Raw genomic sequence first — 72,089 nt, 5'->3', positions numbered from 1 at the left:
CTGAGGTTTCTTAAAATTTGGCTAAGTGTCAATTTCAGCGCAGTTATGATGGGTTTCTCTCCTAAGCCTTTGTGAGTTTCTCATGTAATTCTCCTCTATCCAGTTCATTAAATATGCGCCATAGTGTCACTCTCATGCTATCTATTGAGCAGCAGCTGCGGAAGGTGCTCGAACCTTCTGACTCTCATACTGCTGGCAGCATATTTTAATCCATTTCAAGTATTGCCAACCAGGAATTGCCCTTCACAGTTCATGTATCACAGAGAATTGCAATAGAGATGTCTGATGGAGACAAACCTACACCTTGCTTTCCTAAAAGAGACCTGGTTGTCCTGGGTGAAGGACAGGAGGACCATGGTATTTCCCCTGGACTACTAGATGAGACCATGGCACCAGAATCTGCTCACCTGGCCCAAAGTTGCCACCTGGGTCAGTGAGGTGTCCATAGTCTAGCGGAATACACAGCAAAGCTGCAGGAAGCTCAATGACCATCTGCGACCTTCCTGGGTTTGCTATGATTGGCTGTTCACCTTGCTTGCTGCTGCTGCTTGCTGCTGCTGCATGCCAAGCCACCCTTTCAATGTGACACTCGAGTTAAATGGCTGTCAGCAACAATCACTCGATCTTTCAGATATACCTTGTTTTACTGAGTTATCAATTATGTTTAGAGATGGTAAGCCTTGTCTTGCAGTAGTAATTCTTATAGGACACTCAGCACTTCAAATGAAGCAGAAACCTGGGAGCGATCAAGATATCAGTTTCCGGGGTACACCTCTAAAATGTGACAGATGACTTGGATGTTAACCAACTGGAAGCCTTTCTTATTAATGAAATCACTCCTGTCATGATATAGAGTTTCCAGGGCATACAATCTATAATGCCATGCATGTAGAGCACTCCAGCAAATGACACAGTTCTGGGACAATATCCCTGGACCTCGCCCAGCTTGGCACAGTGCCTCACTAATCTGGAGGAAATGACATCAAGGAGGAAAGACCGTGAACCTCTTGTGTCTGCTACAGATCCTGAAGGGTCCTTCTGATGTGACTTCTTCATGTGGAGACTGTTCAGCAGCCACTAGAGGTTGCTGCTGGCCCTGGGCCAGTTGTAGCTCCTCAATTCCCATGAACCTTCACTGTGCAGCTACCACAGAGGTGATCACACCTGTTGTGGTTGGATCTATTGGTGACAGTCCCATTGAACGTATGTGGGGAATATCAGAAACAAAGCAGTTCCTTAGTAATGGGATTAGTCAGCACTTGTAGCACACAGAGACGATAACTTACTGTCGCCCTAACTTAAATCATACATGGAGGCCTTTGATTAGATTGCCACGGGATGGACATTTTACATAGTACACCTTACTGAGATGGATGAAGCACAAACCCTGCTATGCAAATACGGTAAGAGATTGTCGATGTGGTAGCAGCACTCATACCTTAACCCTGCAGCCCCATATCACCCAAACAACGCAGTATTACATATCAGAGCATAGTTAATGAATACTTACAGTTGAGGATGAGAGGAAAGTAGCTCACCATCACTGTGAAGACTGTGGCATCTTGGAATTTGTTTGCAAATTGTGATTGCAGCTGACACCGTACGATGTTGTTGATGGTCACTTCTCCTTCATAGGGAATGCTCGGATTAACTTTTCACAAACAATTGCTTGTGCCAAGGATTTGTAATCCTCATTGTTGGTCAATGCATGAGGATCACATGCAGAATTTTGGGATTGTAGATATCTTAATTCTCAAATCTATAGCTGCCTGATTAATATAACTGCCCTTTGGAGGGCTTCACATTTCGTATGGAATGTTCATTCACAGACAAAAAAGATCTACTCCACCCACTCTGGGCATGCTCACAACATTTTTCTATTTTATTGCATCTTTGAGAGTGGTATGGAAATGGAAAGCTTCACAGCCAATGCTCCAGGAGTGGGCTGTAGGCTTCACCTCCTAACTTCATGTTCCTTTCAGAATCACGTTCACTGGCAGCCCATCAGGCTTCAGCCTCCTTATGTGCCAAGCCAACCCTTTTTCTTAACTGTTCATTTCCCTCACTTTACCCCCTAAGCCCCCATAGCCTACGTTTAATCATGGGCAACAGTCATGCATTGCCTGCTCTTGAAAGCCCAAGTTGCGATGACTGCTGATGACATTACTTCTGACAGTAACTTGCGTCCTCTCATGCTCTATCATCTCCCCCTCACACTTATATATTGAGATACTTACCCCCTCACAGAGATTATCCCCTCTCCATCTCAGCATGCTGCCTACAGTCCCGACACTTGACTTGCCCAACATCCCCAAAATAACTTTAGTTCCTGATATGCAGTACACAAGGCCACAGGATTGGCCATGGCCTACTCCCTGACTGACTTAGACAATCCTGACTGTAGTCAGACCAAAACCCTGACTCATCTTAGTCCAGCTCTCTTACTGAGCTACTGCTAAACACTAGTTTAGTGATCTGTTGGCCCTAATTTGCAGGACTGTCTGTGACCTACTCCCTGGACTGTTCATAATATTTCATAACATTTATTCACTTGTGGGTTGTGGGCATCACTGGCTGTCCAGGATTAATTGCCTGTCCCTAGTTGCCCCTGAGAAAGTAGAGGTGAGCTGCCTTCTTCAACTGCTACATCCTTCTCTAGGCTGACCCACAATGTCATTAGGGAGGAAATTCCGGGATTTTGACCCAGTGACAATACAGGAGTGGTGATATATTTCCAAGTCAGGATGGTGAGTGGCTTGAAGTGGCACTTGAAGGTGGTGGTGTTCTCACGGACCTCAAACCTTGATTGTGCCAAACAGTTGACTGACAGTGGGCAAGCCCTGAACTAAGATTGTGGCAGGGCCCCTTGGTCGATAAGAGTCCCCCTTGACTGGACTAAGCACTATTCCCTTTAGCCTGACAGATATAGCGATTAGTTTGAAGCCTGAGCAGTGTGAATGCTGGTGAAGTTGCTGAAAGTGTGACAGGCAATTGGGAGTGGTCTAGTTTGGTGTTATGTTTGGCATGGTCTGGTTGGACCAAAGAGACTGTTTCTGTGCTGTATGACTCTATGATTCTATGACAAAACAAGAGTGAAATACTGTGAGTCTGTAAGTTCTTAATAAAGTAGCAATATGCTAAGAGAGAAATGTGTGGCAGAGATTCTGCGAGTGTCCAAGAAGGTTCAAAATGAGTGAGCATCAAGACAGCAAAAGTTGCCAGCAAAGAGGTGCACTTCACTCCAATATTTGAGATAGGTGCATGTCCCTGCACACGTGGCCTGGCTGTAACATTGCTAACTGTTGGTGAGTTCCAAAGAATCATAATCAATTGAAGAACTGTCTTATAAATAAGTCTGAGATGTGCCATGATAATGTGGTGAGGCTGGTGCTTTACTAATGCCCTCATCTAACATTGCCTGTTGTCTCCTACCTTTATATGTTAAGTTGCCCCCCCCTTCAGAGTAATTGCCCTTCTTCATCCCATATAGCATTCTTCATCCCAATGTTTCAATTGCCCAACTTACACAGTACAGAATTGGCCCCTGATAATCCACCTTGACCTGTAATATACAACCTCACTCCAAGATTAATTACAGGCCACTGTAGTGACTGACTTGGAAGGACAGCCCTGACTAAAGATGGAGGGCACTTGTGGGTCAACACCCATGGAGTGTGCCTTGAGATGTTGGAGTCACTGGTCAGGAGGCTAGCCATAGAAGCTGCCAGGGAGCTGCAGCCACCAGATAACTGCTCTGCCTTTTATGTCAGGAACTGATACCATCAAATCTCTCCCACTACTTGGGAAAATAACAAACGATATGTAACTGAGGGCAGATTATGCAATAATGAAATGTTATGCATGCAAATGGATCCATCACTGCTCACCGGTAAGATTCCCATTTAGCCGTCAAAACCTTACGTAGAAGATCAAATTTTATGTTGAGAATCACAGGTTCTCATTCTTGCTATATTCCCTGACTGACTTGTCATTGTCCATTTTCCTTAGGAGCTGGAAAAAGTTCTGCTGGTTGGGTCAAGGCATTTGCAAAATAACGTGAGTATTTTTCATTCAGTTATTCTATGGTTACATGAATGTCTAAGCAATTTATAATAAGCATTTCCTGTCAATAAATGACTTATCTAAGTGTCCTCTTCCTCTACACTTGCTTATGATTCTAACTAGAGGTATTCACGGCTACCTTTGGTTCCAAGTGACGCCAGAGGTTGTAATATTGCAGGTGATAATGTTTGTTCTTCAGGCAGCAGGTTCCAAAATAGTGTTCATGATCAATCACACTGACAATCTACTGCACTAACAGGAAGCAAACCAGACACCCTATTGGTAATGTCCAGCAAAGTATGCTAAGCAGACAAGTCATGACATTGGCAACTTTGCAATGTTGTTCTGATGGTGGTTGTGCCTTTTGGAGCTCCATGCGCCAGTTTATGTCCTGGTTAAAACTCGCACAGCTGATCATGCAGTAAAGAGTAGAAAGGACACACCATTAGTGCTATTTTTAGAGATCATAAATACTTTGGGTTAGTTGCAGATGTATTTATTCAGTTGTTGATCCAATTCAAGATGTTTTATATGCTTTATATAGTTGCTTGCAGTTTCAAATCTTTACACAGAGGTGCTGAAGGATGCTTTGCTGACTTTTAGAGATCTGCACAAACCAGATGTTTTGAGATGTGGGTGCTCTAATGACTTTCCTTATGGTCTCAAGCACAACTGGGGGAATGAACAGGATGGGACAGGCTGTTCAAAGGCGATTTACCAGAATGTTGCCAGGTATGGAGGGAAGGTATTATGAGGAAAGGCTCAGGGACTTGAGGCTGTTTTCGTTAGAGAGAAAAAGGTTAAGTGGTGACTTAATAGAGACAAACAAGATGATCAGAGGGTTAGATAGGGTAGATAGTAAGAGCTGTTTTCCTAGGTTGGAGATGGCGAGCATGAGGACACATCGCTTCCACATCCTTCCTATAATGCAGCAACCAGAACTGTACATAATACTCCAAAGGCAGCCACACCAGAGTTTTGTACAGCTGCACCATGACCTCATGTCTCCAAAACTCAATCCCTCTACCAATAAAACCTAACACACTGTACGCTTTCTTAACAACCCTATCAACCTGGGTGGCAACCTTCAGGAACAGTGAGATCGGTCTTCTCATCTACACCACCAAGAATTTTACCATTAGTCCAGTACTCTTTATTCCTGTTACTCCTTCCAAAGTGAATTATCTCACACTTTTCTGCATTAAACTCCATTTGCCACCTCTCAGCCCAGCTCTGCAGCTTATCTATGTCCCTCTGTAACCTACAACGTCCTTCAAGACTATCTGCAATTCCACCGACTTTAGTGCCATCTGCAAATTTACTAACCCATCCTTCTATGCCTTCACCCAGATCATTTATAAAAATTATAAACAGCAGGTGGCTCCAAAACAGATCCTTGCAGTACACCACTAGTAACTGAACTTCAGAATGAACATTTCCCATCAACCACCACCCTCTGTCTTCTTTCAGCTAGCCAACTTCTAATGCAAACTGTTAAATCACCCTCAATCCCATGTCTCTGTATTTTCTGCAATAACCTACTATGGGGAACCTTATCAAACGCTTTACTGAAATCCATTTACACCACATCAACTGCTTTACCATCATCCACCTGTTTGGTCACCTTCTCAAAGAACTCAATAAGGAAGTGAGGCATGACCTACTCTTCACAAAACTATGTTGACTACCCATAATCAAATTATTCCTCTCTAGATTATTATAAGTCCTATCTCTTATAATCCTTTCCAACACTTTACTCACAACTAAAGTAAGGTTCACTGGTCTATAATTACCAGGGTTGTTTCTACTCCCCTTCTTGAACATGGGTACAACATTAGCTATCCTCCAGTCTTCTGGCACTATTCCTGTAGACAATGAAGTCATAAAGATCAAAGCCAAAGGCTTTACAGAATTGTTAACACCTCTTCCTTGCGAACCCTAATCCCATCTCGCCTAATAAACTATATCTCAGTATTCTCCTCCACAATGTTGCTTTTTCCCTGTGTGAATACTGATGATACATATTCATTTAGCAACTCTCCTATCTCTTTGGACTGCATGTACAACTTCCCACTACTGTCCTTGACTGGCCCTTCTCTTACTCTAGTCATTCCTTTATTCCTGACATACCTATATATAAAAAGCTTTAGGGTTTTCCTTGATCCTACCTGCCAAAGACTTCTCATGTCCCCTCCTGGCTCTTCTTAGCTCTCTATTTAGATCTTTCCTGGCTAACTTAAATCTCTCAAGTGCCTAAACTAAGCCTACACGCCTCATATTTACTCCTCATTCTTCCTATTGACAAGATATTCAACTTCTTTAGTAAACCATGGTTCCCTCACTCAACCATTTCCTCCCTGCCTGACAGGTACGTACTTATCAAGGATATGCAGTAGCTGTTCCTTGAACAAGCTCCGCATTTCAATTTTGCCCATCTCCTGGAGTTTCCTTCCCCATCCTACGCATCCTAAATCTTGCGTAATCGCATCATAATTGCCTTTCTCCCAGCTATAACTCTTGCCCTGCAATATATACCTATCCCTTTCCATCACTAAAGTAAATGTAATCGAATTGTGGTCACTATCACCAAAGTGCTCACCTACCTCCAAATCTAACACCTGACCAGGTTCATTACTCAGTACCAAATCCAACGTGGCTTCACCTCTTGTTGGTCTATCTACACACAGTGTCAGGAAACTCTCCTGCACACATTGGACAAAAACTGACCCATTTAAAGTGCTTGAACTATTGCATTTCCAGTCAATATTTGGAATGTTGAAGTCTCCCATAACAACTACCCTATTACTCTTTCTCCTGTCCAGAATTATCTTTGCTATCCTTTCCTCTACATCTCTGGAACTATTTGGAGGCCTATAGAAAACTCCCAACAGGGTGACCTCTCCTTTCCTGTTTCCAACCTCAGCCCATATTAGGGCTAGTAGACGAGTCCTCACAGACCCTAGCACCTGGGAGGCAATGCACCAACTGTGAGTCTCTCTCATTCCCACAGAGCCTCCTATTTTTCCCCCTAACTATGGAGTCCCCAATGAGTAATGCTCTGTTCCTCTCCCCCTCTTACCTTCTGAGCAAGAGACTCTGTGCCAGAGACCTGTGCCCCATGGCTTATCCCTGGTATGTCGTCCCCCCAACAGTATCCAAAACAGTATACTTGTTATTGAGAGGATGTGCCACAGGGGATTACTGCACTGTCTGCTCCCTTTCCAGCCCCTGACTGTAACCCACCTACATTTTTCCTGTACCTGAGGTGTGACTACCTCCCTGTAACTCCTCTCAATTACTTCAGTATTCAGTAAAAGTACCATTGCTGAAATCTGCCACTGCTGCAGCCACAATGTCAACCTTCAGATCAAGGCAAGGCCACATGCTGCAAAACAGTCACTGTATGGACATTCATATCCAGCTGGCATGAGAGAATTAACTTCTTGCAGCAGATAATGCATTATAGAATAAGGGAAGTCATTGAGGCTCTCTGCTCCAAGGTAGATGTTTTCACATACATTCCTTCTGGCCAGAACTTTTTTAAACACTTGCGGGACTTGGGCATCAACATCTGTTGCCCATCCCTAGATGTCCTTGAGAAGGTGGTTCTGAGATGCCTTTTGAACCTGCGCAGTCCATATGGTTTGAGTCGACCCACAATGCCTTTAGGGAGGGAATTCAGGAATTTTGGCCGAGTGACACTGAACGATCAGTGATAAATTTCCAAGTCAAGATAGTGAGTGGCTTCGGGGGGGACTCTTGCAACTGGTGGTGTTCCCATGGATCTGCTGCCTTTGTCTTTTACTCTAAGGCCATGCCCTTGGGTCTTTGTCTGCCTGACAATGGAAACATCTTCCCAATATCAACTTTGTTCAGGCCATTCAGTATTCTGTTTCAATTAAGTCCCCCCTCATCATTCCAAACTCCATCAAGTATAGACCCAGAGTCTTCAAACATTCCTCAAATTTTTATTCCTTGGATCAATCTCGTGAACTTTCTCTGAAAACACTCCAGGGCCATTACATCTTTCTTGAGGAATGGCGCCCATGATTGCTCACAATACTCTAAATGTGATCTGACCAGAGCCTCAGAAGTACATCCCTACTTTTATATTATAGTCCCCTCAGAATAAATGCCATCATTGCATTTGTCTTCCTAACTATCAACTCAACCTGCAAATTTGACATAAGACAGTCCTGGTCCAGAACTCCCAAGTCTCTTTGCACTTCAGACTTCTGAAATTTCTATGCATTTCGAAAATAGTTTATGCCTGTATTCTTCCTATCTAAGTGAATCATCTCACACTTTCCCACATTGTACTTTATCTGCCACTTCTCTACCCACTCTCCAAGCCTGTCTAAATTCTTCTGTAGCCTCCCTGCCTTCTCAATACTACATGTCCCTCCACCTATCTTTGTACCACCTGCAAACTTAGCCAGAATGCTCTCAGTTCCTTCATCTAGATTGTGAATGTATAAAGTAAAAAGTTGTGGTCCCAACACAGCCTTGTGGAACACCATTAATCATCAGTTGCGATCCTGAGAAGGACCTTTTTAACCCCATTCTCTGCTTTCTGTCAGACAGCCAATTTTCTATCCATGCTAGTACCTTGCCTCTAACATCATGGGGCCTTATCTTACTCAGCTGCCTCCTGCATGGTACCTTGTTAAAGGCCTTCTGGAAGTCCAGATAGAAAACATCTATTGACTTCCTTTGGTCTAAGCTGCTTGTTACTTCCTCAAAGAATTCTAATAGATTTGTCAGACAAGAGCCCTCTACCTCGATGAAAATATGCTGACTTTGCCCAATTTTACCACACATCTCCAAGTATTCAGCAACCTTATCCTTCACAAAGGACTCCAAAATCCTGCTAACAACTGCAGTCAGGTTAATTGACCTTTAGTTTCCCATCTTTTGCCTTACTCCTTTTTTAAACAGGGAGGTTACATTAGTGATTTTCCAGTCCTCTGGGAGCCTCCCTTACTCTGGTAATACTTGAAATATCACTATTATTGCCTCCACTATCTCTTCAGCTATCTCCCTTAGAACTCTGAGGTGTAGTCCATCTGGTCCAGGTGATATATCCACCTTTACACCTTTCAATTTGTCTAGCACCTTGTCCTTGGTGATGGCCACCATACTTACTTCTGCCCACAACTGTTTTGAATCTTTGGGACATGATTTGTATCGTGCACTGTGAAGACTGATGCAAAATACTTATTGAGTTCCTCAGCCATTTCGTTTTTCCTCATTATGACTTCTCCAGCACCATTTTCCAGCAGCCCAATGTCCACTTTTGTTTCTCTTTTACCCTTTATATATCTAAAGAAACACTTGCAACCTTCTTTGATATCACTGGCTAGCTTACCCTCATATTTAATCTTCTCCCTGCTTATATTTTCTTCGTTGTCCTCTGTTGGTCTTTGTCGACTTCCCAACCCTCTGGTTTCCCATTGCCCTTTGCCGTATTATCTGCTTTCTCTGAGTATACTAAGCTTGGATACCAGATGTTTCCTTTCTTGGTGCCTCCCAATTGTCAGACTGTTGCATCTCAAACTGAAAAACATTTGGGCGTTGAGTATGATCCAGTGAAAAACCCTCATTTGCACAATCCTTACGGCTGGATGAGCAAAACAAAAAGAATGATTGACGATCTGGAAAATCTGTTACAATAAAAGTTTGTTTATATATTTGAAGAATACGCATGTGTTTCTCATTATTCACTGTTACACACACTGATGGCAGATGGTCCATTCTCCAGTTGACCATTAGGATTCCTAATTCTGCATTTTCAAGAAATTTGATCACATCGCTCCCAAGAACTTTCCTTTCCTTTGTGCAGAGGTCATCAGCACAACTAAGGGCATCACAATAACTAGCCTGAGATCTCCAGGATATTTTGAACTTGTTCACGGGAAAATCAGCATTATGTAACCAGCATTTATTGCCCATCCCTAATCCCCCTGGAGAGCTGCCCTTCTTCAGTCACTTACATCTCAATTCAATGGTTCAGATAGGATGGGAGTCCCACACTTGTCCAGTGACACTGAAGGAAAGGGGATCTAGTCTTAGGTGAGCATGGTGTGTGACTTGGGGAGGATCTTACAAGCTGTGGTGCTTCCATGCATCTGCCGCCCTTTTCCTTATTGATCATCATGGTCACAGGTTTAGAGGGTGCTCTCTAAGGTGACTTGGTGAGTTGAAGATGGTACACATTGCAGCCACTGTGCATCAGTATTGAGGGAATAAATGTTGAAGTGGTTATGATACCAGTTAAGTCAGTTCCTTTGTTCGAGATGATGCAAAATTGGAAATTGTGTACAGCTATAATTATTAGTTATCAAATCATTAATTTAGATTTAAGATAGCAGTGATCCAAGCACCAAATTCAGAAAACGACTCCCTTGTACCTTCCTCTGATCTGGAAAAGAACTGTTTACCAGTGCAGGTCATACAGCTATAACAAGCGTTTCATTCATACGAAATTACTTGAATACAATTGACAGATTGGGGACATTGTTTCTAAAGCATGGACTTTTAAAATGTGTGTTGGCTGTAACGCCATTACAGTGCCAACACTTTAAGCATTATTTCAGAAACATGATTTTTCTATAACACGGGGTTGCACAACAATGCCATCATTGCGTTATAGAACTACCTGTACTGTTTCATATATCTCAGGCAAGTTCATTTCCATGTTTCTGCATTTGCTGTTATTTCAAAGGCTACATTGTACTGGTAAGTCTACTAGCTGGTGCTTTATCAAATTTTGATGTTCAGTTACACTACAGAAATCAATTACTCTCACCATCCATATTCATTACCTAATCAAAAAAAAATTAAATTAGCTAAACACAATTTCCCTTTTACAAACTGAGCTATCTTTCCCTAATGAATCCATGTTTGACCAAGTGTCTGTCATTTTCTCCCAATTATTGCTCTTAAAGATTTCCCCACCATTGAGATTAAACTGGCCCATTGTCTGGGTCTATCCTTACACCCTTACTTTTGTAGTAAGTAAGGCTTTTGTGATGCAATAGCAGCACCCCTATCTCTGGGCCAGAAGACACTGATTCATGTCCTACCTGCTCCAGCGATTTCTCATATTTCCAATTAAAAATATCTACATCCGTTGCAATTCTCCAGCTTCCTCTGACACCACCTGATTTATATTTATTCCTTCAGAATCCTTGAATGTGTTCTAGTTCTGGGTCTAATGACTCCTCGATTCAAAAGTACAGCTAGCATTTTGAATGCCTCATCTTTTTGCAACTCAGCCCGTGTCCATGAAATCTGCTCTTTCACTGGGAGTTTATCTTTTCTTCATTGTTAATTAAGCTAATGCATAGCGCTCATTTATTTATGAGTATATTTGATTTACTTGTCTGTGAATCCTTTTGCAGAAAGTGAACTGGGAGAGTCCTGTGAGCAGCAGCCTGAAGGAAGAAGAAGGGACTTGGAAATACCATTTCAGTCTCACATCCTGAGGATCAGTCAATCTGCTTATGCCAGATGGTAGGACATGAAGTCAGCATGGCCTTCTAATAGTTCCTGTCACCTATCATGGAGGTCTCAGACAACTGCATGTGGGAGAGGCTGGACCGATTGTTACCCTTCAATCAGCTGACTAAGGCCACTTGAGTTCTTTGACAAGAGTAAATCTCTTAGAAACAATGACTTAGTGGTTGAGTTTTATTCAGCTCTATGGTACTTGATTGGCCAGGACCTGCTGGAGGTGTAGAACGGAATACTTTTGGTAGTTAGCACATGTGAATCCATGAGGAAAGATATGATCCCCCTCATCTATAAGCGGAAGACGGAGAGGGGGGAAATTAGAAAGTCGTGACCCATTTCACTGCTAAACACAGATGGAAAAATCTTGTCTAAAGTCATCACCAATCGGGTCAAGTCTGCTCCGGAATTGGTGATCCACCCAGACCAAACCTGTGCTGTACCGGGCAGGATGATCTCTGAGATCCTCATGCTCCTCAGGGATGTGCTTCCTATGTGTAGGACATTGGGGCTGGACACCTGTCTCATTGGGCCAGGCCAGGAAGAGGCCTTTGACAGGAGTCGCACACCTCCCATGAGGGGTGTGCTCTCCAAAACGGGCTGCAGGGAGGGAATCCAGAATTGAATCTGACTCTCTTCATCAACATGAATAGTACAGACTCAATCAATGGTGGGCATCAGAAAGCTTCCTAATCAGATGTGGCATCAGGCAGGGCTGCCCACCCTCGCCTGCCTTGTTATATAGAGCCTTTTTCTGAATTCATCAGGAAGGATATGAACCTGAGAGGGGTGACTATTCCGGGCACTGCAGACTTGCAGGTCAAAGCCTAGGATGGATGATATTGTCGTTTTCTGCTCAGATCCACTGTCAGTACACAGACTCATGAGCACCTGCGTCTAGTTCAAACTGACCTCGGGAAGCAAGATGAATCGAGGCATTTTCTTTGGAATCAGGGCAGACTGATCCATCATCCCTTTTACCATTAGGTCAGACTGTCTGAAGATGCTGGGTATATGGTTTGGAGGGGCTGGGCATATATGGAAACCTGGCAGGAGTGTATCACTAAGATCAGGCAAAAATGGAGCAGATGGGAGCATTTCTCCCTTTCTATTGCAAGTAAAATCTTGATTACCAGATGTGAGGTACTCTCTGTGTAGCTGTGTGTGGGTCAGGTCAGGCCTGTTCCCCAAGCCTGTGTCACTGCATTCACCTGAGCCATCTTCCACTTCAGCTACATCAAGCTGTGCATTAACCCTTGGTATGCAAACACAAAGTGTCATCAAGTACTGAGATTTTACCTGTCCCTGGTGTTGCTACGGAAAACTCTAAGTAGTTGGAGAATTCCGTATTACCTATCCTTTATGGAAAAATTTGCAAAGGTAAATACCTTTGACCACAAGTCCGTCAGGAAGTGGTCAGCACATAATATCGTTGAGACTCTGTGGGTTAAAGAGAGAGTGGATCCTGTCAGGTTGTTTCCTAAGTGGCCTGTCAAATCCATTTGGCAGAATGCCTCATCACCAGAACTTGCCAGCAAGCACCAAGATGTTGCTTGGTTGCTGGTGAGAAGGGCACTACCTGTGAGATCCTTTATGAATGCCCCGATTCTATGCACCACCACACTCTGTCCTCGAAGTAGCTACAGGGGGGAGGAGACTGTCACACATCTCCTGTTGGAATGTGCCTTTGCAAAGGAGAGCAATCCAATGGTTTTTGTCAATGTTCATCCCAAGCAGCTCCATGATGCAGGACCTAACAGCCTGTTTTCCAGAACACACACCGAGACACCGTTCAGACCCTCTCGGTGCCTCAAAATGAACATCAATAGGAAGTGGCTTTCTTTGCAAATACAGACAAACTCTGAGCAAGGTCGAAATCCCAATGTTTTGTTTGTTTTCTGTCTGCAAAGACTATACAGGCACGATTTACAAACTTTATCTAAGCTTATAGATATTTTTTGTGAATAAAGTAAAAAAAAATCAAGAAACTGCTGGATGCAAATTGTGGGTCCTGACAATATTCCAACAATAGGGCTAAAGGCTTGTACTGCAGAACTAGTCACAAACTCCGCCAAGCTGTTGCAATACAACTGCAGCACTGGCCTTGATCTAACAAATTCAAAACTGTGCACGTCTTTCCTATCCACAAAATTCAGGAAAAATCCAACCTGGCCAATTACTGCCTTATCAGCCTACTCTCAATTATTAGCAAAGCGATGGAAGGTATAACCAGCAGAGTTATCAAACAGCATTCACACAGCAAAAACCTGCTCTCTGACCCTCGATTTGGGTTCCATGGGCTCACTCAGTTCCTGACCTCACTGCAGCCTTGGTTCCAACGTCGGCAAAAGAGGTGAGGTGAGCGTGATTGCCCTTGCTATCAATTTGACTTAGAAAGAATTCACAGAATCCTAGCAAAATCAGTCACTGGGAATCAGAGGGAAAACTCTTCACGAGTTGGAGACATGCCTAACACACAGGAAGATGGTTGTGGTTGTTGGAGGTCAGTCATCTCAGCTCCAGGACATCAGTCCAGGAGCTCCTCAGAGCGGTGTTCTTGGCCCAACCATCTTCAGTTGTTTCCATCATTCATAAGGTCAGAAGTGGTGATGTTTGCTGATGGTTACACAAAGTTCAGCACTGTTCGCATCTCCTCAGATACCAAAGCAGCATCCAGACCTATAGATAAGATCTAGGCATGGGCTAAGAAAAGGCAAATAACATTCATGGTAAGTACGTACCCAGCAATGACCATCTCAACAACAAGGGATCTAACCTTCTCCAGTTGAAATTCAAAGGTACAACCATTGTTGAATCCCCTGTTATCAATGGCTGAATTGGATCAGCCATGTAAGTACTAAAGCTACAAAAGTGAGTCCAAAACTAGGAATTTTCCAGCCAACAACTCACCTCCTGTTTCCCCAATGCCTGTCTACCATCTACCAGGCACAAGTCATTAGTGTAAAGGAATACTCTCATCTTGCATGGATAAGTGCAGCTCCAAAAAGTCAAGAAGTTTGATATCTCATTGGACAGAGCAGCTCTCTTGATTGCTACCTCTTCCATCACCTTTAATATTCATTCCCTTTACCACCTAGAGTGGCAGTTGTAAGTGCCATCTACAAGATGCCATAACAGCAACCCACTCAAAGTCCTTCAACAGAACCTTCCAAACCCATGACAAATGCTACCAAAAAGGACAAGGGGAACACATGCATGGAAACACCAACTTCCAAGTTCCAAGCCACACATCACCTCAACTTGGAACTGCACCTCTGTTCCTTATCCTTGAAGAAGACAGCTTACCATCGCCATCTCCAGGACAATTTGGGATGGGCAATGAACGCTGGTCTAGTCTGCCATGTCCACATCCCATGAGTGAATAAAAAAGAAAATTTTAAAAATACAAACAGACAGAATGGGAGATGTAACTTTGACATTTTGAACTAATAAAAATCTGATAAGTTGAATGAATTTCTTAAGTATCCTCTGGGGTATTGCGACTGTCTTCTGAAAATAAATATTTTTCAGCTTGAGATCATAAGCAAATGATTATTTATTGCATAAAGTTATTGAAAGCAACAATCAATCATACAAATTGAAACAATTCCTTCTTCCCTGAGCAATTATAATTAAGAATGAGTGCAAAACTGGGGTCAACACATGAATCAGACTAAAATTGGCTTGTCTAATCAGGCTTAGCTATGATCAGGTCAGTTTGTGTTTTTTTTAAGTATGCATCAGCATTCATGGCTTTGTAAATAAATTAGATGAATACTAAGAACAAACTTTCGACCACAGCTGCAAAGGTAACTGCTCAGATTTGGTTTTGGGTGCTGTGAGACTGTCAAATTTGTTTCCCATCAAGTAAAATATTTCCCGCAAATCTGAGTTTTAGATGAGCAGTGCACTTCTGTGTCCTGTTTGAATTGTGTTTCTACTTGTGGTTCAACATATAAATGAAATGTCAGGCAAGGTGGGTCTCAAGTTAGATTTGTAACTTACGTTGTTCCTAAATCACAACATTGACCACATTTTAAAAGTACTTAACTGGCTGTAAAACAATCTGGGACTTACAGCGATCATGTGAAGGAATGTATAAATGCAATTTTTTTCCCCCACCAGGTTAGCTGATTTCTACTAGAGCCAGATCAGCTCCATCAAGGAGGAGCATATATCAGCCAAAGTATCCATTTTTCATCACTGTCCAATCATGCTTTTGGAAATCAAGAGTATGGACATGAAATGAAAAGAGAGTCAGAGTTTGCAAAGATGCACAATTGGGCAAACTGCCCACATACATTGTACAGAATTGCCAGAGTGAACAGCTTGTCCTTATTATAATAAAACAAAGAAATGCGGAGGCCGGAGATGTGAAACAGAAACAGAATTTGCTGGCAAAATTCAAGAGGTCTGACAGCATCAGTGGAGAGAAAACAAAGTTAATGTTTTGAGTCCGGTCATTCTTCATCCGAACTCCTGTCCTTATTCATTGGATAGAATCACAAGTTTGAACCATTTGGTGACGTGCACATACAAGAAATGACCTCAAGGAAAAAGGCCTAGAAGGTTGCTGTTTCTCAGGCAATTGTATCCTATTACAAGCACACATACACACACACGCAACTCTCTCTCATACACACACTCTCTCTCTCTCTCACAGGCTTATACTCCATCACACTCACACTCACACACTTTGACACACGCAAACACACACTCTCTCAGGTGCACACACTCAGACACACACCCTGCATTAACACCCTACTTCAACGTAAGTCAACACTACTAGGAAGATTGGAAATAAATATTGGCAAATGATTTCTAACATTGTACCAGGGTTGACAAATGATTTAGCCTTGTTATTGATTCTAGAATTCTACAGTAGTTAAGAAGTGAAAGACGGTTGTTGTTGTACTTTCATGACTATCCACTGGTCAGTGAATAATTTTGTTAATGATTCAAATGCTACGTGTTGTTGCATCATAAGAACTGGATTGTTTAATGTGAATTCAAATACAGACGATAAGACAAGTTGATAAGGCTGTCACATGCAGGATCTTTCACTTTATAACTAGAGGCATAGAGCACAAATTAAAGCAAAGAAATTAAACCTTCAGATGTTTAATATATTGGTAAAAATGATACTAAGCTGGTAACAACACAAAGTGGCTGAGCAGAGGCTGATAGCCAAGTTCGGTACCCATGAGGATGGCCTCAACCGGAACTTTGGGTTCATGTCACACTACAGGTGACCCCACTACATGATACATTCTCTCACACATATGCACATACACAAGCACACATACACACACATGCAACCCTCTCTCATACACGTGCTCTCTCTCATACACACACACAAATACACATGCTCTCAGGTGCACACTCTCAGACACACACATGCACATATTCATTCTGTCTCTCTCATGCGTGCATGCGCATGCATACACACACAAGTCTACGGGGTGAATTTGTATTTGCAGAATTATATTTGCAGATACACTCTATTTTGCTCAAAAAATGCATAATCTACAGGCAGTTAATGCAGGCAGTCAATCCATGTAATATTTTGTAATTCCACTTTGGAAATAAAGCCAGTCTGACTCAAGATTGGGATCCAGACAGGCACTGTGCTCACACATATAATGCATTGTCTGAGCTGAGATGTCACCTTTTGCTATAAAACCTTAAGTTATCTTGAGAAGGTGACTTAAAATAAATTCTGGGTTTTACATATTAATGAACCGAAATCTGCAATCCATTCTCAAAGATGAAAGACTTAACAATCCAATTTTGTTCAATATATAATTTCAGTTGCATGGCACTGTAATCTTTTACTATAAATTCCATGTCTTTTGATCTCATACTCCACAACCACCTGATGAAGGAGCAGTGCTCTGAAAGTTAGTGCTTCCAAATAAACCTGTTGGATTACAACCTGGTCTTCTGTGATCTTTAACCTCAATCATGCAATTTCTACGTAAACACCGTTTTGACAGTTAGTTTGTTAAAGGGATAGTGGTCCAGTTATAAGGTACGTACTAACTGGGGAAACTGGTGTTCTGTAATGTATTCAAGTCTGAGAGATGGTTGATAAAGGCTGCTTAATATTGCAATGTTTTGTGAAGGCTTGGTGGGGATGGTATTGTTTACGATATTCAGAGGTAGCTTTTAATGTAGAAATAGTCCTGATAAGGATTAAAGGTGGAAAAAAGCAGTAATGGGTTTGGAAGAAATGTTTTAATTTTGGTCTATTTTGCAATAGCAAAATGTCTGAGGTGTTGATTAGCTCAGTTGACTTGGTGGCCAGTTTATAATTATTGAATGATGCTAGCAGTATGGATTCAATTCCTGCAACTGGCTGAGGGTACCATAAAGGGCTTTCCTTTTTAGGGTGGCTCAGTGGTTAGCACTGTTGCATCAAGGTGCCAGAGACCCGGGTTCAATTCTCACCTCAGGCGACTGTGGAGTTTGCACATCCTCCCTGCGTCAGCGTGGGTTGCCTCTGGGTGCTCCAGTCTCCTTCCACAATCCAAGGTTGTGCAGTTTAGATGAATTGGCCATGCTAAATTGTCCATAGTGTTCAGGGATGTGTCAGTTAGGTGCATTACTCTGGGGTAAATGTAGGGGAATGGGTCTGGGTGGGTTACTCTCCGGACTGTTGGTGTGGATTTGTTGGGCTGAAGGGCTTGTTTCCACACTAGGGATTCTATAATAGGTAAAAACATCCCTCTAAAATTTAGACTGAGATAAGGAATGGAATCAAAGGAATACAAAACTGCTGTTTTTTGAATGGATCAATGAATCTGTGTTATAGTTAGGACTTAGAGTGAATAATATGGAAACACAGTGTTCGCTTGTGAGTGGGTTAGTAAAGGAGTTGTGAATGAGTAAATATAAAGCTCTTATGCGTGGGTTAATGAAGGGACCTACCATACAATATTTCACCTTGAGCTTCTTGAGTATTGTTGAAGCTTCACTCATCCAGGCAATTGAGGAGTCTTCCATTACACTCCTGACTGGTGCCTTGTAGATGGTGGACAAGCGTTCAGGAGACAGGAGGTAAGTTGCTCATCATAGTGTTCCTAGCATCTGACCTGCTTTTGTAGCCACTGTGCTTAGGTGGTGAGTCCAGTTAAGTTTCTGATAAATGATAACCCCAGGAATTTGATAGTGGGGGATTCAATGATGGCAACACTATTGAATGTCAAGGGGCCGTGGTTATATTGTCTCTTGTTGGAGATGGACATTGCCTGGCATTTGTGTAGTGCAAATGTTACTTGCCACCTGTCAGCCCAAGCCTGGATATTGTCCAGATCTTGTTGCATTTGGACATGGACTACTTCAGTGTCTGAAGAGTCACGAATGGTGCTGAATATTGTGCAATCATCGGCGAATGGATTTTTGACCTTATGATGGAGGGAAGGTCATTGATGAAGCAGTTGAAGATGGTTGGGCCTCAGACACTATCCTGAGGAACTCCTGCAGAGATGTCCTGGACCTGAGATGACTGACCTTCCACCCCACATAAACCAAATCATCCGCTGACATTTCCACCACCTTCAAACAGACCCCACTACCAGGGATATATTTCCCTCCCCACCCCTTTCTGCCTTCCACAAAGACCGTTCCCTCTGTGACTACCTGGTCAGGTCCACGCCCCCCTTCAACCCACCCTTCCATCCTGGCACCTTCCCCTGCCACCGCAGGAATTGTAAAACCTGTGCCCACACCTCCTCATTCACCTCCATCCAAGGCCCTAAAGGAGCTTTCCACATTCATCAAAGTTTTACCTGCACATCCACCAATATAATTTATTGTATCCGTTGCTCCTGATGCGGTCTCCTCTACATTGGGGAGACTGGACGTCTCCTAGCAGAGCGCTTTAGGGAATATCTCTGGGACACCCGCACCAATCAACCACACCACCCTGTGGCCCAATATTTCAACTCTCCCTCCCACTCTGCCGAGGACATGGAGGTCCTGGGCTTCCTTCACCGCCGCTCCCTCACCACCAGACACCTGGAGGAAGTACGCCTCATCTTCCGCCTCGGAACACTTCAACTCCAGGGCATCGATGTGGACTTCAACAGTTTCCTCATTTCCTCTTCCCCCATCTCACCCCAGTTCCAAACTTCCAGCTCAGCACTGTTCCCATGACTTGTCCTGACTTGTCTTACCTGCCTATCTCCTTTTCCACCTATCCACTCCACCCTCCCCCCGCCCCCGACCTATCACCTTCATCCCCTCCCCCACTCACCTATTGTACTCTATGCTACTTTCTCCCCACCCCACCCTCCTCTCACTTATCTCCCCACCTTTCAGGCTCTCTGCTTGTATTCCTGATGAAGGGCTTTTGCCCGAAACGTCAATTTTATTGCTCCTCGGATGCTGCCTGAACTGCTGTGCTCTTCCAGCATCTGCAGTCATCATTTTGACTTTCCACAACCACAACCATCTTCCTATGTGTCAGGTATAACTCTAACCACAGGAGAGTTTGCTCCCATTACCCATTGATTCTATAAAGCAAATGAAATTATTACCATGAAAGTATGACCATGAAAAGTAACATTGCAAAATAAATCTAAACTGTGTACATTTTTATATGAAATATTATTCATATTATCAGCGTCAAGTATAAATTATCTTGCCAAGAAAAGACAGACTTATCAGATAAAATACTATACCATAATCATTTAAATGTTTATCCTAAACACTCTACAAGTTGAATCATATTTGTTTTTGGCTAGGTTTCATTGAAATCATGGAGGGTTTCTCCCCCTCAAAGTCTCGCGAGTTTTATTATTGCATCTTACCAAACTCAGCTCATTAACTACCTACTCAGCCTCTGAGACCCTCTTATCTGATTCTAGCGTCATTCTCCCACTCCACAACCTGAAACAACTGGCCAATTCCAGAATTAAGCAGTATCCCAGGTGCCAGTACCATCTTTCGAAGGTCGCTGTGTACCCCAACAAGCATTGCTTGCTCAGAACCGCCCTTCACGCCATTTGCCCTGGACAGGCTGAACAATGGAGACTTGTTGTTCTGCTTTGTGGGAAAAGAGCTGGAGTGCCTGATCGATGGGGTGATGCAGAATTGGGACATCCCCTTTCCCCAACACTAGCAGTGGAGGCCACGACACCAGAGAAAGCCAACTTGGTCCAAGGTTGCCACCTGGGTCATTGCAGTCTCAATCATCCAGTGGGACGTACAGCAATGTAGGGACAGATCTATCCACTCCACCAGAGTAAGCATCACCATCTTCTCTCCAAGACTCCACACTGACTCTGTCTTTACAACTGCATCAACCTCCGCCCAATCTTCATGTTCTTCCACTCTCACTATTGCCCGCAACATCTTCACCACTCACTGTCACTCACCCCAATCTCCCACACCACTAATCCTGCATGACCTCTGCAATACCCACCCACTCACTAAGAACACCTCCCCACCTGCATCAGCATTAATAGTTGTATCACCAATTTTTATTTCCCTTAATATCTGCCTCTTTCTCATTCCAGAAGAAAACAGCCTATGATAGGGCAGAAAGTGTCACGATGAATGGCGGCATGCCTGACATTTGACTCCTCACCTATTATGAGGAGAGAATCCTGTCTCTGACCACCTTGAATGACTGATTAACTGACTGTGTCCAAGCCCCTGAACTGGTATTAGAGACTGCCCTCAACTTACCGTCTGGGAACCCCTGACCAAAATCTATCCGCTTGACTTAACTGGGGCCTCCTGGCAATTATGACAATGTTCCTAACTTTGTGTCAACTAAAGAGCATGACATTATAGGAGCACAGCGAACTTGGTATCTCTGGCTGAGAGCTGAGACTCTAAAAGCTAGGGCAGTGATGCTGGGGCATCCAACTAGATTCAGAGTAATTGAGTGCGAATACAGCAATCAAACAACACAGATGTAGCCTGGCCCAGTCCATGAACTGGGTGCTTGTCCCTGAGCACACAGTGTCCTTGCTGCTGCACTTCAATGATTGTTGCTGTTGTACCACTAGGTGCAGTATTCAGTGCAGAAGCATATGACAAGAGGGTTGTTAGAGGCTAGTGCATGTTGGATGCCAACGTCTGTGGATAGGAGATACATGTGGACGGCGGCTCTGGAGCATGCCCTGTGATGTTGCTGTCCAGAGTCTAACATGGAGGCCCTTTGGAGCAATTTGTGCCCGGAGTTGCCACTACCAACTCTGGCTTCCATGTCGTGAATTCTGTGTCTAATTTGCTCATGAGGGATGGTAGGATAGGAAGTTGCATGCTAATGAGGAGAAATGTGCATTTACTGAGATTGTTAAAAAGTAATAACCCACCTTATTAGGAAACTCACTACTGCCTACAGAGAAGCTCACTTTAATGCCCAAAAGCTGGTGAAAGTATGCAGCAAGTTGTTCCTGGCATCAAAATGGGCCACGCTGGACTTCTCATGCCAATTTGTAACATTCCTTGCCATATTGTTCAGACCTCTATAATTTTCCATCTTATGTTACTTCTCTTTAAGACAGTTTTAATGAAGTGCTTCACTCAGACTGAATGTACTATTGTGCCACAGTGCCCCCTGCTGAGTTGTACCTCAAATAATTTGAAAACAAATGGCAACAATTGACCAGAACAAAAAGTAATATAATAGAGAAAAAAAACTTAAATCACTAAATGTTGTTTATCTTGGTATAAAAACACTGTACTTAAACACAAACTCAGACACTCAAACCTGTTCAAAACAGGACAAGACATGTACAACTGAAGAATGAAATCTCTGCTTTACCAGATATTGATGTGTTAAATCCTATAAAATTATTGTTCCTCACTGAATGATAATGCAATACTTTAGACTATTTAGCTCTTTCCCCTGCAAAAGTTGGATCTGTCTAATCTTTTGTGTCAACCTGAATTAACTACAGAGCTCTTCCAAATTTGCTCCTTTTTCACTATAACGTTCAACTAAGTTATAAACTGCAGTGTAAACTCATCAAAGAGCAAACAGAGTTCTTCAGAGTTAATCATCTTGGAAATATTGATCAGTTATTTTTTTAGATTAGATTAGATTACTTACAGTGTGGAAACAGGCCCTTCGGCCCAACAAGTCCACACCGCACCCGCCGAAGCGTAACCCACCCATACCCCTACATCTATATCTACCCCTTACCTAACACTATGGGCAATTTAGCATGGCCAATTCACCTGACCTGCACATCTTTGGAGTGTGGGAGGAAACCGGAGCACCCGGAGGAAACCCACGCAGGCACGGGGAGAATGTGCAAACTCCACACAGTCAGTCACCTGAGGCGGGAATTGAACCCGGGTCTCTGGCGCTGTGAGGCAGCAGTGCTAGCCACCGTGCCGCCCAGATTATGAAGTATGTTAATATCACTGTACTTTTTAAATCAGTATTTATGTGGGATTTCAATGGTGTATTGAAATACTGCAGAGGGCATTAATCAGACATAAAGGTTAAATCCACATTTTCATTTTTTTCATATTTCATCCAATTGTCAAACACTAATAGCCTTAAGAGAGACCCTAAAATGTGGTTGAGTTCAATTTTAATTTCATTATTTTGGCAGTTCATTATACAGTGACAGAGAGGAAGACAGCACGTTTATATGAATGGGAACAATTGGTATTTTTATTATTAGCTTCAAGATGATTTTTGGTTGTGCAGCGAAAGTAGAGATGTGAGCTGAACCGAATTCAGGAATTCCAAAACTAAAATGAGCAAAATTAATCTGGTTCAGTAAATAACAAGCTTTTGTTCAGATAGGAGAGTCGTGTTAAAACAAAGTAGCTCTTATAGCAAATCTCAAGCTGTCCTGCTACATCACACAAGCACAGAATTGTTACAGAGCAGAAACAAGCCATTTATCCCATCATGTCTGCATTGGATCTCAGAGCATTTTGTGCCAGGCTCCTGCTTTTATGCCACAACCCTGTACATTGTTTCAGTTTAAATAATAATTTATTGCCCACTCACATGCATCAATTGAACCCACCTCCACTCATACTTTCAGGCAGTATATTCTATACTGTAATCGCTGTGAGAAGAACTTATGCCCGAAATATCGACTCTTCTGCTCCTGGGACGCTGCTTGACCTGTTGTGCTTTTCTATCACCACATTTGTGAGAAAAATGCGCTTCACACCACTGGGGTGGCATGGTGGCTCAGTGGTTAGTACTGTCGCCTCACAGTATTGGGGTCCTGGGTTTGATTCCTGCCTTGGGCAACTGTCTGTGTGGAGTTTTCTCCCACAATCCAAAGAGGTGCAGGCCAGGTGAATTGGCCATGTTAAATTGCCCATAGTGTTAGATGCATTTTTCAGAGGGAAATTAGTCTGGGTGGGTTACTCTTCAGAGGGTAGGTGTGGACTTGTTGGACAGAAGGGCCAGTTTCCACACTGTCGGTAATCTGATCAGCAAAAACCATGAGTTGGCTTATTTTGCTTCTTATATTCATACAAACAATTCTTCTGCTCCACTATATTTTTCTACTGATATGAAAGATAGTACATACATCATCACTGCCTTTTATTGACACTATTATAATAAATGTTTCTTTTCTCTCCTTACAGTTGCTGGGATGTATGCTACTTGGCTTCTTGGTCAAAGGATTAAAAAAAAGAGAAAATGCTCATTTATATTTGGTCTTTTGTTTTAATTCTTGGGAAGTGAATGTTACTGATTTATTAATATATCAAATTGCTCTTGAGAATATGGTGATGAAATGCCTCTTGAATCACTGCAGGAAGCCCCTAGGATTTCACAAAACATTTTCCAGGTTAAACACTATTGAAGTATTTCCTTCTTGGATAGACCGATGATATCAATGATAACTTGCTTTCATTCCAGTTTAATGATTTCCAGTGAGAAGTCCAATAGAGATCTACAGCCTCTTTCAAATGCAATGGGCTCAAGTGCTGTTTGAAGAGTTGGAAAAATGCATTATTTGAAGGTTTCTACACTCCCTCTGATGTCACAATTTTGTCTTTATATGTTCCTGATCAAATTTCTTATGATCAACTCCATTCCCAATGATCCTGCTCTACTTTGGTCAGTCACAAGCCAAGCTTTTACGTTAGTCAATGAGTATGTTTGATCTTTTTAGGGATGCTTTGAAAACATCCTTATAGTTTTTATTTACTTGCTTCCATTTTCCAAGTTCAGTAATTGCTTCAAGAGTCTGGATATCAGGCACATGGATATTATGTTCCCAGAATAGTTAGTTTTGAGTGATTAACACTTAAACGCTGGACAAGTTAGCTTGAGAGAGTACATTGCTGTTGGACCATCTGTGAAGGAATTTGCAAAGGAACTGCTCATGATACTTCTCTAGTACTTTGAAGAGCTCAAAGTTGAAGTGTAGTCACTGTTGTAATGTAGGATGCATGACAGCAGTCAAATTGCACACAGCAAGGTTTTATAAACAGAAATTAGATCATGTCAAAATAAACCATTAGTTGATTATGGTTGAAAAGTTAGTATTAGCTAGGACACAGATGCAAATTTCTACATTCCTCTTCAAATAATATCTTGGGTTCTTTTATGTCTACCTGAGAGGGACCTCAGTTTAACATTTTGCCCAAAGACAGCACACTCAATAATGTCAGCACTGCACCAAAATGTTATCCTAGGTGTTGTGTTCGGATATTGGTGATTGTTAAATTCCCAGACTTTTTTTCATCGATAACAGGATAAATATTTACTTTTAATACAGAATTTGAGTTTTTGAGTGAGAGCAAGATAGAGTGTGATGAGAGAGAAAACAGAAGAACTTGAGAAGGGAAGTAAATTCTGACTAGGACAGAGATGGCAAAAGATACATTGAAAGCAGGGAACTTATAGAAGAAACTGTGGAGTGAGTGGAAAATATTTCAGGGCAAGGACAAATGCACAACACAGATGCTGAGCAGGTTAAGGGGAGGCAACAGTCTCGTGGTACTGACATTGAATTAGAGACCCAGATAATGTTCCAAAGACCTGTGTTCATAATTGTACCACAGCAAATTGTGAAATGTGAATTCAATTTTTAAAATCTGAAATAACGTGTCTAATGATGACTATGAATTAATTGCTGATTGTCAGAAAAGCCCATCTGATTCACTAATGTCCTTTAGGGAAGGAAACTGCCATCCTTACCTAGTCTGGCCTATGTATTACTCCAGACCTGCAGCAATGTGGTTCACACTCAACTGCCTCTGATCAATTAGGGCTGGGCAATAAATGCTGGCCCAGCCAGCGACACCCACATCTATGAATGTTTTTTTTAAAATGGATCATATACATTGTTCTGCTCGTTTGTCTTTTTTTTTGCTAAGAGTGGAATAGATTTTCAGTTTCTAAATGTTGTTCTAATTAAATGAGATTTTTGGATAACTAGCTTAACTCACAGAAAGCAATGGGAGAGTTTTTTGTTAATTGCTCCCATTTGATTTGTTTTCCAAGAAAGAATATATGCTAATAGAACACAATTCTGAATCTGATCAAATCTGTGGTTGGTAATTCTTTCTCTGGTCTCAAAGATTCTTGTCCTTCCTTCTAGCCTCACACTTCTTTTCCTCTGGGAGTAGTGCTTTTTTTAAGCAAGTGTGGTATAATGAACGTAGCTACCATTATTCCATATTTTTGTATTCAGTGACTCTCACCAATGCCAGCATGTTACTTGCATGATATAGAAAGAGAAGTTTCTAAATGGAATTAGAAGAATGTGCTTCTCTGTGTTTTAGCCACTTAAAGCCTAGACATGTCTTCGCCATCGCTCTTGAATACTTCAGGCAAAAGAAAGAATTTTGCCAATGTCTCCACCAGCACTGCATATATTTGAATACTCGATAGCAGATCAGAAGCAGTAAACCTCCAACATACCCTAGCTGTGTTACAAGTCTGCTTTAACTTATTTTTGCTTTTTCCTGGTGCTTGCACTTCATTGTTGGCTCATGAATTTGTTAAGATTTGTTAATTTTTCTCTGTTTTATTAAACATAAATATCAACTCAAAAAGTACAAAATTTACATTGGAGGTGGTGTGTCAGTGTGTTATGTATTAGGAATGGTATCTTACTTAGCATTTTCAAATGGCTAGTAGACAAATTCAATTGTATGTTTGGAAAATTTCTATAGCAGAGATTGAGTACCTTCTAAGTGCCACTTTGACTGAATTGGTAGCACTCTGATTATATAATTCTGCGTTCATATTTCACTATTAATTCCATTAAATAACCTTGGCTATCTTTTCAGAAATATATCATTAGCAGAGGTTTCAGATAAGATATTAAATCAAAGTTGTGTCCATTTTGCTCAGATGCATTTAAAATATTTATGGCATGATTTGAAGAATTGCAGGGAGTAATCCCACAACTTAACTCAGTCATCATTATCAAAAAAAACATTCATTTATTATCTGTAACATCTTGCTCTCCACACATAGCCTGCTCAATTTGTCTGTATAGCAATGGCATTATAGTAGTGGACATTTGTTCTTTTACTACTGTTGCTAAGAGGGTGCAGATAACTCAGCATTGGGAAAGGCAAGAACTAAGACCTTATTATCCTTGAAAGAACTAACAAAATGGTGAGGAAGAGGGTTGGCACCTTGATGTTGAGGTTTAAGGAATTAGCAAGGAAGTTAAAAAGTAGAACCTCAATCTCTGGGTTACTTCCAGTGTCAGGGAGTACTAAAAGTAGAGTAAGGAGATATGTATAGCTAATTGTAAGTTATAGTATGTAATACATTAGACACATAATGAAGGAGAGAGTTCTTCACAATTGTGGTACCTTGAGAATCATTCTCAATAGGAACTTATTCAAGATGGATAGTGGTATCTGATTTGAGCAGGTTGTGGATAAGGTTTAAACAAATTCACCATGCTTGGGCAAATGAAAAAGAAAATATGTATAAGGACTATTAGGGATGAGGAATAGTCAGCTTGGCTTTGTGTGTGGGAAATCATGTCTCACAAACTTGATTGAGGTTTTTGAAGTAGTAATAAAGAGGATGGATGAGGGCAGAGAGGTAGACAGTATCCATATGGACTTCATTAAAGCTTTCAACAAGGTTCCCCATGGGAAACTGGATAACAAGGTTAGATCTCATGGAATACAGGAAGAACTAGCCATTTGGATACAGAACTGGCTCAAAGGTAGAAGACAGAGAGTGGTGTTGGAGGGTTGTTTTCAGACTAGAGGCCTGTGACCAGTAGAGCGCCTCAAGGGTCGGTGCTGGGCCCACTACTTTTCATCATTTATATAAATGTTTTGGACGTGAGCATAAGAGGTACAGTTAGTAAATTTGCAGGTTATACCAAAATTGGAAGTGCAGTGGACAGCGAAGAAGGTTACAATGGGATCTTGATCAGATGGGCCAATGGGCTGAGGAGCGGCAGATGGAGTTTAGTTTAGATAAATGCAAGGTGTTGCATTTTGGGAAAGCAAATCAGAGCAGGACTTATACACTTAATAGTAGGGTCCTCGGGAGTGCTGCTGAACAAAGAGACCTTGGAGTGCAGGTTCATAGCTCCTTGAATGTAGAGTCACAGGTAGATAGGATAGTGAAGAAGGCATTTGGTATGCTTTCCTTTATTGGTCAAAGTATTGAATACAAGAATTTGGGAGGTCATGTTGTGGCTGTACAGGACATTGGTTAGGCCACTGTTGGAATATTGCATGTAATTCTGGTCTCCTTCCTATCAGAAGGATGTTGTGAAACTTGAAAGAGTTCAGAAAAGATTTACAAGGATGTTGCCAGGGTTGGAGGATTTGAGTTATAGGGAGAGGTTGATTAGGCTAGGGGTTTTCCCTGGAGCATCAGAGGCTGAGGGGTGACCTTATAGAGACTTATAAAATCATGAGGGGCATGGATAGGATAAATAGACTAAGTCTTTTCCCTGGGGTGGGGGAGTCCAGAAATAGAGGCATAGGTTTAGGGTGAGAGGAGAAACATTTAAAAGGCATCTGGATAGGTATATGAATAGGAAGGGTTTGGATATGGGCCAGGTGCTGGCAGGTGGGGTTGATTAAGTTGGGATATCTGGTCAGCATGGACGAATTGGACCGAAGGGCCTGTTTCCATGTTGGTAAATTGTTATAAGTCTATGACTCGATGACAAAGTTTTCCACAACAACAGAGGTACAAAATGTGTCAAAAAATGCAGAACTTAGTTTCTTTTGCTGGAAAAATAATGTTACTGTGTCTTCCTGATACCCTAATATTCATGAGGCCCTATTCATGGCTTGGGAAGGCTTTGAGAACATGCATTGCTTCTGAGGTTAAAGTCCAATTTGTGAGGACTATAGCAAAACCATAGTTCCCTCTGCACACAATTTTCATGTGCTGGTGTTGGTTTTGGAAGGCTAAAATTGTACACCTGCTGTTTGGTTTGAGAGTTTGCAAATACCAGATGATGCCTGCCAAAAAGCTAGGAACATTCACTGAGATATGTATGTTATGTTTTCATACTTTGAAATGCTGTTATTGAATATTGCATTCTCGTGTAGATTTTTAATGCATTGATTCATCATACATATCTGTCATGCAAAGCCAAAATAGCCCTTCCATTGACTACGATTGTAGAAGTGCTGTATGTATTACAGTACCTATATTTTTAACATGGTAGTTCATCATCTGTTCCTGTTATGTAAGGGTTAAACTAGCCCTTCTATTGCATGTGTTGTCCAACAGTGTATTTTCCATTGAAGGAAGTGCTGTAATGCATTACAAAATGGAGATTCAAATCAATGGATAGCCTTGGCTATTAGAAAATCCTGATGTTGAAAGTAGAAAAATAAATCTGCATTGCGCCTGTCCAAACCTGACAGATTTTGAATCGGAAATGGAACACTCTGTTCTGTTCCAGTTTCAGGCAATGCAGCTGGAAGCTTTTAATAAGCTGTAATAACAACATGTGTCATTGAGTGGTTCTTTTTTTATTTACAAACCTAATAATTATTTAAGGATTACATTTTCCTTTGCAATAAAGTAATTTTTTTTTGCAACTGTCAGTGATAATCTGTTTGAATTCAGGTTTTTGTTTGACTTTCTCCCCAGTATTGTTTTTAAAGTTCCTATTGGAATTGTGAGATTCCTGGCAACTGTAAATAATGTACCCTAGCTGATCAAATATTCAGAATACTTGGGCTCTTTGAGGTATCATGTAGGATTGAGGGTTCATAGGGGGCATAAGTTGACATGGGCAACTTGATGAGGATAAGAGTAAGGGTGAGGGAGGACTTTTAAAACATGTTAGAGGTTTGGCTGCAGCCTTGAAGTACCACAAAACCATAAAAGAGGAGCAGAGGTAAGCCATTTAACCCATCAAGTCTGCTTTGCCATTCACTGAAGTCATGCTGAATCTGATAATCCTCAACTCCACTTTTCTGCCTTTTCCCTATAACATTTGATTCCCCTTACTGATTAAAAACCTGTCTATCTCAGCCTTGAATATATCTAATGACTTAGCCTCAACAGCCCTCTGTAGTGAAGAATTCCACAAATTTACAATCCTGTGAGAGAAGAAATTCCTTCTCATCTTCAGCATGTCACCCTTTACTCTCTGATCCTAGACTGCCCCACAAGAGAAAACAACCACTTCTGCATTTACCCTGTCAATAGTCTTCTAAGAATCTGTATGTTTCAATAAGGTCACCCCTCTTTCTCGCATGTTCCAAAAGCAAGGCAGGCTTTCTAACCAACTCACCTTCACATCCACAGTTCTCACAGATTCCAGTGGGACTTACAAAGTACATGGCAAGCCCATCTCCTGAGCAAAAAGAGACCAGTCTTGGATAAAGTCATGTATGGGTTAGGTGTAATTTCAGCAGCTGGATAAATGCACAGGTCCATTTTTTGCTGAGGCTGAAGGGAATTTGGTGTTGTATTTTAATTAAAATGTAGAAGTAGAGTTCAATGAAAGAAGGAACTCCACCTGATTAAGTGACCCTACTGCTAGAAAACAGGGAGTGGACTCAAAATTCCACCTAGTGTCTGCACTATTTATTTGTAAAAAACATTAAATAATTCATGATTGACCATGGTAGAATTTCTTCCTCCTTGAAGCAACGTGGAGATTTCCTGGTAATTCTATTTACCTGATATATTTTCTGATCTTATTGAAGAAGTGTTTTCATTTTTGTTCTTGTCCATTAAGAAGAATATTCAGTGGCTCATTCAAACAGACGATAATACTATAGCATATGCATAACATATTGAGGATAGCTCTTTTCTTCCCCATTCATTTGCACAACCATACCTCTGTTCTACTGACAATGTCATAATCTGGGTCTCGATCACAACAAGGATAATGATAAAAAGGGATAAGGGTAAAAAAGATAAAGATTTCTTCAGGGACACTTTATAATCTCTTGTTTGCAGATAAGTTTTGTGTTGTGCTCTGTTTCTCCCTGTCAATGTCTTACCTTTTTGTCATGATTTTCTGGCCTGTCACTTTCATTTTGGGAGCAGAGCTGAGTATAATGGTCATCAACAAGAAGAAGGTACTAGAAAAACTTAAAAGGTCTGAAGGAGGATAAATCACCTCAACTAGATGGTCTATATCCTAGAGTTCTAAGGGAGATAGCTGAGGAGATAGTGGAGGCGTTAGTGGTGATCTTTCAGGAATTACTAGAATCAGGGAGGGTCCCAGAGGGTCCCAGAGAAAATCACCAACATGACATCTATGTTTAAACAGGGAATAAGGCAAAAGACAGAAAATTATAGACTGATGAGCCTAACCTTAGTCATGGATAAGTTGCTGGAATCCATTGTGAAGGATGAGATTTCTGAATACATGGATGTATATGTGGCAAATTGGGCAAAGTCAGCATGGTTTCATCAAGGGAAGGTCATGCCTGACAAATCTGCTAGAATTCTTTGAGGAAATTATGAGCAGGTTAGATCAAGAAGAGCCAATTGATGTGATCTACCTGGACTTCAAGAAGGCCTTTGACAAGGTGATGCATAGGAGGTTACTGAGTAAGACAAGGCCCCATGGTGTTAGATGCAAGGTGCTAGCATGGATAGAAGCTTGGCTATCTGACAGAAAGCAGAGAGTGGGGATAAAAGGGTTCTTCTCAAGATGGCAGCCAGTGACAAGTGATGTTGCACAAGGCTCACTGTTGGGACCACAAGATTTCACTTTATACATTAATGATCTAGATGAAGGAACTGAAGGTGTTCTGGCTAAGTTTGCTGACAATACAAAGTTAAGTAGAGGGACAGGTAGCATTGAGGAGGTGGGGAGGCTGCAGAAGGTTTTGGACAGGTTAGGAGAGTGGGCAAAGAAGTGGCAGATGGAGTACAATGTGGGAAAGTGTGAGGTCATGCACTTTGATAGGAAGAATAGAGGGATGGATTATTTTCTAAACAGGGAAAAAAATTAGATGTCTATAGTGCAATGAGACTTGGGAGTTATAGTCCAGGATGCTTTCAAAGTAAACTTGCAGGTTGAGTCAGGAGTTAGGAAGACAAATGCAATGATGGCATTTATTTTGAGAGGGCTCGCATATAAAAGCATGGATGTAAGGCTCTGGTCAGGTCACATTTAGAGTATTGCAGTTTTGGGCCCCATATCTCAGGAAGATATACTGGCCCTGGAGTATGTTTAGAGGAGGTTCATGAGAATGGTCCCAGGAATAAAAGGCTTAACATATGAGGAATGTTCCAGGACTCTGCGTCTTTACTCGATGGAGTTTAGAAGGATGAGGGGGGATCTAATTGAAACATGCAGAATACTGAATGGCCTGGACAAAGTAGATGTTGGGAAGATGTTTCCATTGGTAGCAGAGACTAGGACCCGAGGGCACAGCCTTGGAGTAAAGGGAAGACCTTTTAGAATGGAGATAAGGAGAAACTTCTTCAGCCAGAGAGTGGTAAATCTCTGGAATTCATTGCCACAGAAGGCTGTGGGGGTCAGGTCATTGAGTATATTTAAGACTGAGATGGATGGGTTCTTGAGTATTAAGGGGATCAAGGGTTATGGGGAGAATGGGATTGAGAAATTTATCAACTATGATTGAATGGGAGAGCAGACTCGATGGACTAAATTGTCTAATTTCTGCTCCTATGTCTTATAGTCTTATTTACCAAGTAATAGCATGTAGTTGTGGTTCTGTTCGCCGAGCTGGGAATTTGTGTTGCAGACGTTTCGTCCCCTGTCTAGGTGACATCCTCAGTGCTTGGGAGCCTCCTGTGAAGCGCTTCTGTGATCTTTCCTCTGGCATTTGTAGTGGTTTGAATCTGCCGCTTCCGTTTGTCAGTTCCAGCTTCACAGGAGGCTCCCAAGCACTGAGGATGTCACCTAGACAGGGGACAAAATGTCTGCAACACAAATTCCCAGCTCGATGAACAGAACCACAACAATGAGCACCTGAGCTACAAATCTTCTCACAAACTTTGAATAGCATAAAGTGTCTCAAAATGTAACATTAATCAAGTAAAACATGATAAAAGAAATCAAGTATGGAAGAAAGGCAGGGATTTATGATGGAAAACTGTTGCACTCTTTTTTTACAAAATATAGTTAAGGCTGCTATGAGCACATCTGAGTTATGATATCAGTGGGGATGCAGTATAGGTAGGACACAGGAATCCCTGGAGAAGACCAAAGCCCCACCACCACTCTCACTCGCTGGGGTTGTTGGGTGTCAATATGCCTATGACATGCTTTTTGATCCAAAGCATCTTCCCACCCAGTTTTAGATTGGTCTGAATGCACATCTCAGTTTTATATTAGTGCATATTTCCAACATTACAACAGTTTGCTTTTGTATTCATCATTGCATTATCATATTGTTTTCAGTTCAAATCTTTAAGTTTGGAATCAAGACAGACAGCTCAAGAAGAAGCTGAAGTTAAAAACTGTTTTCAGGCTTGGGCCTCTTTATAACATGTTTGTTACATATTGAGCCTGCATACTGCAAAACATGATTATCAGAATACTGAAAGTTCTAATCTCACTGCTACATTATTGAAAGGCTATTTTCTCCATCTGCTTCTCTATAGTTATCTAACTAACTTCTCCCATACAGTGATATTTATGACCAATGATGCACCATTCTATGGCATCATTACAAAATTGTTTTCAGGGTCTTAAAGCCCTTATTATAGCACAGCTTCCCAAGAACTTTCTTTAAACACTGATGAACCTTTATATTTCTTCTCAAATGGGTTACCAAGAATATTTTTTATAATATTTATTACAATTTATTTTCCATATCTCCCATTTGTCCTAAATCTTTGAATTGATTCACTTGTGTCAATAAGTGGGTCAGCTTGTCCTATGACAAGATGTAGAAGCACATGAAGCAACATTATCGATCTTTCATTTTTAATGTTGGCTTCTGTTAGATCAGCAGTGTTTGCTGAAGAGTCTTAAATTGAAGTAACTGCAGGAATATAATCAAAAGTTAAGCTGTTTCTTCTCTGTCATTAATGTCTGGATCAGATGATGTTAAAGAATTAAACTAATATAATCTGCATTTAATTTAGTGTCCAATATCTTAGGACTTGAAATCTTAGGAGTTGTGCATTCCATATTTGGCAATTTATTGATCTAACAAATGAATTTGATAGCTTGTTTTGTTTTCTGGTGAAAAGGATAATGATGGATTTTGATGCAATGCCTGATTGGGTGATTGGCACGTGAATTTTTTTGATTAGTTTCTTGATTTAAATAATGATTGCAAGCATTTGACTTTGTACTTCACTCATTTTGTTGTCTTGTGCATTCTCAGTTGACTGAAGTTGTTGCACTTCTGTTAAAAAGATTGTTGGTATAGTGTGAACCTGAAAGCTGTTAATTCTTCTGTTGTTCTAAACGCAATTTTCAATGTAATGTCTGGTTTTCCTTTAATAATATAGGAATATACAAATGGGAGTAAGTCATTCATTCCCTGAACCCTGCTCTGTCATTTATTAAGATCATGATTGCTATGGAGCCTAACACCATATGCCTGCCTTAGGACCACATCTCTTGGTACCTTAATAAAAAATTGTCTATCTCAGGTATAAATTTAGCAATTGAATTCGCATCAGCTGCAATTTGAGGAAAACACTGCCAAACCTTCATTCCACTTTGCATGTCAAAGTGCTTTCTAACTTATCTCCTGAATGGCCTGGTGCTAATTCTTAGACTATGCCTCTTGGTTCTAGAATCTTCCACTTGTGAAAATAGTTTATCTTTATCAACTCTGTCTTTCCCTGTTAACACCCTGAAGATCGCATTCAGATCACCCCTTAACCTTCTAAATTCTAGAGAATAAAGCCCTAATTTGTCTAATCTCGCCTCATAACTTCAACCCTGAAGTCTCAGTATCTCCCTCCAGGGCCAAAGCATCCTTCCTAAGGTGTGGTGCTCAGAGCTGCTCACAGTATTCTGAGTGAGGTCTAACTAGGGTTTTGTATAACTGCAGCATAAAGTCTGCATCCTTATACTCCAACCATTCAGACATTAAGGTTAGTATTCCATTAGGCTTCTTGAGTATTTTCTGCCCCTCTTCATGACATTTTAAAGTGCTGTGCACCTGAAACCTAAAACTCATTGGACATTCAATGCATTTAACTTTGTGCCCTCTAAAAAATACTCTGATTGACCCTGTATCAGTCCGAAATGGATAATCTCACACTTGCTTATATTAAAATCCATCTTTCACAACTTTGCTCATTTACCTAATCCTACAGTACCCTATTGTTATTTTATGCTGTCATCAATAGTCTACAATGGTCATCAGCAAATTTGGCTATTTGACTTTTTATACCATTAGTCAAGTTGTTAATGAATGTTGTGAATAATTGAGGCTCTAACACAAATCCCTGCAGGAAGCCATTAGTCACGTCCTGCCAATTTGAGTACTTACTTTTTAATCCAACTCTGCTTCCTGACACTCAACCGATTTCATACTCATGTGAGTAATTTGTCCTCAGCTCCATGGGCTTCCACCTTAGCTAACAGACTCTTGTGTGGGACTTTATCAAAAGCCTTCTGGAAGTCTATATGAATTGACTTACCTCACCACCTTTGGTACTTCTTAAAAAAACTCAGGTCTGACCTATTTTTCATGAATCTATGCTGACTCTCCCTGATCAACTGAAAATTTTCAAGGTGGTCAGTTGATCCTTTCCTGCTGCGAATGTTGAAGCAAAATAATTGTTCAGTATGTCTTCCATTTCCCTGTGTTCATTGACAATATCCACATGTCAGCCTTCAGTGGCCCAATAGTATTCTTAATCAGCCACTTTCCCTTTCTATAACCACATTGTCTTTTATGTCTCTTTCAAGTTTCCTTTCAAACATTTTAGCTGCTATTATAAGCCACATGTTGGGCCTTCATTGGTTTTTGATTTGATTTGTCCCATTCTGTGGTATCTATATGGCGTCTTCATATAAGTAAATGAAGATGATCTTTTCTAAGATGACTAAAGGATTTTTAAATGACTTGTAGATAGAATGCTGTCCGAAGGCCATCAATCCAAGCTGCTTTTCATGATTAAGATTAGTGGAACTTTAAACTGCTGAATAAACTTGTGTTTCTTGCCCAAGATGCTAATACAATGAAAAATATAGATATTTCATTGTTGGAGCACTGAAAAAGCAAATTTTCGTAAACCAATTTGTTTTCAATCAGTATACTTTAAGCTTGTTTCTGAAAAATCATCTTAACTTGCTTGTTGTTAACTTTGTCACTAAGTAATTCATCCAGAAATTGATAAATCACTGCCAGGAGCCTTAACTTTGCTACGTAACATTGTTTTTCTTTCCTCTCAGGAATCAAATCATTGACCTCTTTAGGTGGATACATGATGCAAATGTATTCCTTTGGCTATTAGTGGGCTGTTACTATATTCGTTGCTTTTTTTTTCATTTTCTTGGAAGTTTGTTTCCCTTATTACTGGCTGTAAAAAGCTGTTATTGGGAATTTTAACTGGTTTTGGTAGTTTATCTCCAAGAGTTTCCTTCACAGCTGCTAGTCAGCCTGGTGACTCTTCGGGCTGCGAGCTAGTCTTAAAGCTGTACTGATAACTCTTTTGAAAAAAGTAAGTCTTTTTATCAGTTATTTTTTCAAATTATTTCAGGTCTGCTTCCTGATTGTTGCAACAATTTTCTAGGCAGTGTATCCATTGCTGCCACCATCTTTTGTCATTTGGTTTTATGCCCATACCCATGAGTTTGGATTTAGGACAACCAGTCAAGGAGAAGGCAAGATCAAGAAATTTATAAGAACTCATTATTACACATTAAGTCTAAATATTAAAATACAGGGTTATTCAGAGGTATACCTGACTTTAATCTTGCCATTATGTTATTGAACATATATGTTTCTCTCGATCTAACTAACCCCATCCTCACAGTGGTATTTATACCCAATGAAGAACATCTCTGCGGCATCATCACAAAGTTGCTCTAGAGTCCTAAAGCCCTTACACAACATTCACCACTTTCTGTATTTTGATCTCTTGACCAATTTTGTACCTATACTGAAACAAATTATATTGCAACTTCAGGAGCTGCAAGAAATGAGTTACAAATTGATAAGGAAATCCATGTGGTGGAGTCCAGGACATGACTGATGGAGTTTCTTGTTAGCTTGACACTCAGGAACCAGTTCACAATTTTGCTGCCAGCAGTTTGGAAGCAACCTGTTGGATGCTAGAGGTCAGAGACTACAAAGTGAACTCTGGAAGGCAGAAAATGTTGAAAACTCCCCTGAAGTTTTAGGAATTCAGATGCTGCGATGTGCTAGATAATAAACAATGTCACTGAGAAAAGTCACTAAAACTGGGTTTGTGAGGAGGAAGAGTGATGCTCAAATCCAGTGAGGAAATCTGAAGAAGTTCAAGATCCATAAAGCTGAAGATGCTGAGGTTTACATTAAAATTGTAAATGCAGACCATTGGAAAAGTTAGAACAACAGTTGAATTAGAGTAACTTAGAGATAGCCAGAATGGCAGATTAGTTGGGCAGTATCAGCAGTATATAAGTCTGAACAGCAGTTATGACAAAGTTGTCAACAATTAAAGTGGAATGAGCTTTAAAGAGATTTGTCATTGAGTCTTGGATATTGAACAACAAAAATCAATGTGACGACGAATGCAATGGATGTGATTTAGCCTGGTTCACTAAATTAATGGGAGAGGCATGTTGTTTCTGTTTGGCTCACACACAGAAAAATCATTCTTTGTGTTGAATCATTACCAGATCAGGCAGTTGAAATAAGCATGCAATGCTCTCAAAATAGAGTCTACGTTTCAGCCCTGAAATAGTTAACGCTCTAATCACGCTGTCTGAAATGTGAAGTTCACCGGCATTCATTTCCAGCTGATAACCTAATATTACCCACTTCTCTTCTGAAGGTCATTTAAGGATTAGGACAGAAAACAACATACTCCTTCATATAAAAGCTAAAATAAATGTCCTTTTTTCTAAGTGATAAATACCTGTTTAACAAAGTTCATAAAGAAGCAAATACCGCTTCAACATTTGGAGGCAATTATTTTTGTTCCAGATCACTTCAGGGCCTGAGGTACTGAAATCTTGCCAAAGATGTAAGCCAGCAAATAAAATCTCAAAGCTAGAAATCGAAGTTAGCTCTTGACGCTGATTTTATAAATCTGCAAGAGCAAACAAGCTTGTTAAATGAAAGTATTATTGTTCAAATTAAATGTATTATTATTATGTTCTCATAACTGTAAATTATAACAGAATGGAACATGAACAAGCTTGCAAAAGCCTAAATAAACTCCTCACACATGTATAAAACCTTCCATGTTTTGCTACGTTGTTTATATAAGTGTGTGTTTCCTTTCCACCTCTGGCATTTTACATTTTCTAATGTTATGCCAAGAAATTGTTTGGAGGAGCAACAAAGCAAAGAGAATCAACAACATGCAGAAATACAGATGTAATCGAAGCAGTTTACTCATAGTAGATGCCACTGTGATGACATTGGATGAGGAAGACCTTTCAGCCCATTGCAATTCCAACTTGCAAAAAATCATAGCCCCCTTGCTCTTCACCCAGTGCTGTATTCAATAAAGTTTGACATGATTTCTCAACAACCCAAGCAGAATTTATTCCATATATTAATTACTTTTTATATAAAGATTTTTTTGTTCGTTATCTTAAAAGTATGGGGTATGATTAACTCAGTTAGCTACAGTCGGGTGTTGAATGATGCCAATAATATGAGTTCAAATACCATAATGTCCATAGAATCCCTGCAGAGTGGAAACAGGCCCTTCAACGCAACAAGTCTACACCAACCCTCTGAAGAGTGACCCATCCAGATCCATTCCTCTACATTTAACCCTAATCTACACATCTCTGAACACTACGGGCAATTTAGCATGGCCAATTCACCTAACCTGCACATCTTTGGACTGTGGGAGGAAACCAGTGCACCTGAAAGAAATCCACGCAGACACAGGGAGAATATGCAAACTCTACACAGATTGTGACCCAAAGCTGGAATCAAACCCGGGACCTTGGCGCTGTGAGGCAGCAGTGCTAACCACTGAACCACCGTGTTGTCCATGCTGTCTGTGGTAGTTCATAAAGACCTGTCTCCTTGAAATAGTTAACACTCTAATCACGCTGTCTGAAATGTGAAGTTCACCGGCATTCATTTCCAGCTGATAACCTAATATTACCCACTTCTCTTCTGAAGGTCATTTAAGGATTAGGACAGAAAACAACATACTCCTTCATATAAAAGCTAAAATAAATGTCCCATGCTTAATGTGAGTTATGTCTTTCAAGCTGTGTAAACTCAAAATCTCTCTCACAAATAGTGATGTCGGGGGTCTTTTGAGAACAATGATTAATTTACTGATTTGAAAAGGAGTTTATTTAGCTTGATTGCGTGTCACTCTGCAACATTCCCACAGTTAAATTGAAAGCAATATTCCCGTTTAGTTTTTGTTATACACCTTTAACAACCTCCAACCACTAGAGAATAATCTTTCAGAAGTCTACTTGCTAGGCTGTTTTCTCACAAATCAACATTTTGACACAGCATATTAACCTTGTCACTTTCATTGCATTGCTCCCAACAATCAACTGCCTTCTTGTTTCTCAGCTACTAGAAATAGACATGGTATTCAGCATATGGTCTGACTAGAACACTATAAAGTTTCTGCGATTGATATTCTTCTGTTTTGGTAAAGTAGTCCAGTACGTTATTAATTATTGATTGATTGATTGGCTTGGGCCATGGCTAAAAGTGAGCTATAAGAGATTTGAATGAGGGTTACCAGGTTGCACTCAGCCTCCTATTCTCTTTGACATATCTGTAGTTATTTGAAACTTTGACTGCAACATCCCCATCCAACCTTTTCCTTGTTCGGTCAGTGAAATTGTTCTTCTGTGGTTTGACATTTATTGATTTAATCAATGCCAAAGCACCTCCATCAATGACTCTGCATCTCTCAAGGCGAACCTTGATCTAATCTTGGGCCTTTGTGACCTCTGAGCCTTGTCAAGGAGGCCTGGTGAGAAACTATAGGTGTAGAGGGAAAGGACTGCCTTTGTATGGCTCCTTTCCTGACATACAAACATATATCCATTCTTATTTTGAGCAAGTGTAGGCCACACAGCATCTGAACCTACTCTGCCATTTGAAAAGATCAAGTCTGATCTGAATGCTTACTCAACTGTACCTTGACTCCCTTGTCAATCAATAATCTATGTAACAACCTTAAATACCCAACGTTCCTGCCTCTATTGGGTGTCCATTAAGCTCAGACTTCCACACATTCCATCCACCTGGGCACCCCATGCTGGCCTATTACCCCCCCTCAATCTCTTCATTTCCAACTGTCGCTGTGACATTAACCACCTCAACCTGTCTACCCCCCTCCCCCGCTCCAACCTCTCACCCTCACAATGCATAACCCTCCACTCCCTCTGCTCCAATCCCAACCTCACCATCAAACCAGCGGATATAAGGGGTGCGGTGGTAGTTTGGCGCACTGATCTCTACACCACTGAAGCCAGACGCCAACTCGAAGACACCTCCTCCTACCGCCCCCTTGACCATGACCCCACCCTCCATCACCAAACCATCATCTCCCAGACTATACACAACCTCATCACCTCAGGAGATCTTCCACCCACAGCTTCCAACCTCATAGTTCTGGAACCTCGCACCGCCCGATTCTACCTCCTTCCCAAGATCCACAAGCCTGACCCCCCAGGCCAATCCATTATCTCAGCCTGCTCCTTCCCCACCGAACTCATCTCTACTTACCTCGATACTGTCCTATCCACCCAGTCCAGGAACTCCCCACATACGTTCGAGACACCACCCCTACCCTCCACCTCCTCCAAGACTTCCATTTCCCCAGCACCCAATGCCTCATCTTCACCATGGACAACCAATTCCTCTACACCTCCATCCGCCATGACCAGGGCCTCCAAGCCCTCCGTTTCTTCCTCTCCCAATGCCCCCAAAAGTACCCTTCCACTGACACTCTCATTCGTTTGGCTGAACTGGTCCTCAGCCTTAACAATGTCTCCTTTGAATCCTCCCACTTCCTCCAGACCAAAGGGGTAGCCATGGGCACCCGTATAGGCCCCAGCTATGCCTATCTCTTTGTCAGCTCCATCTTCCGTAATTATACCAGCATCACTCCCTATCTCTTCCTCCGCTACATTGATGACTGCACCGGCGCCACTTCATGCTCCTGCAAGGAGGTTGAGCAGTTCATCAACTTCACCAACACATTCCACCCCGACCTTAAATTCACCTGGACCATCTCTGACACCTCCCTCCCCTTTCTGGACCTCTCCATTGCCATCAATGGTGACTGACTTGACTCTGACATTTTTACAAACCCACTGACTCCCACAGCTACCTGGATTACACCTCTACCCACCCAACCTCCTGCAAAAATGCTATCCCATATTCTCAATTCCTCCGCCTCCGCTGTATATGCTCCCAGGAGAACCAATTCCATCACAGAACACACCAGATGGCCTCCTTCTTTAAAGACTGCAATTTCCCTGCCCATGTGGTTGAAGATGCCCTCCAATGCATCTCATCCATGTCCCGCACCTCCGCCCTCAAACCCCACCCCTCCAACCGTAACAAGGACAGAGCCCCTGGTCCTCACCCTCCACCCTACCAACCTCCGCATAAACCACATCATCTGCCGACATTTCTGCCACCTCCAAACGGACCTCGCCACCAGAGATATGTTTCCCTCCTCACACCTTTCCGCCTTCCGCAAAGATCGTTCTCTCTGTGACTACCTGGTCAGGTCCACGCACCCCCCTCCCACCACCGCCCCCCCCCCCCCCACAACCCACCGTCCCCTCCTGGCACCTTCCCCTGCCACCGCAGGAATTGCAAAACCTGCACCCATACCTCCTCCCTCACCTCCATCCAAGGCCCCAAAGGAGCCTTCCATATTCATCAAAGTTTCACCTGCACATCCACCAATGTCATTTATTGCATCTGTTGCTCCCGATGTGGTCTCCTCTACATTGGGGAGATGGGGCGCCTTCTCGCAGAGTGCTTTAGGGAACATCTCTGGGATACCCGCACCAATCAACTCCACCGCCCCATGGCCCAACATTTCAACTCCCCCTCCCACTCTGCTGAGAACATGCAGATCCTGGGCCTCCTCCACCGCCATTCTCTCACCACCCAACGCCTGGAGAAAGAACACCTCATCTTCCGCCTCGGAACACTTCAACCCCAGAGAATCAATGTGGACTTCACCAGTTTCCTCATTTCCCCTCCTCTCATCTTACACCAATTCCAACTTTCCAGCTCATGACCTATCTTACCTGCCAACCTTCCTTTCCACCCACCTATTCCACCGTCCTGTCTGACCTATCACTTTCATCCCCAACCCCATCCACCCATTGTACTCTTTGCTATCTTCCTCCACCCTCCCCTCTGACCTATCAACTTCATCCCCACCCCTATCCACCTATTGTACTCTGTGCTACCTTCTCCCCACACCCACACCCCTCCATTTTATCTCTCCACTCACCCTCTCTCCCTGCCTTCAGTCCTGGTGAAGGGCTTTTGCCCGAAACGTTGATTTTACTGCTCCTCTGATGCTGCCTGACCTGCTGTGCTTTTCCAGCACCACTCTAATCTAGATTTCCACACTACTCCCACCCCCACCCCCCAATATCATGCTATAGGAATGCCCACCAGGAATTGCCTGGCAGCTTGCTCACATGGCAATCTCACCACCAACTACCTATCTTTACCCATCCTTCTTCTCTATGCTGAACCAGAGCTGAAAAATGTGTTGCTGGAAAAGCACAGCAGGTCAGGCAGCATCCAAGGAGCAGGAGAATCGACGTTTTGGGCATAAGCCCTTCCTGCTCCTTGGATGCTGCCTGACCTGCTGCACTTTTCCAGCAACACATTTTTCTGCTCTGATCTCCAGCATCTGCAGTCCTCACTCTTTCCTCTCTGCTGAACCAATCAAGTTGCAACTTTGGCTTCTTAAGTGACCCCAATTTGAATTTCCAGACCTGTATTCAATCAATCAAAAAGACCATTTATTCTGCCTCAGTTACATCAATCACTGTTCCTGCCTCAGAAGGAAATTGTTAGATCCAGTGATACCAAGTCATTAGCTCCAAAGCATGTTGTTGGTGCACAGGAGTCATATGTATTTTAGTGACTGAAAATATATGGAATAATAACACATTGTTGATGCTAACATATTAGAACTTTCTAAGATAGTGGGTTGTTAGATTCAACACAACAGATGCTAAGGATCATTGTACTTTTCCATAAGATGTATTCCAAACACTAGTCAAGCAACAGCCTGACACAGTCATAAACATGGAGTCATGCCTTACAGACAATGTCCCAGACATCACCATCACCATCCTTGGATATGTCCTATCCCACCAGCAGGACAGACCCAACAGAGGTAGCACCACAGTGCCTTACTGTCGGGAGCGAGTTGCCCTGGGAGTCCTCAACATTACCTCTGGATCCCATGAAATATCATGGCTTCAGGTTCAAATTGAACAGGAAACCTTCTGCTGATTACTACGTACTGCCCTCCCTCCGTTGATGAATCTTTACTCCTCCATGTTGTACAGCATTTAGAGAAAGCACTGAGGATAGAACAGCCACACAAAGCATACTCTGGGTGGAGAATTTCAACGTCCACCACCACATGTGGCTTAGCAGCAACACTACTGATAGAGCTGATCAGATCCTAAGTTCATAGCTGCAAGACTCGGTCAGGGGCAGATGCTGAGGAGATCAACAAGAGGGAAAAAACAAACGTGACCTCATCCTGACCAATCTGCAGATGCATCTGTCCATGACAGGATCAGAAAGAATGACCAGACCACAGTCTGTAGGCATACTGAAGAGTCAGGTGTCAACCTGGTGAAGCAAACAGACAGGACCACTTGCTTGCTAACCAGCATAAGCAGCAAGTGATAGACAGAGTTAACTGATTACACAACCAACAGATCAGATCTAAGCTATGGAGTCTTGCCCCATCAAGTTGTGAATGTTGGTGGACAATTAAACAACTCGCTGGAAGAAGAGTCTCCACAATTATCCCCATCATCAGTGGTGGAAGATCCAAGCCCATCAATGCTAAAGGTAAGGCTGAAGCATTTGCAGTAATCTTCAGCAGGAAGTGCAGACTGGATGATCCATCACGACCTCCCATCTTCAAAAATACCAGGATTTAGCCAATTCAATTCACTCCACGTGTTATAAAGAAATGGTTGAAGACACTGTATGCTGCAAAGGCTATGTGCCCTGACAATACTCTGGCAATAGCAATGAAGGTTTGTGCTCCAGAACTTGCCACTGTGCTATCGAAGTTCTTCCAGATCAGTTAGAACACTGGCATCTACCTGACAATGTGAAAAATTACCCAGGTATGTCCTGTACACAAAATTACTGCCCCATCAGTCTACTCTCGATCATCAGTAAAATGATGGAAGGTGTCAACAACAGGACTATCAGGCAGCACCTGCTCAGCAGTCACCTGCTCAGTGATGCCCAGTTTGGATTCTGCCAGGGCTGCTCAGCTCCTGATCTCATTCCAGCCTTGATTCAAACATGGTCAAAAGAGCTGAATTCCAGAGGTGAGGTGAGAGTGACAGCCCTTGACATCCAGGCTGCTTTTAACTGAGTATGGCATCAAACAGCCCTGACAAAACTGGAATCAATAGAAATTGGGGACAAACTCGCTGCTGGTTGGAGTCATATCTGGTGCAATAGTAGGTGGTGTGGTTGTTGGATGTCAGTTATCTCAGCTCCAGGGCATCTCTGGAGGGTATCCACAGGGTAGTGTCCTAGGCCCAACCATGATTATCTGCTTCATCAATGATCTCCCCGCCATCATTAGGACAGAAATGGAGATGTTCACCGATGATTGTATAATGTTCAGCACCATTTGCGATTCCTCAGATACTGAAGCAGTCTATGTTCAAATGCAACATTTCAGCAGACAAGTGGCAAGTAAAATTTGTATCACACAAATGCCAGGCAATAACCACCACCAACAAGAGACATTTTAACTAGCTCCACTTGACACTCAATGGTGTTACCATCACTGAATTCCCCATTATCAACATCCTAGGGGTTGCCATTGACCAAAGAGTCAACTTGACTCTCCAAATAAACACAGTGTTTACAATAGCAGGTCAGAGGCTGGGGATATTACAGTGAGTTACTCACCTTTTGATTCTCTTAAACCTTTCTTTCATCTACAAGACCCAAGTCAGGAGTGTGATGGAATACTCCCCACTTGCCTGGATGAGTGCAGCTCTAACAACATTCAAGAAACTTGACACCATCCAGGGCAAAGCAGCCCACACATTTGGCACTGCATCCACAAGCATCCATTCCCTCCACTACCTTTGATCAGCAACAGTAATGTATACTGTCTGCAAGATGCACTGCAAAAATTCACCAAAGATCCTCAGACAGCATCTTCCAAAACCATGCTCATTTCCATCTAGAAGTACAAGGGCAGAAGATATATGCGAACACCACAACCTGGAAGTTCTCCTGCAAGCCACTGACCATCCTGACTCAGAATAATATCGCTCTTCCTTCATTCTCAATGGATCAAATACCTGGAATTCCCTCCCGAATGGCATTGCGGGTCAACCCATAGCAGGTGGACTGCAGCAGTTCAAGAAGACAGCTCGCCATCATCTTCTCAAGGGCAACTAGGGACAGGCAATAAATGCTAACCAGCCAGTGATGCCCACATTCCACAAGAAAAAAAATTGTTCAGGGCTTCCCCTGTCAAGTACCCCTTTGTCCTATATAGTCAGTGATTTGAAGGGGTCTGTAGGGAACTATTCTCCTATATCTTCTGCCCTTATCCTTTGAAGTTTGAAGTTTGGGAAACCTTGCCAAGTTACTACAACACATCTAATAGATGATAGGCACTGCAACTACATTGGACTAGGGTGGAGAGAGGAAATAATTGACGTGAAAGATAAGGTGCTGAGCTACTTAAGTGTTTTGGAAGCTGCACTCATGAGTGAGAAATATTCCAACCAACTCTGCCTTGTGCCTCTTAGAGGATAGAGAGGTCTTTGATGTCTCCAGATGAGTTACTTGCCATAGAATTTCCAGTCTCAGGTTTAATCTTGTTGTTAAAACATTTCCTCTGCTATTGTAATTGACAATGGCACAGTGGCATTATCACATGACTAGTAAACCAATCTAATGCTCTACAGACATCTTTTGAATCATTCACAGGATGGGGGCATCATTGGCTAGGCCAACATTTCTTGCCCATACCTAATTTCCCTTCAGAAGCTGGTGGATTGCTGCCTCTGCAGGGTTCTGGTCTGCAATCAGTTATTTTCCTGATCTTTAAGTATAGTTCTCCATTCTATAGAAAGGATGTTGTCAAAATTGAAAAGGTTCAGAAAAGATTTACAAGGGTGTTGCCGGGGTTGGAGCATTTGAGCTATAGGGTGGGGTTGAATAGGCTAGGGCTGTTTTCCCTGGAGCATCAGAGGCTGAGGGGTGACCTGAAAGACGTTTATAAAATCACAAGGGTCTTGGAAAGGGTAAATAGACAAAGTCTTTTCCCTAGGGTGAGGGAGTCCAGAACTAGAGGACATAGGTTTAAGGTGAGAGGATAAGGATTTAAAAGGGATGAAAAGGGCAACTTTTTCACACAGAGGGTGGTGCATGTGTGGAATGAGCTGCCAGAGGAAGTGTTGGAAGCTGGTACAAGTACAACATTTAAAACACATCTGGATGGGTATTTGAATAGGAAGGGTAGAGGGAAATGGGCCAAGTGCTAGCAGATGGGATTAGATTAATCTAGGATATTTGGTCAGCATGGACGAAGGGTCTGTCTCCGTGCTGGATATCTCTATTACTCAATGACACTATGAGTCAATCCCAGACCCCTGGTTCTGGACACTGGACTTATTTAGGGAATATAAGTGAAGAAACAGTAGACAAGGGCAAGAAGATCTCTGTGTTTCCCTTTCTGCCAGCTAGTTCAGAACTTTGGGACTTCAGGGTTAATGCTCACCACTCAAGATGCTGTTAATTCTCAACACTCAGTCCGCCTGGCTGTTCTGGCATGCCGTGCCTAGATCATGGATGAAGACTTTGGACTGTGCAGTTCTTTTCAGCTTGGGTAGAGTTTGCAGATGTGGTGAGGTGTGCATTGGATCTATCGGGTAAGTGCCTGGTTTTCTTTACTTTCTGCTGGTTTGGTGGGCCTAGCTTTTCTCTCAGGTTGGGTCTGAGGACGTTGATTGTTGCTTCGAGTTGTCAGGTTTTAGTTCTGATGCTCGTGGTCAGTTGTTGAGATTCTTGTCGTCAACGTTCTCAGTTTGGAAAGGCTCATGTTCGGAAGCTCTTGGCTGACCTCCCCCCTCTCGGATGTCTTTTGTTCCAGTGAGGCCTTTGGTCTGGCTTCTCGTTTCTCGATTCTTGGTTTGGTCTCTGTGGTTATTGGTTCCGAAGCTGCTTGTTTGGGGTGGAAGCCTGTGGGGAAGCTGTTTCTGCAGAAGCTTGTTATTGGAAACGGGTCACCCTCGGGTAAGATCGGGGCAGTCAATTTTGCTGACTGTGAATCCTGTTATCTCCGTTCAAATCTGTAGTTTACATTGTGCTATTGATGCTCTCTTCTAAAGTCAACTGGCTTTCCAATGGTTAGAGTATGTGTGAATGGGTTTTGATCGAGATTAAATGTCCAGTGTCTCTGTCGGGCTGGGGTCTGTTGGTTTTGGTTGATCGTTGTTTTAGAGAGGATGTGTACATTGAGATTCCAGGCTGAATAATAGTCCCAAACAGCAATTACCATTCTCCTGGCCGTGTTGTGTATTTCCTGCAGAACTCAGTCCAGCTGTTCCTTTTTCTTTGAACCTGCAGGGATATGCGCATATGTTTTAATATTGGAGATTTTTGCTTAATCTTACACCTCTTGAACCACAGGGATGTAAGGGAGGGAGGTCCAGGAACCGGATCCGGTGACAATGACAAGAAGATATATTTCCAAATCAGGATTGTGTGTGGATTGGAGAGGAACTTGCACATGACCATGTTCACGTCCCACCTCGACAGCTCATGGAAATTTAATTCAATGGATAAATCTGGAATTTAAAGCTAATCATGACAATGATCTTGGGTCTGTGTAAGGAAAAACCCAATCATACAGTCATAGAGACGTACAGCATGGAAACAGACCCTTTAATGCAACTCATCCATGTTGAACAGATGTCCCAAATCTAGTCCCACCTGCCAGCACCTGGCCCATATCCCTCCAAACCCTCCTATTCATATACCCATCTAGGTGTGTTTTAAATGTTGCAATTGTACCAGCCTCCACCACTTCCTCTGGCAGCCCATTCCACACACGTACCACCCTCTGCGTGAAAAAGTTGCCCCTTAGGTCTCTTTTATATCTTTCCCCTCTCACCCTAAACCTATGTCCTCTAGTTCTGGTCTCCCTCACCCCAGGGAAAAGAACTTGTCTATATATCCTATCCATGCCCCTCATGATTTTATAAACCTCTATAAGATCACCCGTCAGCCTCCGACACTGCAGGGAAAACAGCCCCAGCCTATTCAACCCCTCTCTATAGCTCAAATCCTCCAACCCTGGCAACATCTTTGTAAGTCTTTTCTGAATCCTTTCACGTTTCGCAACATCTTACTGATAGGAAGGAGACCAGAATTGCACGCAATATTCCAAAAGTGGCCTAACCAATGTCCTGTACAGTCACAATATGACCTCCCAACTACTATACTCAATGTTCTGACCAATAAAGGAAAGCATACCAAATGCCTTCTTCACTATCCTATCCACCTGCAATTCTACTTTCAAGGAGTTAGGAACCTGCACTCCAAGGTCTCTATGTTCAGCAACACTCCCTAAGACCTTACCATTAAGTGTATAAGTCCTGCTTAGATTTCTTTTCCAAAAATGCAGCACCTCACATTTATCTGAATTAAACTCCATCTGCCACTCCTCAGCCCATTGGCTCATCTGCTCAAGATCCCATTGTAGTTCGAGGTAACCTTCTTCGCTGTCCACTACACCTCCAATTTTGGTGTCAACTGCAAACTTACTAACTGTACCTCTTATGCTCACATCCAAATCATTTATATAAATGACAAAAAATAGAGGACCCAGCACCGATGCTTGTGGCACTCCACTGGTCACAGGCCTCCAGTCTGAAAAACAATCATCCACCACCACCCTCTGTCTTCTACCTTTGTGCCACTTCTGTATCTAAGTGGCTAGTGCTCCCTGTATTCCATGAGATCTAATCTTGTTAACCAATCTCCCATGGGGAACCTTGTTGAAAGCCTAACTGAAGTCCATATAGATAATGTCTACTGCTCTGCCCTCATCAATTCTGATTCATTATTCTCCTCCCAGCAGGAAATTTGTCTGCATTACTTCACTGCAGCCAATACCAATGTGGATACATCGTATGAAAAGGCCTCACAAGTCATTCAGTCCTAGGGCAATTAGGGATGAACACCAAATACTGGTCTTGCCAGTGATACCCACATCCCATGAAAGAAAAAAAAAGCACCTGTTTAACTTGTCAAGGCCCCCACTCCTCTATCCCGGATGTTGATGGTCGGGTCTTCAATGATGGCAATGTCGTTGAATGTGGAGGGAAGGTGGTTAAATGTTTTTTCTTGTTGGTGATGATGTTACGTCATTAGGGCTGGCATCTCATATTCTGGAATATCTGCTGTGCTTCTGTAATGCTTATTTTCACTGTTCGTTGAAATAGTCGTTTTTATCTGGCTGAGTGGCTGTGGTAAATTAAGATATATGCTATACCATGCAGTTATAGATTGGAGCACAATTCAATGAAAATTATTAAAATTTTCATTCTAGAAACAATGTTTTGTTGTCAGGCTGCATCTACAGCCAGCACAGAAAAGACTAGCAAGCTTTATTAAATGTAATTATATACAATGGATCGTATGTGAGAACACCTCTGGAATCTTATACACTTGCACCCTAGTCCTATGTGAGCTGATTCCACCATGAAACACATGCTCAACTGTTAATATTGGAGTGATTTTACAGTTAACTCTTTCAACACTAAGTCTCTACCCCCCTCTTGACCATTAACACAGCTTCCATCTTACCCCAAACCTCAGCGAAGCCTTTGTACTTGACAGGGAAATCTTGCAGGCTGTATTTACCAACTTTCTTGAATGTTTATGGAGCTTTTTTGGCGTTTCTAGGATATGGGTCAATGTCTGCAAAACTGCTCATCTGAGAATTCTCAGTCATTGTCTCTGTCGTTCATCACTGTATAGCTACAGTTTGCTTGTGAGGATCAGCAAATGCAGGATATCTTGCGATTGACTTTTTTATGGCAGAATCGAGGTGCTTCTGTTTCTTTCATCATATCCATCTTCTGTTTCTAACAGGAGCAGCCCTTATGAACTGTGTGTCTGGTTGAAGGTGAGACCTTGATCTCCCCAAAAAGGTTCTTCTTTCTGCTGCTTGTTCATGTGCCATACTGGTTGTTAGAGCATGGCAAAGAGAGGGAATTTCGTTCACTTTCGTTATAAGTTGGTATGATGGAGCCATTAAGAAATGTCCTAGAGAGGTAGTGGTTAAATGAAAAGATTTATGCATTCTCAGGATCACTGATTTGGAGTGATTGTGGTGAAGTCCAGGGGTGTGGGTTCTTTGATGTGCATTTAACCTGAAGAAATCCTAATGAGATTCCAAAAGATAGGACATATCCCTTAGTATGTCATGTCTCTTTATCAGATACGATGACATCTGGGATTCCATCCTTGGAAAATATAGTCTTAAAAGAGATTATTATGCCCTTTCAGATAGATAGATTAATTGAAGTGCTAAATGTCAATCCATTGGATAAAATAATTGATCACGATGAGTAAAACCACCCCCTTCACCTCTAACAGAGCATGGCCTAGTCGAAAGAACAAGGAGAGAAAAGGTCATTTCTACTCCTGTCTGTAGATAGCACTGATATTGCAATTGGAGACCTTGTTCTCGAGGGACTGTGAAATGCTAAGTATTATTTACATTAACGTGCCCTGACCCGATGCTTGGAAACATCCAGATGTCGCCTGTGGATTTTTAACTGATATCCAAACCTTGAGCTTGTATGACCACCAACCTCTCATCACAAGGTCACTGAAATTACTGGTGTGACAATGCTGGTCATAACCCTGCTTCAAGTCAGGGTTATTATGAACATACACTGACCAGCCATCAAGGCAGAGAATGTGAATCTATGTACGTTCTTCATCACACAGTTGAGCCCAAAAATATTATTGCAACTTCTTCTGCGACGGGCAAGTCGTGAGTGTTTAAGATAGTGAGGACCTCAAAGTCTTAAATAAATGTGTTGCTATTCCTTTGCCGTTGTTCTCCATTGCACCTATTCTGATGATGTCTACTTCAACAAGAGGGCCTCTGAAATGTCCACCTTCCTCCTCGACTGAGGATTCCCAAGCACAGTAGGTCCTCAGCCAGTTCTGACCCAACTCACACACTTTAGCCTTTAGCTCCCTCTCTTCCCCTCCCTGTCCTTACCTACCATCCCACCAGCGTCCACATCCAGAGGATCATTAGCAGCCATTCCCGCTAACTCCAGCTGGATGCCATCAGAAATCGCAGATTCCCTTCCTCTCCCCTTGTCAGCCTTCCACAAGGATCATTCCCTCCAGACACTTTGGTCCACTCCTCCTTCACTCCCAGCTCCCCACCACAGCTCCATGGCACCGTCCCCTGCAACCACAGAAGGTATAACACCTACTGTTTACTTCCTCCCTCCTCAGTATCCAAGGGGGAAACACCTTCCAGGTGAAGCAGCGCTTTACCTGCATTTCACACAATCTAGTCTACTGTCTTTGCTGCTCACGATGTGGTCTCCTGGACTTTGGGGAAATGAAGCATAAACTGGGTGTCTGCTTCACAAACAGTTATGTTCTGTCCGCAAAAAAGACCATGAGTTTCAGCTGTCTACCACTTCCACACGCTACCTTGTTCTCGGAGTCAGGCATGCTGCAGTGCTCCAGCGAAGCTCAGCGCAAGCTGGAAGAAGAGCACCTCATTTTCTGCTTGGGAATATTGAGCACACCTTCTCTCACGTCCTTACCCCAACCCCCCTACTCCAGGCCTTCTTATCACACAGACTTCTACTATACATAGCCCATTGTTAGCCACTAATAGTCACCATTAATAACTGTTCATTCTCCTAGGCTCATCATTATCCACTCCTTTATTTGTTCAAATCTTCTTCTCTCTCTTTGGGTTCTATCTCCACCTATCGTTTCCTCCTTATACCCTCTTCCCAGCCTATCTTATACATAATATCCCACCCTTTTCCTGGCTACTATCAGTTCTGAGGAAGGATCATCGCTCATGAAACGTTAACTCTGATTTCTCTCCATAGATGCTACCAGACCTGCTGAGGTTTTCCAGCAACTTCTGCTTTTGTTTCTGATTTCCAGCATCCGCAGTCCTTTTTTTTTATTTTGTTGTTCCTCCTCCCTTGTAGATGAGCATCATTGAAAGAGTCACAGGAGTCTGGGGTTTCGCTTCCACATATTCTATAACCAAAATTTTTGTGAATCCCTTTGTGTCCAACAAAGTGTCCACATCCATCAAAGTTTCACCTGCACTTCCTCCCATGTCATTTATTGCAGCCGTTGCTCCCGATGCAGTCTCCTTTACATTGGGGAGACTGGATACCTTCTCGCAGAGCACCTCAGGGAACATCTCCGGGCCACCCGCACCAATCAACCCCACCGCCCTGTGGCCGAACATTTCAACTCTCCCTCCCACTCTGCCAAGGACATGCAGGTCCTGGGCCTCCTCCATCAACAGTCCCTCACCACCTGACGCCTGGAGGAAGAGCACCTCATCTTCCGCCTCAGAACACTTCAACCCCAAGGCATCAATGTGGACTTTACCAGTTTCTTCATTCCCCCTCCCCCCACCTTATCTCAGTTCCAACCTTCCAGCTCAGCACCATCCTCATGACCTGTCCTACCTGCCAATCTTCCTTCCCACCTATCCGCTCCACCCTCCACTCCGACCTATCACCTTTACACCTTCCTCCATCCACCTATTGCACTCCTAGCTACCTTCTCCCCAGCCCCACCCCCTCCCATTTATCTCTCTAACCCCAAGACTTCCAGCCTCATTCCTGATGAAGGGCTCCTGCCTGAAATGTCGATTTTCCTGCTCCTCAGATGCTGCCTAGCCTGCTGTGCGTTTCCAGCACCATTCTAATCTCAACACTCTGTACAAGTCTAACATTACCCCCTTGCTCTTATACTCTATGTTGCTGATGAAAGCAACTGTCTCATATGCTTTCTTAACTGTCCTATTTGCATGCTTTGCCGTCTTCAGGAATCTGTGAATAATTACTCCGTGATCCCTCTGTTTCTCTAAGCTATCCAGTGTCTTGCCATTTACTAAATACTCCTTCATCTTGTTTCTTCTTCTAACGTGTATCACCTCACACTTATCAGTGTTAAATACCATCTACCACTGGTTTGCCCCTCTAACCAATTCATGTATAGTTTCCTATAACCTGCAACCATCTTCTTTGCTTTTAACCAATCTACCAATCTTGGTGTCATCTGCAAATTTGTTTAACAGTCCCCCCATATTTTCATTTATATCATTTATGTATATAACAAACAATAAGAGTTCAGTATTGATCCTTGTGGTATACCACTGGACGGCGGACTCCAGTAACTCAAACAGCCTTCTATCACTACCCTTTGTGTCCTATTACTAGACCAATTTCTGATCCATCTCACCAAGTTAACCTTCTCAATCAATCTCCCATGTCAAACCATGTTTGAAGCTTTGCTAAGTTACATCAGTTGAATTTCCCTCCTCCATTTGATTACAATTTTGAAAAATTCTAATGAATTTGTTAGGCTTGACCTCTCTCTGACAAAGCCATGCTGACTATCCCTCATTATCCCATGATTTTCCAAGTGGGTTTTAATTCGCTCCTTGAGAATTTTCTCCAAAAGCTTCCCTACCATTGACATGATAAAAGGTGGTTGATATAACTGTTGCTATTATGTTTGAAAGTCAAGGGCATAATGTGTAAGGATGTTGGATGTAAAGAGTAGGTCTTTGATTAGTTCAAATGAGTGACGTTGATGCCCAGTCACTGAATTGCTTAAAAGGTTGTCTGACAGGGTCATTCATTTGGGTTATGTGATTAACCTATCATGTTCTGCTTTAGTGAGACCATTGATGAAAATGCAACAGTAATGTTAGTCATGGCATGCTGGAAAATCTCAGGCGCAGATGAGATGCCAAAGGATTAAAACAATAATGTCCTCATGAAGTTCAGAATGTGGCTGGCAGTTTGCAATCCTCAAATAGGGGCCGTTTCCAATAGCTATTGTTCACATCCAGTTTGGTGGAGATTGTGTTGTTTGTATGTTCTGCCAACGCTCATCTACAGAACCGATTGTATGTATCTCTTACTGTAGTGCCTTATTCAAATGTCAACACAAATTCTAACGGGTCCATTCAGTTTACGGACTACCACAATAGTAGAGTACCAAATAGTCAGCTGTGTGAATTTCAGAATAATTCCCTTTTCAACCAGGGCCTGAATCTCAATTTGTACCTTACATTTAAGCTGGTTTGTGACCTTCCTGGGTGTGTTCAGTCAAATGGGTTTGAGATCTGGTTTCAATGTCATGTAGCACACTGTGTTCAGGCTCTGCAGACCCTGAAAGAATTTTGAGAATCCTTGCTTAACTTCATTTTCTGGTTCTTCTAATAGTTTTGTTTAATTAAGGATGAGGTTGAGGGCTATACAGACTGTCTTGCTTAAGTAGTGGCCAGTAACCCCAGCCCATGCCTAACTTAAAATATGTGTGGTGGCCATTGTTGGTAACCATAGCACTCCCAGTATTGAATAGCCTGGTCTCTGACTTCCCCAAGAGAAGTCATTCACTGTGAGGTTTATTTTTAACAGCAATTACTTTACATTGTCTTGATATAGACCTTTTGGAGCACTGCACTTTCATCAGGTGAAGTGTCCACCCCAGTCCAACACCAACACTTCCACAGTTTGACAGAGTGGACAGAGCTTACTTGTGGATTAGTGGTGCTGGAAGAGCACAGCAGTTCAGGCAGCATCCAACGAGCTGCTCATTGGATGCTGCCTGAACTGCTGTGCTCTTCCAGCACCACTAATCCAGTATTTGATTTTCAGCATCTGCAGTCATTGTTTTTACCACAGAGCTTACTTGTGCACCTACTTGGTGCCAACTTGGAAAATTTACAAAATGGCAGTTGGTGGATTTTCGGTGGCTTTCCCCTGTAGCCTCCACAGCACCTTTTCAATACTAATATCCTGTGGTGCCTCTGACATTGGTAGCCTAAATGGATCCCTGTATCACCCAAAAGGTTTTTGAGTGGGTTAGGAGAGAATTCATTGCTCACCCGAGTTGGAGCTCATTTTCCATGGTGTGATCTACGTTGGATGACAGACTGATCCAATGATAAAGTTGGTCTTAAAGTCCTTTGCCCACTGCACTGTATAGCTACTGAGCTGCTGACCCACTCTTCTTGTGCTCATATTGCTGGACTGGCCTTGATCTTTATCCAAAATATTCCATATCACCGGACATCAATGTAGGCACTCTTTGCCAGTTGCCTCTAGTTTCCTGGATTTGGTCACTGTTGCTACCAAGTAATAAGATCAGGTCTCCATTGTGGTGAGTGAATCTACTGGCTGTATTGAACGTTAGTATGTCCAAGGTTTGGTGAAAAAAGACATCCCTGGAACTTCACCATATCAAATCCCACTTCCATGCGATCTGACCATTACTGTGAGAAAGCTCCATGCTCACATGCACAGTAATTGTTATTAGAGTAAAGGTATCATTACCACTTTGTGTTTCACTGTTTGATTCAGAGAAAAAGCATTCCTTTAGTCAACCGAATGAAATACAAGTAAAATAACTGAAATGTGCAGCATTCTTAAATAGTAATGGTAACAAATGAAAAGGATTGTAACAGGAACAATCCAATCAACAATGACTCCACTCGCAATAATGGCTATTTCATATTTTGTGAAGTAGCAAACAAAGCACTTAACCCATATCAATTTCCCTCGAGTGCCTCCATCCTGCCAAATGTAACCAAAAGACTGACTTAACAATGTAGCTCAATGGGAGTTGATGGCATAGTGCTAATGTTATTGAATGAGTAATCCAGAGACTCAGGCTAACTAGTAAATGATGAAATCTGTATTCAATAAAATCTGAAGTCAATAAGTCTAATGGCTACCATATTGCCTGTTAAAAAGAAACACCCAGTTAACTAATATCCTTTAAGGAAGGAAATCAGTCTTTATCTGTGATGTGGAGGTGCTGGTTTTGGACTGGGGTGGACAAGGTCAGAGGTCACACGACACCAGATTATAATCAACTAGGCAGAAGTGGGTACTGCAGATGCTGGAGATTAGAGTCAAGATTAGAGTGGTGCTGGAAAAGCACAGCAGGTCAGGCAGTATTTGAAGAGCAGGAAAATCGACGTTTCAGGCAAAAGCCCTTCATCAGGAATCATTGTGCTTTTCCAGCACCACTCTAATCTTGACACCAGATTATAGTCCAACAGGTTTTCTTTGAAGTCACCATACCCACATTAACGTGGTTGACTAATAACTGACCTCTGAAATGAAGTAACAAATGACTCATTTCAAAAGCAATTAAGGATGGGTAACAAATTCTAGCCTTGCCAGTGACACTCCCATCTCATTCAAGAGAAAAGGAATCTCACAGTATATTATTCGGCAGAGAGGGGGAAAGGCTTATAACAGCCACTTTCAACTCAATCTTTTCAGTTTTAAGAATGGGAATGAAATCCAACATACCTGAAACTGAAAATAACATGGATATGGATAAAAGAATGTTGCTGCAAAGCACAGCATATTCTATGGAAGGAAATCCGAGAAAGCTGTGTAGTAAGAGATTGATACACGTTCTGTACCACCATTTTCCTGCTCTTCAAATACTGCCTGACCTGCTGTGCTTTTCCAGCACCCCTCTAATCTTGACTCTAATCTCCAGCATCTGCAGTACCCACTTCTGCCTAGTTGATTATAATCTGGTGTCGTGTGACCTCTGACCTTGTCCACCCCAGTCCAAAACCAGCACCTCCACATCACAGATGAAGACTGATTTCCTTCCTTAAAGGTGGTAATAATAATTTAACAAAAGTAAAATACAGAACCGTTATGCAGATGGTACCCAGTGACCATATCAAGGAATTCATTTGTAAAATTGCAAATGTAATGACAGAAATTTAGATGAGAAAAAAATTAACACAAACATGTGATAACAATCAGCCAAATCACACTGGCAAGACATACATTTACGGACTCATTGAGATTTTCCTGTTTACTACTATTGAAACCAGCAGTAGCATCAGCTTGTGGATTTTACATTTCCTACTGTTGATCTTCAAACCATTAATTCTAAAAATCAAAAGACCACATGCTGTGAGTGAGTAAATAGAAAATTCCAGCAATGAATGTATTTTAAACAATGTACAAAATGGAATCATCTTGTAAAGTCATAATAAAACACACAAAAATGGACCCTCGGCACAGAATGTGCCTCTCTTAAGGTAATGGTGTGGCTTAATCAACTGTAGGTACTAGAAGATTCTCAGATACTTCAGCAATGCTGACCAATCTTTCAGCCAAAAAAGTTTATATGAGAAAGCAGATCCAGTAAATAGCTGTCAAGGTAAAGGTTCAGTCTTGTTTTCTCATGTCACAGTGATTCTCTGATGCAAATAAGGAGTGTTCATGTTTATTTAGTTCAAAGAATGTTGATACAGGTCTGTAAGGTTATTAAGCCAAACCCAAACGCATAACAAGAGGCCTATGCCTATGGGGTCCACATTTGATTTTCCCTTTTAGCATATTAATTGAGATTGATATTTGATGCTTAACAACAAATCATTTAACTTGTGCAGACAAAATTCCTACATCTGCTAGTTAAAGACGTCATCAACCTGTTTAAAATAAGAAGGTTAATACTAAAAGATGATTCCATTTAAGTAGGTTAATATTATAAGGTAATTGTTGGTCATATCACGAAGAGCCAATTGTAAGCTGTTTTGGTAGATATATTTGATAAAATATGATCTCATAAGTAACCGATCCGTTTAAAGTTCTACAGTCTTACTACAGCCACTTGCAAATGATTGTGGACAATTTAATAGCAAATGGAGGGAAGTGGAAAATTGTCCAGGCATGTCTCATAAATATAAAAAGCATGCTAACCAATTACCAACCCATCAGTCTACAATGTCTATCCATCAGCATGCTGAAGGAACATAGAACATAGAATGTAGAACATAGAACATTACAGCGCAGTACAGGCCCTTCGGCCCTCGATGTTGCGCCGCCCTGTCATACTAATCTGAAGCCCATCCCACCTACACTATTCCATGTACGTCCATAGACCGGTCCAATGAGGACTTAAATGCACTTAAACTTGGCGAATCTACTACCGTTACAGGCAAAGCATTCCATACCCTTACTACTCTCTGAATAAAGATACTACCTCTGACATCTGTCTTATACCTATCTCTCCTCACTTTAAAGTTGTGTCCCCTCGTGTTTGCCGTTCCCATACTTGGAAAAAGGCACTCCCTGTCCACTCTATATAACCCTCTGATTATCTTGTATGTCTCTATTAAGTCACCTCTCAACCTTCTTCTCTCTAACAAGAACAGCCTCAAGGCCCTCAGCCTTTCCTCATAAGACATTCCTTCCATACCAGGCAACACCCTAGTAAGTCTCCTCTGCACCCTTTCCAAACCTTCCACATCTTTCTTATAATGCAGTGACCAGAGCTGTACACAATATTCCAAGTGTGGCTGTATCAGAGCTTTGTACAATTGCAGCATAACCTCCTGGTTCCGGAACTCAATCCCTCTATTAATAAAGGCCAAAACACTGTATGCCTTCTTAACAACCCTGTCAATCTGGGTGGCAACTTTCAGGGATCTGTGTACATGGACACCGAGATCTCTCTGCTCATCTGCACACCCAAGAAGCTTACCATTAGCCCAGTACTTTGCATTCTGATTACTCCATCCAAAGTGAATCATCTCACACTTGTCCACATCAAACTCCATTTGCCACCTCTCAGACCAGCTCTGCATCCTATCTTTGTCTCTCTGTAACCTACTACATCCTTCGTCACTATCCACAACTCCACTGACCTTAGTGTCGTCAGCAAATTTACTAACCCACCCTTCTAAGCCCTCATCCAGGTCATTTATAAAAATGACGAAAAGCAGTGGACCCAACATTGACCCTTGCAGTACGCCACTAGTAACTGGACAGCAAGATGAACATGTTCCATCAACTACAACCCTCTGTTTTCTTTCAGCAAGCCAATTACTGATCCAAACTGCTATGTCTCCCACAATCCCATTCCTCCACATTTTGTATAATAGCCTACTCTGGGGAACCTTATCGAATGCCTTGCTGAAATCCATATACACCACATCAACCGGTTTACTCTCATCTACCTGTTTGGTCACTTTGTCAAAAAAGTCAATAAGATTCGTTAGGCATGACCTACCCTTCACAAAACCATGCTGACTGTCCCTGATCAGATTATTCTTTTCTAGATAGTAATAAATCCTATCTCTTATAACCTTTTCCAACACTTTACCAACAACTGAAGTGAGACTCAATGGTCTGTAATTACCAGGGTTGTCTCTACTACCCTTTTTGAACAAGGGAACCACATTTGCTATCCTCCAGTCCTCAGGCACTATTCCTGGAGACAATGATAATTTGAAGATCAATGCCAAAGGCTCAGCAATCTCTTCCCTTCCTTCACAGAGGATCCTAGGATAGATCCCATCTGGCCCAGGGGACTTGTCTATTTTCACACTCTGCAGTATTTCTAATATCTCTTCCTTGTGAACCTCAATCTCTTCTAGTCTAGATGCAAGTATCTTTGAATCTTCCTCGCCAACATTTTCATTTTCTATAGTGAACACTGTCGAAAATATTTATTTAGTACTTCCCCTATCTCCTCTGACTCCACACACAACTTCCCACTATTATCCTTGATTGGCCCTAATTTAACTCTCGTCATTCTTTTATTCTTGACATACCTATGGAAAGCCTTAGGGTTAACCCTGATCCTATCCGCCAACAACTTTCATGTCTCCTCCTGGCTCTTCTGAGCTCTCTTTGATCATTGCCAGTGTTATCAGTCAGTATTTACATGCTGACATTACAGTTTTTTCAAGGATCACTCACCTCCACACCCGAGTACAGTTTGACTCCAAAAATAAACTGAGAGTGTCTGCTAATGACAACAAGGCAATGTGTCACTGAGGATGACACCAAGGCAGCTTTAGTAAATTTTAAGTCAAGGAGAATCAGGGCAGTTTCCACAGGCTGGAATTACAAAGAAAAACTTGTTGTGGTTGTTCAAGTCCAGGCTTTTGGCTATATCATGTTCTATCAACCCAGGAATATATGTCAAAGCTCTAAGGTTAAGATTACGTTCTTCATTTTACACTCCCTCACTCGAGGAAGTGAAGTAGATTGTTCATTTAATAATATTCAATCCCTCATTTAGTTCATGCCTTTACGTGAAAGAATGCAAACTTGGTCTGTGCAATATGCTAGCCCTCAAGTTCTGGGATCATTCTAATGAAGTTACACTCTGCCATATTTAAGTCCAATATATCCTGCCTGAGGTACAATGCCAAAGTTGAAGATATGATTTGGAGATGCCGGTGTTGGACTGGGGTGTACAAAGTTAAAAATCACACAACACCAGGTTATAGTCCAACAGGTTTAATTGGAAGCACACTAGCTTTTGGAGCGACGCTCCTTCATCAGGTGATAGTGGAGAGCTCAATCATAACACAGAATTTATAGCAAAAATTTACAGTGTGATGTAACTGAAATTATACATTGAAAAATTGATTGTATGTTAAGCCTTTCATCTGTTAGAATACAGTGATAGTTTCACTTCTTTCATGTGTAAATCACAAAACCTTTTTTTTAAAGTTGCATTCTCAGGTTAGCTGTTAACAATGGTGATAGCTAGACAATATGTTGAAGGTATTGGCCCACTGGGTTCTCTGTCTATGCCATGATGTTTAGATTGATTCTAATCTAAAAAAGTGAGTTAACAGAGTTTTACATAAATTCATGCAGTTTTTGAGCTCAGAGTTCTACATGAGTGCATGCAGTTTTTGATCAAAGTACAATGTAACCCTGAAAGTACAAATTCACCCCACAAAATATATGTGTGCATGTGGGTCTTTGTGTGTGTGTGTGTGTGTGTGTGTGTGTCTGTCTGTCTGTCTGTCTGGGGTGGGGTTGTGAGTGTGACAAAGTATATGTGTGTGTGTAGTGAGTGCAGAGTGTCTTAAGTCTGTGAGGGGGTGCATGTGTAAGTGTGGGAGTGTGTGTGTCTGTAAGGGTGTGTGTGAGTGTCTGTGTGCATGTCTGTGTGCATGTGTGTCCATGTGTATGTGAGAGTGTGTGTGTGTGTAGGAGTATCTGTGTGTGTATAGTGCAATGGTGGTCACCTGTAATGTGAAATGAACCCAAGGTCCTGGTTTAGGCCCTCCCTATGAGTACCGAACTTAGCTATCAGCCTCTGCTCGGCCACTTTTCTCTGCTGCCTGTCCCGAAGTCCACCTTGGAGGATGGGGAAGGTGGAGGTGGGGAAGACCTTCCCTACATCTCCACTACTTGCCTTTAAACAACCGCCAAACCTCAAACAGATCATTGTTCTTAGCAAGCTGTCCGGCTCTCAGGACAACTCCATACAACCCTGTCACGGTGGACGCTGCAAGACGTGTCAGAGTGTGGACATTAATACCACCATTACGCGTGGGAACACCTCCCACCTTGTACATGGCAGATACTCATGTGACTCAGCCAACATTGTCTATCTTATGCGTTGCAGGCAAGGATGCCCGGAGGCATGGTACATTGGAGAAACCGAGCAAAGGCTATGACAACGGATGAATGGGCACCGCACAACAATCAACAGACAGGGGGGTTCCCTCCCAGTTGGGGAACACTTCAGTGGTCAAGGACATTCAGCCTCGGACCTTCGGGTGACCATCCTCCAAGATGGACTTCGGGACAGGCAGCAGAGAAAAATGGCCGAGCAGAGGCTGATAGCTAAGTTCGGTACCCATAGGGAGGGCCTCAATTGGGACCTTGGGTTCATGTCACATGACAGGTGACCACCATTGCACTATACACACACAGATACCCCTACACACACACACTCTCACATACACACAGACACACATACAAACAGACGCGCACACAGACACCCACACACACCCTTACTGACACACACACTCCCTCACTCACACATGCACCCTCTCACAGACTTAAGACACTCTGCACTCACTACACACACACACATAAACTTTCTCACACTCACAATCCCCAACCCCGACAGACACACACACACACACACACACACAGACAAAGACCCACATGTACACATATATTTTGTGGGGTGAATTTGTACTTTCAGGGTTACATTGTACTTTGCTCAAAAACTGCATGCATTCATGTAGAACTCTGAGCTCAAAAACTGCATGAATTTATGTAAAACTCCGTTATCTCACTTTTTAGATTAGAATCAATCTAAGCATCAGGTCATAGACAGAGAACACAAGGGGCCAACACCTTCAACATATTGTCTAGCTATCACCATTGTTAACAGCTAACCCGAGAATGCAACCTTTTTAAAAAAAATAGGTTTTGTGATTTACACATGAAAGAAGTGAAACTATCCCTGTATTCTAACAGATGAAAGGCTTAACAGACAATTAATTTTTCAATGTATAAGACCATAAGACATAGGAGTGGAAGTAAGGCCATTCGGCCCATCGGGTCCACTCCAACATTCAATCATGGTTGATGGGCATTTCAACTCTACTTACCTTCATTCTCCCCGTAGCCCTTAATTCCTCAAGACAACAAGAATCTATCAATCTCTGCCTTGAAGACATTTAGCGTCCCGGCCTCCACTGCACTCTGCGGCAATGAATTCCACAGGCCCACCACTCTCTGGCTGAAGAAATGTCTCCGCATTTCTGTTCTGAATTTACCCCCTCTAATTCTAAGACTGTGTCCACGGGTCCTAGTCTCCTCACCTAACGGTAACAATTTCCTAGCGTCCACCCTTTCCAAACCATGTATTATCTTGTATGTCTCTATTAAGTCTCCCCTTAATCTTCTAAACTCTAATGAATACAATCCCAGGATCCTCAGCCGTTCCTTATATGTTAGACCAACCATTCCAGGGATCACAGCTACATCACACTGTAAATTTTTGCTATAAATTCTGTGTTACGATTGAGCCCTCCACTATCACCTGATGAAGGAGCATCGCTCCAAAAGCTAGTGTGTTTCCAATTAAACCTGTTGGACTATAACCTGGTGTTGTGTGATTGTTAAAGTTGAAGATAATAGTCACTGTGCAGTCTAACAAGAGTTCTATATAACTATAGCAGAATTTCAAACTTATACTTTTCAGCCCCTTTGTGATAATAACTCATGTTCTTTTTGTGTGTTTTTTTCACTATTTTCAGGCATCTCACCATTTAAAATCATTCTGATGTAACCTTCTTAGATTCACAGACTTTACATTTATCTGTATAGGAATTCAATTTGCCAGAGTTATTTCAATTCCAGCATTTATCAATGTTCTTTATCAACAACCTGATTCCATCTGTAATACTTACCCAACTTAGTGTTAGCTGCTAACCTGGATATACAGTGCCTTATTTGTTCATCTAAGTAATTAAAAGATTATTGAAAAAGAAAAGGCATTTTTTCCTGGGAAAACCAGTCATTTCTTGTCTTGTCAATTAGAAGAGAAATCTTCATCTCCCTTCTCTTTGTCTTCTACTCCACAGCCAACTGCAAACCAATTTCAAAGTTTATCTCAAATTCCATGTGTTCTCATTTTGTGAATGTTCTCCAGTGTGGAACCTTATTAAATGCCTCCGGTACTTCAGAGATAATCAGGAGCAAATTACAAGGCTTCCTTGAGTGAAAAAAAGACAAATTTATTACCTGTGAACCACTAGGTAATGGGGGATAAATCGTGGAATCATAGAATCTCTCCAGTGTGGAAGCAGGCCAGTCAGCCCATTGAGTTCATACCGACCCCTTTGAACAGCGTCCCACCCAGACCCAATCACCTTACTCTATCCCTGTAACCTTGAATTTCCCATGACTAATCCATCTAATTTACACATCCCTGGACACGATGGGCAATTTAGCATGGATAATTCACTTAGAGTCATAGAGATGTACAGCACAGAAATAGACCCTTCAATCCAACCCGTCTATGCCGACCAGATATCCCAACCCAATCTAGTCCTACCTGCCAGCACCCGGCCCATATCCCTCCAAACCCTTCCTATTCATATACCCATCCAAATGCCTTTTAAATGTTGCAATTGTACTAGCCTCCACCACTGTCTCTAGCACCTCATTCCATACATGTTCCACCCTCTGCATGATAAAGTTGCCCCTTAGGTCTCTTTTATATCTTTCCCCTCTCACCCTAAACCTATGCCTCTAGTTCTGGACTCCCCTACCCTAGGGAAAAGACTTGATCTATTTACCCTATCCATGTCCCTCATAATTTTATAAACCTCTATAAGGTCACCCCTCAGCCTATGACGCTCCAGGGAAAACAGCCCCAGCCTGTTCAGCCGCTCCCTATAGCTCAAATTCTCCAATCCTGACAACATTCTTGTAAATCTTTTCTGAACCCTTTCAAGTTTCACAACATCTTTCCAATAGGAAGGAGACCAGAATTGCACGCAATATTCCAACAGTGGCCTAACCAATGTCCTGTACAGCCGCAATATGATCTCTAACTCCTGTACTCAATACCCTGACTGATAAAGGAAAGCATACCAAATGCCTTCTTCGCTATCCTATCTACCTTGACTTGACTTTCAAGGAGCTATGAACCTGCACTCCAAGGTCTCTTTGTTCAGCAACACTCCCTAGGACCTTACCATTAAGTGTATAACTCCTGCTAAGATTTGCTTTCCCAAAATGTGGCACCTCACATTTATCTGAATTAAACTCCACCTGCCACCTCTCTGCCCATTGGCCCATTTGATCAAGATCCTATTGTAATCTGAGGTAACCTTCTTCACTGTCCACTACACCTCCAATTTTGGTGTCATCTGCAAACTTACTAACTATACCTCTTATGATCACATCCAAATCACTTATATAAATGATGAAAAGTAGTGGACCCAGCAATGATCCTTGTGGCACTCCACTGGTCACAGGCCTCCAGTGTGAAAAACAACCCTTAACCTACACATCTTTTGATAAAGGACTATAGAACTACCCTTTGAATTTTTTGGAGTCCTGATGTGTCTTTCTAATTAATATTTTCACCAGGCACATCTTCTCCCCAAGGAAGGGAGACAGAAAAAAACAAAAGTTCTCAGTCCAAATTCACTTCTACACCCTTCATTTCATCTTTTCTATAGGCCAGAATCTGTTCCTTGAAGTATAAGCCTACTTATGTGTTTCTGTGTTTGTGAATGTTATTAGAGTTGTTAATTATAGGCAATGATCCCTCTCCAACATTTGAAGATCCTCCTAATGGTGTAAATCAAAATAGAGGATTCGAGCCTTTTCATGCTTTTCTAGGGAGCTTTCTCGCTTGGTTTATTGCCTTTAATGGAAATGCTAGTTTCAGTCTAGGCTCCTGTTTAATCCATGTTGGTTTCATGGAAACTGGAAGACCTGCAGTCATCATTATTTTTGGTCGTTCTTTCAAAGTATTTTAGTTGTTACATCTCCAGGGTGATAAATTGAATGGTGGAATTCAAAACTCAACAGTCCATATTTGATGTCATTTTAACAGATTAAGTCTTGCTATAATTTGACCTGACTGTATAACAGGCTTAACGTTACGTGCCAAAGGTTCAGCAAATGGTAAAATTAGTGACAGGCAATTTATTAGAACACTTAGAAAGAATATTTTACGGCTGATCGATAATCTTTAGAAATTACTGACCTCTTTTAATGCCATAATGTTGCTGTCAAACCTCTCCCCAAAGAAAGAAAGTTACAAATGATGGCTTGGGAATGAGATATAAGCTGACTTTATGGAATTTACAGCAAATACAGTAGAAATCTACATCTTTGACTGTCCAGAAAATTGTGGATGCTGGGGAAGAGTTGAAGTTTTCAAGAGGAAGTATGAACTAAAGTCTTGTAAGAGGATTTAAGGTGCAGATCGATCATAAGCTATTTCAATGGCAGAACAGGCTCAAGGGCTGAGTGGCCTTTTCCTGTTCATAGTATTTTGGTACAATGTATTGGCCCAGATTTGCAACTGTAATGATGACAAAACTATCAATTTTTCCTATCATTGCCCTGTGAAAGTGATCGCAATTTGAGCAATTAAACATAGAACTTGCTGTTAGTGATTCCTAACTTTTCCACAGCTTGTGCTGCTGTGGTCTCAGCTGAGCGTTAATCTTTAGAAATTATTGACCTTCTCTTTTAATGCTGTAATGTTGCTGTAAAACCTCTCCCCAAAGAAAGAAAGTTACAAATAATGGCTTGGTAATGAGATATAAACTGACTTTAATGGAATTTACTGGAGGACAGTATGTTTGGGCTCTGGAAATATGATGTTATAATTGTGAAAAGTGTACCATTTCCTTATCATATAATTTCCATAGTTCTTTATGATTTTGCAGGAGTAATGATGGAAAATTGTCAGCATTATTTCATTAATTCACCAAAACTGACAGTAACTTTGAAAGTTTACACATGCACAGAATAATATGGATAACCTAAAGTTGCTACGCCACTTCAAAATGTGTAGTGCTGATGTCACCCCTCCACCCGACTGCAATTACTTGGCATCAATTATGCTATTATTCTCATAACATGTTATGCTATACTAAATTAAGTGTAACTGGATTTTTAATGCTAAAAATCACACAACACCCGGTTATAATCCAACAGGTTTATTTGGAAGCACTAGCCTTTGGAGCGCTGCTCCTTCGTCAGGTAAAGGAACAACGCATCGAACGCTTGTGTTTCCAAATAAACCCATTGGACTATAACCTGGTGTTGTGTGATTTTTAACTTTGTCCACCCCAGTCCAACACCAGCCCCTCCACATCACTGATTTTTAACAGCATACGAACCTCATAATTACTGCTAAGTACCCTTGTGGCCTTATAAAGTTAATTTAATATATGCAGAAGTGCCAATTCATCTGTAATGACAAATAAAGATTAGATTACTTACAGTGTGGAAACAGGCCCTTCGGCCCAACAAGTCCACACCGCCCTGCCGAAGCGCAACCCACCCATACCCCTACATCTACCCCTTACCTCACACTACGGGCAATTTAGCATGGCCAATTCACCTGACCTGCACATCTTTGGACTGTGGGAGGAAACCGGAGCACCCGGAGGAAACCCACGCAGACACTGGGAGAATGTGCAAACTCCACACAGTCAGTCGCCTGAGGCCGTTAAGATTTTCTCTTTAAGGTGATCATCTTTATAATAACTTCTCCATCATTTTGATTGCAATTATTTATTTTGCAAGCTGAAATTTTAAATTAGAAATGGTGGTTAAGAGCTTTGAACACCCAGGTTTGCTGGTTTCGATTCAGTGTTTGGCTCATTGCCTGTTTGCATTTCTGGTGTTAACTTCAAAGACAAAGCTGTGAGCTTGTCATCAGATTTAAACTGGATTAGTGGTGCTGGAAGAGCACAGCAGTTCAGGCAGCATCCAACGAGCAGCGAAATCGACGTTTCGCACAAAAGCCCTTCATCAGGAATAAAGGCAGTGAGCCTGAAGCGTGGAGAGATAAGCTAGAGAAGGGTGGGGGTGGGGAGAGAGTAGCATAGAGTACAATGGGTGAGTGGGGGAGGAGATGAAGGTGATAGGTCAAGGAGGAGAGGGTGGAGTGGATAGGTGGAAAAGAAGATAGGCAGGTCGGACAAGTCCGGACAAGTCAAGGAGACAGTTACTGAGCTGGAAGTTTGAAACTAGGATGAGGTGGGGCAAGGGAAATGAGTAAGCTGTTGAAGTCCACATTGATGAGCTTCAGAGCAGAGGAAATGACCTGGGAGTTGCAGTGGGAGAGGGACTCCCTGAGATTCTTGTAGAGAGAGGAGGAAAACTTCTTCAAGGCAGGCATCCTTGCAAGAGGATTCGCAGTAGGGTTAAAATCAACAAGGTAAAAACAATGACTGCAGATGCTGAAAACCAAATACTGGATTAGTGGTGCTGGAAGAGCACAGCAGTTCAGGCAGCATCCAACAAGCAGTGAAATCGACGTTTCGGGCAAAAGCCCTTCATCAGGAATAAAGGCAGTGAGCCTGATGCGTCGAGAGATAAGCTAGAGGAGGGTGGGGGTGGGGAGAGAGTAGCATAGAGTACAATGGGTGAGTGGGGGTGATAGGTCAAGGAGGAGAGGGTGGAGTGGATAGGTGGAAAAGAAGATAGGCAGGTCGGACAAGTCCGGACAAGTCAAGGAGACAGTTACTGAGCTGGAAGTTTGAAACTAGGATGAGGTGGGGCAAGGGAAATGAGGAAGTTGTTGAAGTCCACATTGATGAGCTTCAGAGCAGAGGAAATGACCTGGGAGTTGCCGTGGGAGAGGGACTCCCTGAGGTTCTTGTAGAGAGAGGAGGAAAACTTCTTCAAGGCAGGCATCCTTGCAAGAGGATTCGCAGTAGGGTTTTACCTTGTTGATTTTAACAACAAGTGGGAGAGTCCCTCTCCCACTGCAACTCCCAGGTCATTTCCTTGACCTTCATCCCCTCCCCCACTCACCCATTGTACTCTATGCTACTCTCTCCCCACCCCCACCCTCCTCTAGCTTATCTCTCCACGCTTCAGGCTCACTGCCTTTATTCCTGATGAAGGGCTTTTGTGCGAAACGTCGATTTCGCTGCTTGTTGGATGCTGCCTGAACTGCTGTGCTCTTCCAGCACCACTAATCCAGTATTTGGTTTTCAGCATCTGCAGTCATTGTTTTTACCCTATCAGATTTAAACTGCTGCCCAGGAATTGAAAACCACACCATAGAAAATGCGAGATCTAAGGGGGCATCTTTCTTCAAGGTTGGTGGCATGTGTATTTGCTTTACTGCTGACCACAAAACCCAGGCCAATATTTATTTTTAAGTTTATGGTATTTTAATTTGAATGTGTGTCTTAATCATTATTTCAGTCTCTGTAAAATTTATCTTGTTAAAAATTAAAGGATAATCAGTGTATTTTACTTCCGAGTTTACTGTCTATGAGAATTCTTCAATATGATTGGTCACTTACACTGTTTCATGGTACCCCTTGATTCTGTGTTAGAAAAAAAATTAATGTTAACAAAGGAGCATTCCACATCACAGAGGTTACTGAATTTTTTTAGCAGTTGTAAAATCCTAGGTCCTAAAATGTTTTTCGCTTTTTTTTCTATTTTCCTATTTCTTACTTGCAGTCTAAGAATGCCATAAAAGAAGAAGAATTTACTTCCTTTAACATAAACATTCTTAGTTTTCTACAGTAAAATGCTTCAGTGAGCACAGTGTGGAAGTGTTACTTTTTCTGAATCTGTTGCTTATAAAATCTGAACGTTGGCAGTACTATATCAGCACACTTTTTTTGCCTCTGGGAATTTTCTTTTCAAATCAGTATTATTACCCAGTTCTTTTTCTCAGTTTAATGTCCAGTGAATTTATACAAATAGGCAAGGACATATGACTCAACCATCCCTTATTTTATCAAACAAAGCAATATCTGTACCACATCATAACTATATTTTATAGCCAGCATGTAAACAGTGCAAGGACAAAATCAATTCAATGAACAACTAAAAATTTGCAATGCAGAAAGCAATTCAGGGCAAATGTTTTGGCAAAAGGATACTAGAATATGAAGTATTGAAGAATACAAGGTTTAAGTTCAAAACATAATTAAAATATGCAAAATCTAAACTAAACATTATGCTTAGTGAAAAGGGAGGCAGAAACAATAATTTAAAAATGGAGTTGGACATTATAGCCAGGATCTTGCTATTGGAAGTTAGACTTTTGAGAACCAGAGAGGAGTTATATATCGGGACCATCGGGATGGGAGTTCCAAAAGAGTTAGCTCCAATGAGTCGTTTAAGATACATGAATGGGCAGGGAACAGAGGGATACAGATCCTCAGAAAATAGGCAAATAGATTTAGATAGAGGATATGGATTGGCACAGGCTTGGAGCGCCAAAGGGCCTGTTCCTGTGCTGTAATTTTCTTTGTCCTTTGTTCTTTAAAACATTAGAGAAATTAAAACTCGCTCTAAATTCTAGATAACCATTAAACTAACCTTCCCCAAATCACCACTGCCTCACCCACTGACAGATAGCAGACCCACTCCTTAGCCCTATAACCTACACCCCCTCGACTGGAACCCCAGTAACCTTCATTAAACATAATTTGACCCAACCCCTAACCCACCGATCTCCGAGACACTATGTATGACTGGACCGAACCAACAGTTCCCCAATCCCATACCCCAACCCAACATTAACTTATCCTAAGCACTCAGTCACTTGCCAGCTGATCCCCTCACCCATCTGCCACCATACACCTTTACACATCTGGCGCCCTACTCCTCACCCACCTGCCACCATCCCATTCATATACCTGGCATCATCCATTTAACTGCCATCTCACCTCTCACCCACAAGTCACCCTACCCCTTCATCTAGCTGACACTTCCCTCCCTCACCCACCTGGCAGTTTCCTTCCTCATCCATCTGGCACCTTATCCGTCATCGACATGCTGACCTAACGCCGACCCTTTTGGTATCCTCCTCCTCACTTAAATGATGTCCTACCCCCTGCCGTCCTACCCCTGCCAACCTACCCAGCCATAGCCAAAACTCTCAGCCACCTGCCACCCTACCTCACAGTTCCCTCATGCTCACCACCCAACTTTAAACACTTGTCCTCCTTCCGTGACTAGCGAAGAGGCTTTGGAAGCTATAAAACCAGAAATACAGCATGATAAAAAGGCATGATTTTAATACCGATCTGCTTCACTGCTGGCTGAAGTTAGTCTTTGTCTGGAAGGCTCAGTTCCAGCTAAGATATTGGCCTGGATATCCAAATGGATAATTCCTCCAAAGATCAGTGTCTATGTCTTTTTGACCAATCAGAAATTTTTGGCCTATATGTTTCTTGAATCATCTTGTCCTTTCTTAGAAAAAGACCTTCCATGGACAAATCTCTTTCATTTTAATTTACCACTTGCCATCAAAACTGAAAGGTTCATGGTTTTGGAACGTGCAATTTCCTTTGTAGCAATAAAAAAAAGAACACCTAATTAACCACATAGTTTGTTCATACTGTCGTTGAGTACACATTGACTCGGCTCAAACTAGCAACGTCTGTTTTATTAAAGAGGCCTTTGGTACACTAATAATTGTTACAAACTCAAGGGATTTGAAGTCTTAAAGTCAAGCTTTCTTGGCGGATGTTGGACCAGAGTTATACAAAGAAGGAAACAAGTGCAGCAATTCATCATGGAAGGAATTAAAATGGTGTCAATAACTTGGAAGGGATAATTATGCATATAAAATGTGGCAAACCTATGGTTAATAAAATACTCCAAAAGTTGTTGATTGATATGGAAGTAATGGATAAAGTTATTACAGTCTGATCAGACCATAGGGCTGCTCTCTCATTAGACAGAGATGACTGGTGCTTGTTTAATCTGAGGGTCACCACACCTCACATGCAGGGGGGTGTTTGAGAAGGAGAGCCCTTCATGGTAAGCTCAGAAATTAAACCCACACTGTTGACATCACTCTGTGCTGCAAACCAACAGTCCAGTCAATTGATAATAGGGACATTTTAGCTTGCAACCAGTGAAGTTAATAACAAACATTATAAGCTGGAGATCAACAACAATTTCACAACTTCCAAAAGGAAA

The sequence above is a fragment of the Chiloscyllium punctatum genome, chromosome 8 (assembly GCF_047496795.1).
Source record: "Chiloscyllium punctatum isolate Juve2018m chromosome 8, sChiPun1.3, whole genome shotgun sequence".
NCBI lineage: Eukaryota > Metazoa > Chordata > Chondrichthyes > Orectolobiformes > Hemiscylliidae > Chiloscyllium > Chiloscyllium punctatum.
This window is presented reverse-complemented; position numbering follows the sequence as displayed.